At 52.4% G+C, this 69520-nt stretch overlaps 3 protein-coding genes across 9 annotated transcripts; 2 read left to right on the plus strand and 1 right to left on the minus strand.

Annotated features, from left to right (window-relative positions):
- The first annotated feature begins 13134 nt into the window (after nt 1-13134).
- Ficd (FIC domain protein adenylyltransferase) lies at nt 13135-18203 on the plus strand. Of its 2 annotated transcripts, none has more exons than XM_052755045.1 (3): nt 13135-13407; nt 14214-14569; nt 15582-18203. In XM_052755045.1, exons 1-3 carry the CDS (start codon nt 13175-13177, stop codon nt 16655-16657), a joined length of 1665 nt encoding a protein of 554 aa, XP_052611005.1. In that variant the 5' UTR covers nt 13135-13174; the 3' UTR covers nt 16658-18203. The 2 variants fall into 2 exon arrangements, with proteins under 2 accessions (XP_052611005.1, XP_052611006.1); XM_052755046.1 differs by lacking the exon at nt 13135-13407 and adding an exon at nt 13426-13580.
- Nucleotides 18204-19647: 1444 nt separating this feature from the next.
- Nucleotides 19648-46853, minus strand: Sart3 (spliceosome associated factor 3, U4/U6 recycling protein). Of its 6 annotated transcripts, none has more exons than XM_052755041.1 (19): nt 45495-46853; nt 41541-41667; nt 40335-40439; nt 38590-38774; nt 37702-37753; nt 37170-37294; nt 34427-34582; nt 32452-32590; nt 31839-31946; nt 30736-30813; nt 30560-30618; nt 29484-29593; nt 26934-27046; nt 26096-26172; nt 24669-24837; nt 23312-23763; nt 22764-22916; nt 22158-22336; nt 19648-20522 (listed from the first exon to the last, which is right to left on the minus strand). In XM_052755041.1, exons 1-19 carry the CDS (start codon nt 45810-45812, stop codon nt 20348-20350), a joined length of 2880 nt encoding a protein of 959 aa, XP_052611001.1. In that variant the 5' UTR covers nt 45813-46853; the 3' UTR covers nt 19648-20347. The 6 variants fall into 6 exon arrangements, with proteins under 6 accessions (XP_052611001.1, XP_052611000.1, XP_052610999.1 ...); XM_052755040.1 differs by having other exon boundaries at nt 32452-32546; nt 34434-34582; nt 37702-37807; XM_052755039.1 differs by having other exon boundaries at nt 37702-37807.
- Nucleotides 46854-46974: 121 nt separating this feature from the next.
- Iscu (iron-sulfur cluster assembly enzyme) lies at nt 46975-52895 on the plus strand. Its single transcript, XM_052755047.1, has 5 exons — nt 46975-47127; nt 48566-48679; nt 49394-49504; nt 51125-51203; nt 52421-52895. The coding sequence occupies exons 1-5, from the start codon at nt 47014-47016 to the stop codon at nt 52504-52506; spliced, it is 504 nt and encodes a 167-aa protein (XP_052611007.1). The 5' UTR covers nt 46975-47013; the 3' UTR covers nt 52507-52895.
- Nucleotides 52896-69520: the final 16625 nt, after the last annotated feature.

Here is a 69520-nt window from a genome sequence, read left to right on the forward strand (position 1 = left end):
CTCAGACCAAGTCAACTTTTCACTGCTGTGGGATGTTCTGTACGGCAAATGTGTTGCTAATTAGTCAATAAATAAAACACTGATTGGCCATTGGCTAGGCAGGAAGTGTAGGCGGGACAAGGAGGAGAATAAAGCTGGGAAGTGGAAGGCTGAGTCAGAGAGACACTGCCAGCCACCACGATGAGAAACAGCATGTGAAGATGCCGGTAAGCCACGAGCCATGTGGCAAAGTATAGATTAATGGAGATGGATTAATTTAAGCTGTAAGAACAGTTAGCAAGAAGCCTGCCACGGCCATACAGTTTGTAAACAATATAAGTCTCTGTGTTTACTTGGTCGGGTTTAAGCGGCTGTGGGACTGGCAGGTGAGAGAGATTTGTCCTGACTGTGGGCCAGGCAGGAAAACTCTAGCTACATCTCACCAACCAGTCAGTAACGGAACCCTACAAAGGACGGATCTAGTGAGCTCATGCTCCAATTGCCTCCCAACAGCGCCACCTGCTGATCCAGAAGTGCCATGCACTGAAGAGCCCAGCTGGGAACTGGAGAGCAGGACCCAGCTTCTGCTCACCCAGTTCACTGCCTAACCAGGGAGGCAATGGGCAGTTACATCCCAGATGAGACACCAGAACACTGCACAGTTTTCCCAGTGGCTCTCTTGAGTCAAGGAGAAATTCCACAGGCTTAAACAGGGCCATGTATAAATTGGAGAACCTATAACTATCACTTTACTAAACCAGCATGATCCCTAACCACACTCTAAATACTTGTCCTTACACCCACAGAAAAGTGTGGTCCTCGACCCTCATCAAGAAAACCTCTCTGCAACAGACAGAGACCATTACAGAAAACCACAGCCAATCAAAAGGCAGAGTTGTGGCACCCAGTTCCAATGGATACATCTGCAATACAACTCCTACACCCAAGACTAAAGGAACATTCCAGAAAAGGAGGCAGAAAGAATGTACGAGCCAGAGGATCCGGGAACTTGCTGGGAGAGTGTGTCTCCTAGGAATGTCAGAGGCTGCACACATGAAGTCTCATCTGCGTGGCTGCCTAAACACGACCTGAACAAGAAAGACACCAAAAGACACGCTAAGTAGACAATGGAACACTCCCAAGGCCTCAACCTTAAACAGGGACCCGTAGGCCGCTGAGGAATGCTGAGGGTGGGGTAAATGGTCTCCCCAGGGAAGAGCACACCCACTGGGTAGCTAATCCCGGATGATCGGTCCTGAAAACATCCATACAAGTAACATAGAGACTGGGCAAGGCGTATTTATGTATTTAGGAATCTATAACAATTAAAGGAAAAGGCCAGGAACTTGAAAGCAAGAGGTGGGTACATGGGAGGGTTTGGGGGGTGGGGGATGATGTAATTGTATCAATAAAAAAAAATTTGAGGGGGCGTGGGAGAAGGGAGGACAGGGGAATCTGTGGCTGATATGTAAAACGAATAGAAAATCTCTTAATTAAAAAAAATTGAATTACTTAAAGTTGTTTTTTTTTTTTAAGGTAAGGACTAGGGTTGGCGGGTGAGTTGGCTCAGTGACAAACGCGCTTGCCGGAGAACAAGCTGACTGTCGTCTTCCGGGAAGCTTCCCACCACCTGTGAGGCAGGGTGGCTCACCTGTCTCTGATGTCTTGTCACAGCAGCGTGACTCAAATAAGTGGTTTTTGTTGTTGTTGTTGTTTTGTTTTTCTTTTTTCTCTTTTGTTTGTTTTTTTGAGACAGGGTTTCCCTGTGTAGCCCTGGCTGTCCTGGAACTCATTCTGTAGACCAGGCTGGCCTCGAACATGTGTCTTTTGAGACTGACCCCAAAGGGGAAGACGGAAGTGGAAATGTAGGGGGTCCGATGCTGACGGCACAGGTCACCTGAGTGAGGTAGACAGCTGGAGAGGAGGACATGAGACCCCGTGGGCACAAGCTCGATTCCTCCAAGATTCCAGAGAATCCAGGAAACTCATGTCCTCCCTGCAGTGAGAAAGGAGGGGACCATACCTATCCCCCCTAAGATACAGACGCTGATGCCGCTTTATATTATGAGAAACTGCTGGCCGAGAAGCACCAAAGTATTTACAGTGTGTTTCCCAGAACTCAGAGAAACACTGAATTTTTTTTTTTTTGCACAGGCCTGAAACCAAAGCATAATTTATAACAATACATCACACTTAGCAGTACATAAATTCTCCCCGCCTTATAAAATCACACCGAGAATTGCTCAGTCTCCACAAATGACTCAAGGCCATCCCGAGTTCACACATCACCATGCATGGAAGGATTCTCATCACGGGGAAGAGGCTGTTTCTATTGGTGGTGACTTCCACAGTGACAGAGGGAAACACTAACATGAGAAGCAGAGAAATCACCACAAAGCACCCAGATCTGTCCACCATGCATTAAGCCCCCAAAATTAGTGTCTTACTGAACGTCTGTCTTTCAAGAACAACACTAGAAAAACCTAAAAGCATAACTATGAACTACAAACTATAGTTTATGCACTGCTGTATCCCAAATACATAGTAACTGCTCAACAAATACTGGTTGTGTGTGAGGAGGGAGAGAGGAAGGGAAATAGGGAGGTCTCTGCAAGACGCAAAACCATCAGTTAGCTATGGCCGCAATACTGCCGTGTAGCAAGTGCCGCGATGGCCGAAAACTAGTCTTTTTACAGTTGCCTCCATGAGTCTGAAGGCTGCCTGGAATTCTCACCCCAGCTGAATTCACCTACATCAGGTCCAGTCATTCTGGTTGGTGTCTGAGGACCTTGGTTGGGACAGCCAGGCTCTCTCCCTCCTCTCTCCCTGCATGTGTCTTTCATGGCCCCCTGGGAGAGTGCTCTGGGATGTTTTTCAGCTACCCTGGGCATGTTCCCATGAGGACAGCGTGGTACCAAAAGAGCAAGAGGAAACACACATGTCTCTGCTGGCGTGATGCTGGCTAGTGTCATCGGACAAAGCATGTCATGTGTCCTGCCAGATAGAGCAAGGGGCTGAGTGGTAAATGCAGGGCACCAAATGACCGCAGAGGAAATGGATGCAGCCAGCCTACCACAGAGCGATGCCCAATTCCCGTGCTCCCATCCCTAGCCCATGCCACACCCAGTTACCTAAAACCGTGGAGAAAAAAACAGAAATCAAGAAACCCCAACTTCTCATATGGGAAACTGGTGGCCACACGGTTCTTCAGTTAGAGACACGCTTGTTTAGAAGGCACGCACAAATCTTTATTTATTCTTTGACGATTTCAGAAATGTATCCACTGAATGTGGATCGGACCACCCCCCACTCCTCCAACTCCTCCCAGTTTGCCTTGACCTGGAAGCAAGTCTCCCACCTCTCGGGTGCTGCAGTTACGGGCACCTGTCTGCACACCTGACTGACCATTGGGAAAGTCCATACATCTCAGAACCGTCTGTCTTCCTCCAAGCTCCTCTGAGCTTCAAGACAGCACTCGCAGGCCTTCTGAGAAATCGGGGGTCTCAGGTAGTGTAGCATGAATCTTAAAAGATCTTATTAATAAAATCAAACCTGAGGCCAGGTATTGGGGTGAACACTGGAAGATCAGAGAAGCAGAACAAGCCACAGCTTCCTCACCTTGCTAGTTTCTCAGCTGACCCTATTTCCTCAGATTGGAAACCTCTGTGTCCTCATCTGGAATGAATCTCAGCTGAACTGCTGCTCGAAAGCCTGAAGCTTAACCAGCTAAAAGCTTAACCAGCCAAATGCTTCTAGTTTCTGGTCTTCACGCCTTATATATCTTTCTGCTTCTACCATCACTCCCTGGGATTAAAGGCTCGCTTTCTGGGGTTAAAGGTGTGAGTCACCATGCTTGGCTGTATCCTTGAACACATGGATTTCTGCCTCTGGAATGCTAGGATTAAAGGCGTGCGCTACCACTGCCTATCCTAAGTATCTAGTGGCTTTTCTGTTCTCTGACCCCAGATAAGTTTATTAGGGTGCACAATATTTTGGGGAACACAATGTCACCACAAGGTAGCTTTGTCAGAGAAGTAGGGATGCAGGGGATACCCGCTCTGTCGGCCGGTCACGTTGGCCCTGGCTAGAACGATGGCTCCAGCATGAGTCTGGGCAACCTGATGCGTGTGTTGATGGGCTCTGAAGCCCAGACTGGCTGTGCAGTTCATACCTGGCCTTATCACTGTCTGCGGGCTTACCAGTAAAGACTCCCAGGAACAAGGCCTTGTCTGGGAGGGACTGTGGGTCCATCCACACAGCTCAAAACCACGACACCTGCTGCTAGTTCACCCTGCTTTGGCTGTGATCCAGAGTGCCTGTGACCTGGGTGGCTGGGACTCAGCTCAGCCATGATGTGGTCCTTTTCTTGGTTTGTCTGATATCATCGCCCTTCCATGTAATTTCCTAAGCCTACAGAATAGGATGTATTTTCTTCTGTTCCCATAAAACACGGGCCAGTACCTTCTGGCATTTGTGGACCCTCTGTGTTTGCCAATAATGGGAGGGGGTGCTGTAGTGGGTACTCTGCCTCAGTCTTTCCTTTGAAAGTGCCCTCTTCTAACTCTCTGGGCACCTAACTGGAGCTGTCTGTCAGTGCTCATAGCAATGGGCATGCTCTAATGGAGAAACCATGACTCCTGAGCCGGGCTGGTTCTGGCATAGTCATGTGACTTGACCGAGGCCAATCAAGAATTCTTAATAATCTGCAATTGTGTCAGGGAAGACTGAGCGTTGCCCTTGGCATCACAAGGCTGCAATTTGGGTCTGCCATATGCTCATGCTACTCGGAAGCAACCTGGTCCTTCCTGCCAGGTGGCTCCAGGTCCAGCGATCAGATGACGCCACCTCCTCAGTGTCCATCTGGCCATGGTTACCAGGGTAATTTGCTATTGGTCCTTTGTGGGTCACCTTACTGCCCCGTTCGGCTCCTCAGCTGTTCCCACACGTGAGTCGCCAGCTCCCTGCACTGTGCTCCTGGCCAGGCCCTCGCCGCCTCCCTCCCCACCATCCTCTATCCCACAAGAACACTAAGTTTCTCTGAGGCACATTAAACCAACTTCCCTTACTTAAAAAACCCCAGAGGCGCCAGGCGGTGGTGGCGCACGCCTTTAATCCCAGCACTTGGGAGGCAGAGCCAGGCAGATCTCTGTGAGTTCAAGGCCAGCCTGGGCTACCAAGTGAGTTCCAAGAAAGGCGCAAAGCTACACAGAGAAGCCCTGTCTCGAAAAACCAAAAAAAAACAAAACAAAACCCAGAGGCTTCCCATCAGTCTTAGGATACGACTTAAGTTCTTCGCTGCCGCCCACACAGCTGCTGAGGACAGTCTCCTGCCTGCTCCCTTCCTCATCCCCTGCCCTTCTCCCACACAGAGCCTGCATTCCCATCCCCGCCCTAAGCAGGGCCCTCCACATGCTGGTCTCTTATCTCCTCTGAGCATTTGCACATGCTGTTCACTCCGCCTTGCAAGACCTGACTCTCAGCCTGGCTTCCTCGATTCCCCTGCCTGCAGCCAGTGCCGGTATTAACACCCTTCTTTCTAGACCTTCTACCCCGCCGCTGCCACCAGTCAGCAGCCAGTGGAAAGCCCATTGTCACTTTTGATTTTGCCTCAGCGCCCTGAATGCTTCTCTCTTAGGATGGTTATCGTCCCGTTCACTTATGGAATGTCAGCCTTCCTCATTGTCAAGCACCACGGAGCAGTTCCGTGTCACTATCGTACTGTGTGTCCAGTGTATTCGTCACACTAAAGAAATAGAGCAGAGAGAGAGAGAGACCGAGTCAGTGTGGGGCGGGGATAGAGAAGGTGGCGCTGTGGTACACAGTGTTTGTGGAGCATGCGTGACAACCTGTGTACCAACCCCGGCCCTGCATAAACTGGGCATGGTGGCATCCATCTACAGCCCAGTACTCGGGAGGTGTTAGAAGGAGGATAAAAGTTCAAAGTCGGGCTGGAGAGATGGCTCAGTGGTTAAGAGCACTGACTGCTCTTCCAGAGGTCCTGAGTTCAATTCCCAGCAACCACATGGTGGCTCACAACCACTGGTAATGAGATCTGGTGCCCTCTTCTGGCCTGAAGGGATACGTGCAGGCAGAATACTGTATACATAATAAATAAATCTTTAAAAAAAAAAAAAAAAAAAAAAAGTTCAAAGTCATCCTCAGCAAGATAGAAGTTCAAGGTTATCTGGGCGAGCCTAGCCCATTCAGATGGACACCTAATATTGACATGACCCCCAGGCCAGAACCACACATCTGTCAGATAAAAGAAAAAAAAAAAAAAACATGGGGTCACATGGTCTGGGGTCATCAACGGGGTCCTGTGGTCCTGAGGCTGTCTTGGGTTGGATTCTCTAGAAACAGGATCTAAGCAAAGATTAGCATTTTATTAGAGTTCATTCAGAACTCACCAGGGCAGGAACCTGGAGGCAGGAGCTGATGCAGAGGATGGAGGGGTGCTGCTTACTGGCTTGTTCCTCATGGCTTGTTCAGCCTGCTTTCTTATAGAACCCAGGTCCACCAGCCCAGGGATGGCACCACCCACCATGGGCTGGGCCTTCCCCCATCAATCACTGATTAAGAAAATGCCCTATAGCTGGATCTTATGGAGACATCTTCTCAATGGAGGCTGCATCCTCTCAGATGACTCTAGCTTGTGTCCACTGAGCCAGCTCAGGGAGGGAGCCCACGTGGAGCTCAGTCCTCAGCTTCCACCTTGTTTGGGGCAGGGTCTCTTGTTCGCTGCTGCTCACTCCAGTCTAGCTGGTCCGTGAGCTTCCGGAGATCCTCCTGTCTCAAAGTAGGCGTGCTGAGGTTGCAGACACCTGGGTCGACATACATTCTGAACATGTTCCCATGTTTTTTTTCCGGCAAGTGCTTTTCCCATGGATCCATCTTCCCAGCCTGACGTTGTTAGTTTAAGAAGTAAAGGTTGTCCAGGCACTCAACTTACACCTGGTTCCCTCTAAGAACTCCCAAATGCCGCCAACCTCTCTGATTGGGGCCGAGCTCATTCCCCAGTAATTAAGGAGCATGTTCTCAGCTCCTGAAATAAACCCTTTGATGTCTGGCCAAAGCTCTCCCAGGAAAGAGCCCTCTCTCTGAAAGAGAGGCACACGCATTAAAAGCTTGGCTTCCTTGGCCAGCAGGCACCCTTCTTCATTTCCACGGCTCCCGTTACTATGACAACACAGAGCTTCCACCCACAGAGCTTTAGGGATTCTGGATGAATCAAAGGGACAGAGATATCTGCAGCCCCTCTGCCCAGTAGCCCCCATGCCACCTCAAGCAGACTAAGCAGAGGGTCTAGAGAAGCAGGAGATTAAGGGGGTGGCTCCTCTCGGGCCTCGCTGCATCCTGGTTTACCATCCCGGAGCAGGAGAAGGAGGAAGCGCTAGTCACGTCTCGGTGAGGCTAAGAGCACATTGAACACCTGTAGCATGAATCTTAAAGAGTCTTATTAATAAAAAACAAACCCAAGGCCAGGTATTGGGGTGAATGCTGAAAGATTAGAAAAGCAGAACAAGCCACAGCCACCTCACCTCGCCAGTTCCTCAGCTGATCCTGTTTCCTCAGACTGAAAGCCTCTGAGTCCTCATGAAGAATGAATCTCAGCTGAACTGCTGCTCAAAAGCCTAAAAGCTTAACCAGCTCTAGTTCCTGGTCCTCACACCTTATATACCTCTCTGCTTCCTGCCATCACTTCCTGGGATTAAAGGCGTGAGTCACCATGCCTGGCTGTTTCCATTGTGGCTTTGAACTCGCAGAGATTCAGATGGATCTCTGCCTCTGGAATGCTAGGATTAAAGGCGTGTGCTACCACTGCCCAACCTCTATGTTTAATATTATGGCTGTTCTGTTCTCTGACCCCCAGATAAATTTATTGGGACATACAATATATCAACCACAAACACCTGAGCCAGTTCCCACACCAACAGGGCATCTTTAGGCTTTTCTGGCCATTTAAGAGTCCGTTGGCCGGGTGTTGGTGGCGCAGGCCTTTAATCCCAGCACTCTAGACAGAGGCAGGCAGATCTCAGTGAGTTCGAGGCCAGCCTGGTCTACTGAGCAAGAGCCAGGACAGACACCAAATCTATACAGAGAAACCCTGTGGGGTGAGGGGAGAGTCCTTTGTCTGGGAAAGACTCATGCACAGCTCAGGGAGGTGGTGACCAGTGGGAGTTTCCTATGCACTCAGATAAATCCCACCCCTGCAGAAGCTCCCCGGCCTGGATCAAGGAGTTTTGACCACTGGGCAGAACTTCTGTTGGGCCTGAAAAGGGAAGGAGCCAAGAGGCTCCAAGATGGCCCTGACTGCCCTTTTCTTGTGACGAGTGTCACAGGGAAGCCTCCCACATCATACCTACAGCAAAGGTGACAGTGTGTGGCTTCCAAAGCTGGATCATAAATGACACCGCCCAAAACACACTTGGGAGGCAGCAGCAGGCGGATCTACTTCAAGGCCAGTTGGAGCTACACAGTGAGATCCTGTCTCACAAATAAAAAAGAAAGACATTGCACTCATTTTTGCTTTGGTTTTTATAGACAGGGTTTCTCTCTGTAGCCCTGGAACCCCCTCGGTAGACCAGGCTAGTCTCAAACTCAGAGATGTGCCTGTCTCTGCCTCCCAAGTGCTGGGATTAAAGGCGTGCGCCACCACCACGCCTGGCTGACATCGTGACTGACTCCTAAGTCATTCATGCTGGGATGCCCAAGCCCCATTCAGACACTGCAGGGCACAACGAATCTTCCCTGATCTTAAAAGATACCTCCATCTCAACAGTCCAGCGATCCTTTTTTTTTAAAATGATGTATGTGGGAGGCCTCAGTGGGGGTTTGTCCTCTGGAACCTCAACATCTGTCTCCTCTAGCAAAACATGGCAGACATGTAGAGATACAAAGGCTTGTGTTTGGCTTTTTTCTTTTCTTTTTTCTTATTTTTTTTTTAAAAGTAACTCCAGGTGGTGGTGGCACATGCCTTTTTAAAAATTTATTTATTTATTGTGTATACAGTATTCTATCTGCATGCATATCTACACACCAGAAGAAGGCATCAGATCTCATTGCAGATGGTTGTGAGCCACCATGTGGTTGCTGGGAATTGAACTCAGGACCTCTGGAAGAGCAGACAGTACTCTTAACCTCCAAGCCGTCTCTCTAGCCCAATGTTTGGCTTTTCATAATGGACATATTTTCCATGCAGCCATTTTCTAGGTTCTTTGTCATGTGTCAAGAGAAGCATTAAAAAAAGAAAAAAAAAAAAAACTCCTCCAAGTACCACAAGGAGGCAATTCTACCCAGTACAGAATGCTAAGGATGGAGAAAGCCAACTTTTCGATATTGCTCCGGGGACCATGTTTTGTGCCTTCTACGCAGCTAAGTGCAGAGAGCAGAGAGAACCCATTGCAGCCTCTCCTGAGGAGGGATTGGAGGAGGAAAGCCATTCCAGGGGAGCTACTGCCCCCTGGTGTCCACACAGCCAGGCTGCTTGCTGCTCTGATGCTCCCTGCCACGTTCCCCTGCACATTCTGTGGTTTTGGATTGTTGTTACGTTTTAGATTTTCTACCTATATAGTTTGATCATATCCCTTCCCTTTTCCCTCAAGGCCTCCAAGATCTGCTTCTGTCAGATTACAGCCTGGTCCACAGACGGGAAAACTATTTAAAACTGTGGAAACTTTACTTAACAATCCAAGCCGGATGAGTCTTCTGAAAAACAGGGGCCAGGGGTGTCCTGTCAACTGTCAGAGTGCACCCAGCCTAAGAGCTGTGGGTTAGAGCTGAACATGTTCCCCCACAGTCCCCACCTCTCCCCAGTGGCCCTCGGAACTTCTGGATCTGCCTCTGGCGGCCTAAGTTCATTACAGATTATTTATGTTGGCCTCTCAAGAAGCCTAGAGAGAAGAGGGCTTTAAATATGAGGATTTTAAAGCAAGGCGGTGGTGGCACACGCCTTTAATCCCAATACTCAGGAGGCAGAGACAGGCAGATCTCTGTGAGTTCGAGGCCAGCCTGGTCTACAGAGTGAGTTCTAGGATGGCCAGGGCTACACAGAGAAACCCTGTGTGTGTGGAGGGGTGTGTGTGAAGATTTAAAGTCTGAATGCCTCTGCCTGGTAACTTCAGAGGGTAAGTGACTTGCCCAGGGTGGTGACCCAGCATTTGAACGGCCATCAGTCTGGCCTGAGAGTCCTCTTTGTCTTCTGTGACAGCAACTGCCTCCCTCTTCCCTTACACCAGGTGCCTCCTCTGGGAGAGGCTTTTACAAAGATGTTACCACTTAGGGCATCAGGCTGAAACCTCAGAGGATGCTGAGAGGACAATGCTGAAGAGCAAGGTTCACCGTAAGAACCACTCGGCTGGCTAGTGCTGTGCCAGCTCGGCACATGCTCCAGTGTTGTTGGTTGTTTTTGCTTTTTGGGGGGCCCGCCACCCAGCTCCCAAAAAAATTCACACACGGAGTCTCATTATTACTTATGAATGTCTGGCCTTAGATTGGCTTATTTCTAGCCAGCTTTACTTAACTTAATTATCCATCTACCTTTTACCACTGGGCTTTTCCCGTTCTCTTACTCTGTAAAACTTACTCTTACTCCTTGGCTTCCTGGTTGTATACCTGGGTGGCTGACCCCTGGCGTCCTCCCCTTCTCTGATTCCTTCTCAACCTCCCTTTCCAGATTTCTGCCTCTATAATATTCTCTCTGCCTGCCAGCCCCACCTATCCTTTCTCCTGTCTTGCTATTGGCCATTCAGCTCTTTATTAGACCACCAGGTATTTTACAGGCACAGTAACACAGCTTCACAGAGTTAAACAAATGCAACATAAACAAAAGTAACACACCTTAAAATAATACTCTACAGCACTAGAGCAGCAGTCCTCAACCTTCCTGATGCTGTGGCCCTTTAATAGAGTTCCTCATGCTGCGGTGACCCCCAACCATAAAATTATCTCATTGCTACTTCATAACTGTTATTTTACTACTGTTATAAATGATAACATAAATATTTGATATGCAGGATATCTTATATGAGACCCCTGAGAAAGGATCATTCAACCCCCAAGGGGTCAACCCCCGACTGGTTGAGAATCACTGTGCTAGAGTTATATGGAAGAAAGGAACCTCAATTGAGAAAATGCTTCCATAAGAACCAGCTGTAGGCAAGTCTGTAGGGCATTTTCTTAATTAGTGATTGATGTGGGAGGGCCCAGCCTATTGTGGGTGGTGCCATCCATGGGCTGGTGGTCCCAAGCCCAGCACTTGGGAGGCAGAGGCAGGAGGATCTCTGTTTGAGGCCATCCTGGTCTACAAAGTGAGTTCCAGGACAGACAGAGCTACACAGAGAAACCCTGTCTCGAAAAATAAAAATAAAAGAAAGAAAGAAAGAAAGCAGGCTGAGCAAGCCATAGGGAGCAAGCCAGTAAGCAGCACCCCTCCATGGCCTCTGCATCAGCTCCTGCCTCCAGGTTCCTGCCCTGACTTCCTTCAATGATGAACACTAATGTGGACGTGTAGGCCAAATAAACCCTTTCCTCCCCAGCATGCTTTTTGGTCATGGTGTTTCGTTGCAACAACAGAACACCTAACTGAGATGACCAAGACAATCACCACCCTAACTCTGTATCCCGAGAACAGTTTGTCCTGCTGCTGGTATTTCCAATTCAAGTGGCAAAATTTCTTGAGCATCTACTATGTGCCACACTGTACTGATGGGAGGCGAGAAACTGGGGGCCCAACAGACAAGGATGAAAGCTGGTCCGTCTCTTCACAATGTTCCTCCAGTGTCTGCCTTAAGTATCAACTCTGGTCTGATCCCAGGCACTGTAGTTTGTGCTGAGGGTCAACAGTTCCCCTCCACCAGACTCCGAATGAGGCTCTCCTCGGGGTTGGGGCAGCCTGCAGCTCTGGAACTTTCTTCTGCAGAGAAAAATAAATAACCCCTTGGTGTTTTTTTCAAAACGACTCTGATAGGTTGGGCATGGTGGCCACATGGTTAACCTCATCACATGGGAGGCAGAGGGAAGAGGATTCTGAGCTTGAGGCCAACCTGGTCTACATAGTGAGTTTGGGGCCAGCCTGGGCTACATAGAGAGATCCTGTCTCACAAAATAACAGCAGGGAAAGAAGGTAACTCTACTGAACAGACAGTACTCATCAAACACACTATCCATCAGATGCATAGACTCTCACTCAAAACCCCAGAAACATGATCACTAATTGGGAGGTTGGGGCAAGAGGACCTGCTATGTGTTTGAGGCCAGCCTGGGCTACACCGTGAATTCCAGACCAGTTTGAGCTACCGTCTCAAAATAAAATAAAATGAAAAATATAAAAAGATTCCACAAGCACATTACCTGCAGGTGACAGATTGGCAAACTGGATTGGCACCATCAAATCAGTTCAACTCAATTTGCAAGTGGCAGAGCTGGGATTTGAACCCAGGGCTGTGTGGCTCCACAGCAGAGTCATCAAATTAAGTGAGAGGACCAAGCAAATATCATGACAGGCCCCTAATAACTCAGTTAAGAAGCAGGCCTCGCCGGGTGGTGGTGGCGCACCCCTTTAATCCCAGCACTTGGGAGGCAGAGGCAGGCCGATCTCTGTGAGTTCAAGGCCAGCCTGGTCTACAGAGCGAGATCCAGGACAGGCACCAAAACTACACAGAGAAACCCTGTCTTGAAAAGTAGGCAGCGAGACCCTGTCTCAAAAACAGCAACAAAAGACAAACAAACAAACAAACAAAAAACAGCAACAAAGAAAACAGAGGGGAAAGAAAAGGGTCAAACGCCGAAACGGGGATTGGCTAAGAAGTGGGAAATGTTGGGTGGCGTGGCTACTGACATTGCACACCAGAGAAACTGAGTCACACGAAGTCTAGGCGGAGGCCAGGGAAAGCAGGGTAGCAGTTGCCAGGGAGGTGAGACACGGCGCGAGCACGCCCACCGGCCTGTGACCTCGACTCCGCCCCTCCGCCGCTTATTGGCTGCCGCCCGCACGCGACGCACAGGCGACAGCCAATAGGAGCGGCACACGGCGCGCCTTTCCCAGGGAGGCCGAGGCGAACTTGAGAACCCGGAAGCGCGACGATGGACAAGTGGAATCCGCCAATCCGCCGCGGCGAGGGCGGCGGGCCGTCCAATGGCGAGGCGCCGGGGGCGGGGCCGACGGCTGTAGCCCCGAGGAACGGCCGCGCGGGCTTGGATGGTGCGGCGGGCGCGAGCATCATCCTGGGCCAGTTTCTCAGCGGCACCTTGCGGCAGGCCTGGCGCCACTCCCAGCCTCGGTTTCCCCCCGCTGCGGGAGTTAAGCCCAGCATGCTGGGCTGGAGCAGCTGCACAAGCCGCGCGCAGTGATGACGTGGCGGATAAGGCCCTCGAGCCCCGGCGCCGCCTGTCAGAACCGCGGCGTCCCTCTTCTGTAAACCGGAGCTACAGGTAGCTTGCTCTTCCGCAGGGGTTGCTCTGGCAGGATGCAAGGCTGGCGGCCAGCGCAGTGCTCGGCACACCATAGTTGCCCCATAAATGCTTATTGTTGGCGAGATGGCGTTTGCATACCTGCACCTGCTCCCCGCAGCCAGCCCCCAAGCTCGTGTGCGCCCTGAACTGAGGTGGGGCATCATCACCCGCTGTTGTTGCTCAGGCCCTGGGCTCCCGGTCCAGGATGGACAAGCTAGGGAAGGAAGGCCAGAAGGGACACAACACTGTGGGCACTGAGGCGGCGTTCGTGTGGTAACAGATCAGGACACCAGCCCATTCGTGCTTATCGAAGAATGTGGTGTGTGTGTGTGTGTGTGTGTGTGTGTGTGTGTGTGTGTACACGCGCGTGTGCAGGAGTGGTGGCCCCCAACACTAGGTGTCCGGTGGCAACACACACGTATGGTAGTGAACTGGTGGACGTCGTGGCTGAGAAGGCTTCACTTCTGTTTCTCCATCTGGAGGGGGCGGGGTGGAAACATCACCTCCTGGGGTTATCGCCTATTATGGGACTTAATGTATACAGTCGGTGCTCAGTAAACGCATGAGATTTCTGTCTCACTGCCCAGGAGGAGCTAGGGGTTAGTATCAGAGTCTTTCCAGGCTGACCCTCCCCTATGAGTCTCCGTACCTTCCCCCTTCTCCCTGGTCCCTAATGCATTAGAAGGTGTGATGATTCTTCACACCTGTGTCCCCACCAGACATCACGTTACTGGGAACAGGTCCATCCCCCTGCCTCATTCTCTACAATGCTTGGTTCCTCGCAGATTCGGCTTTCCCTCTGTGGCGGGACAAGTGCTCCGGGCCCAGCCCTTAGTCCAGATGACACTCATGCCCATGGCTTCCGTGATGGCAGTGGCTGAACCCAAATGGGTCTCAGCCTGGGGCCGCGTCCTGTGGCTCACACTGCTGAGCATGGCTCTGGGGTCGCTGCTGGCCCTGCTACTGCCGCTGGGAGCCGTGGAAGAGCAGTGCCTGGCCGTGCTCAGAGGTTTCCACCTGCTCAGGAGCAAACTGGACAGGGTGCATCACGTGGTCACCAAGTGCACCAGCCCATCCACAGAGCTCAGCGTCACCTCTGGGGACGTGAGGCTGCTGACTGTCAAGACTAAGACATCTCCAGGTGAGCACACTGGCCACCTCGCCCTTGTCAGTTAAGACAGATATGTATGGCATGCCTGCAGTGCCCTGGGTGTGGGCATCCTGTGTGTGGCCATGAGGGTGTTACGGTGAATGCGGCCGGCAGTCGGGAACGCCTGTTGGGTGAGTGACCGAGAACAGGTGTCCCCATGTGCGGAGGGAGACTCACAGAGGGTGGGGCCTGAGCTGCATCTCAACTCTTAAGTGGGAGCGGTTTAAGGAAATGCGCACCTGAGAACAGGGCTCTGGCCGGAAACCACAGGGCGTGGAACTGGGGGGCACCTGAGGGATTCGGGGAAGCTGGGTGTGAGTGCTGAGCCCCAGAGACAACACAGAGCTGGGAAGAGGGCCGCATCCCAAGTGGGATCGCTCCCCTAGTGTGCCCCGTGTACACAGTGACATGCCACTGCATGCCAGCACACTGCCCCCCAGTGGTGACAGCTAGACATTACCACCAACTGGAGTCATTAAAAGTAGTCCCAGGGCTGGAGGCATGGCTCGATAGAACACTTGCCTGGGTGTGCACAAGGGCCTGGGTGTATACAAGGGCCTGGGTGTATACAAGGGCCTAGGTGTATACAAGGACCTGGGTCTCATCCCCACAATTGCCAGAAACAAAAACAGTCCAGGCATGGGAAGGCCCCAGGAATTAGCTGAGTGGAAGGTGTTGGCATCCCCAGGCCTGAAGGGGAGGGGCTCAAGAGATGGGGCCACCTGACCACAGGGAAGGCAGGCACCCGGAGCTCCCACATTGTAGGGAGAACACAGGGATAGTCAATGCCCAGACTATGTCCAGGCAGGTGGCAGGGGAGCCCAGCTGGTGTCTCCCAGGGTAAAGTGGCTCGGGACACAGCTTTCCACCCCACAGGGCTGTGAAGAGTGGCCATACCCGGGGCATGTTTAACACAACCAGCATGGTAGACCCACACGGGGACATCTCCTGAGTGTCCCCCACGGCCAACCCTCCTCATCAGGCCTCTCTGGCGCTCTTCCAGCAGGGAAGCTGGAAGCCAAGGCCGCTCTGAACCAAGCCCTGGAGATGAAGCGGCAAGGCAAGAGGGAGAAGGCCCACAAGCTCTTCCTCCACGCCCTCAAGATGGACCCTGGCTTCGTGGACGCGCTCAATGAGTTCGGCATTTTCTCCGAAGAGGAAAAGGACATCATCCAGGCGGATTACCTGTACACCAGGGCACTGACCATCTCACCCTTCCATGAGAAAGCGCTGGTCAACCGGGATCGGACGCTGCCGCTTGTGGAGGAGATCGACCAGAGGTATTTTAGCATCATCGACAGCAAAGTGAAGAAGGTCATGTCCATCCCGAAGGGGAGCTCGGCGCTGCGCAGGGTCATGGAGGAGACCTACTACCACCACATCTACCACACAGTGGCCATTGAGGGCAACACCCTCACCCTCTCGGAGATCAGGCACATCCTGGAGACCCGCTATGCTGTGCCAGGGAAGAGCCTGGAGGAGCAGAACGAGGTGATCGGCATGCACGCGGCCATGAAGTACATTAACACCACCCTGGTCTCCCGCATCGGGTCTGTCACCATCGACGACATGCTAGAGATCCATAGGAGGGTGCTGGGGTATGTGGATCCGGTGGAGGCAGGAAGGTTTCGGAGGACCCAGGTCCTGGTGGGACACCACATCCCACCCCACCCCCGGGACGTGGAGAAGCAAATGCAGGAGTTCACGCAGTGGCTCAACTCGGAGGACGCCATGAACCTGCACCCGGTGGAGTTCGCAGCCTTGGCCCATTACAAACTGGTGTACATCCACCCTTTCATCGACGGCAACGGGAGGACCTCCCGCCTGCTGATGAACCTGATCCTCATGCAGGCGGGGTACCCCCCCATCACCATCCGCAAGGAGCAGAGGTCTGAGTACTACCACGTGTTGGAGGTCGCCAATGAGGGTGACGTGCGGCCCTTCATCCGCTTCATTGCCAAGTGTACAGAGGTCACGCTGGACACACTGCTCCTCGCCACCACTGAGTACTCTGTGGCGCTGCCGGAAGCCCAGCCCAACCATTCTGGGTTCAAGGAGACACTCCCTGTGAGGCCTTAACCTTGTCACCAAGGGAAGCCAGGAGACAGCCTCCTGAGAACACCTTTCTAGAAACATAGCTCTCCCCAGTAGCAAAAGGAGACATTCATTCTTTACCTCCAGATGTTTTTTAGTTGGGAAAGAAAACTAAATTATTAAGCCTTGTCTTTGGGGTAATTTATACTTCAGCCAAGTTATTTATTTATTTTTGAGTGAGCTAGCAGTACCGAGGGGTGCCGTGATCCCAGCACCCAGCAGGGGCCATGCTCCTCTAATGTCTGAGCCTGGGTTACAGACAGAATTTGCACTAAGGTGGTGGCAGAGGGGCCAGGTCTGTAGGGCGAAGCCCAGGGCCACAAGGGCCCCTCAAATGCCTTTGAGGTCCTGTGACTTCAGAGGGAAGGCTGCAGTCCTGGGCAAAGCCTGCCCTGCTCTGTGGCGGGCTTTCACTCCTGAGAGGCTGTGGTGGCCGCTTCCACTGGCACAGCAGCCCTCTGAAAACAGGAAGCAGACGCTGCCATCTCCAGCGGGCGACTGCAGATTTCCAAAGACCCTCTGAGCCATTAACTTGCTAACCTGAGGGGCAGGGGATGTTCTTTTCCTATGCAAACTTCTGAGGAGGGAGGCCAAGCTTGGCTTTTTCTTTTTCCTGTACTTCACTTGCACCAACTCAGACCAGACGCTTTAGACAGAGTTCTCCAAGCTTGTCAACCTGCTCCATCACGCCATAAAGCAGGTCTGCTTTCACTTCCCATTCAAGTCTCCTGCATGAAGACCCTAGAGGACGTATCTGAAGACCTGGAGGTGAGGCTCAGTGGTACAATGCTTACCCAGCAGCACCACGCCCCAGGCACCATCCCTAACATCAAAAACAAGAATGTATCCAAGATACATACCTACCCCAAATAAGCTTTTCTGATAAAAGCATTAAAAGCAAGCAGACACCTGTGACCACAGCCCAGACTGGTCCCCTTTGTCCTGTGTTTTTAACCCCCCTCCCCCTATAAAGCCATTATAGGGTCTGACGTCCCCTTGGATAGGTAGAGCCTCCAGTGGCCTTGCTTTTCTAGTAACTTGTAACATGACAGTATCGTGCCCGATACAGATGCATTTCAAAGTTGTCACCTTAGGAAAGATAACCTTTTTCCAATCATGTGGCTAAGTGCCAATCTGCTGCTGCTATTGAGTCGGAAAGGGGAGAGGTCAGTGGACTTGTTCCGAGGGACAGCCCAGGAGTCGCACACAGTCCTGCACTTTCTCTTTGTTTGGATGATGGTAAATTCACACCAGGGGTCAAACCCCCAGTTAGGTTCTGCCAACTGATGTGTCGGTGTTTACAAGATACTCAGTGGCAGTTTCTGCAGGGCTGAGAAGAGTGAAAAGATGTGTGCATGAGGTGGTGCCACACACAGCTCTCCAGCCTGCAATGTCACACTGCACACCACCGCATGGTAGTGCAGCCCCAAGCTTTTCTCCGAATATCTGTAGTGAGAACCTGCACTTTAGATACACGTGAAAGATATTTTAACCAATTACTGGTTCTAATAAAGTATTTTATTACATAACATTGATTGTGTTGTCTTATTCAGGGAGGGAGTTCTGAGCTGTATCCTGCTCTGAGAACAGATCTTACAGGATGCTTGCCCTGAGCTAAATTCACTAAGTTTTTACCCAGATTGAAAATGATTTTTGTTCTCTTTCCGATGCCCTCAGTGGGCCCTTCTGCGTGTGGAAAGGCTCACCTGTGTCATGAACCCTGTGGAGAACATCAAGTCATACCTATGTACTGGCCACCAGTGAGAACCAGATGGTTTCTGTGAGACCATCAGGAAAGCCACACAAACCCAGTAGGATTAGCTCACGGCCACTGTCTTCTCAGCACCCCCCCAGATGCACACCCTGAACTGCCTAGTCAGCTCCCTCACAGATCCAGGAGGAGCCCAGGCCACAGCGAGGCCACAGCGAGGCCCCTGCTCTCCATAGCTGTTGTCTAAGTGAAAGGCAAGGCCTAGAAAAAGGTCTGTGTGCGTTGTGCAGTAAAGATGGAGGAGACCTACACCTTAAAAACTGTGATCTACAGGAAGGGTAAACTGCCGTTTACCAGATGGGAGCTAAACTTGGGCTGCTGGCTGATGGGTGCCCTGCTGTCTGGAAAGAGATGGCCGGAAACCGAGAGAGGGGGGCCAGGAGCCGAGAGCTCCCGGGTGCACACAGCCCTGGCTAGACTTAAAAACGGTACAGGCCTGGAGAGCTGGCTCAGCGGCTGAGGATGAGAGTGCCCGTTGCTCTTGCAGAGGACCTGGGTTCTGTTTCCAGCATTCACATGACGGCTCACAACCATCTCTGACTTCAGTTCCATGGGATCCCTTTTCCAAACTATGGGCACCAGGCATACACATGGCGCTCATACATGCAGGCAAAACTCATACATTTTTTTAAAAGGGATTTTTTTTTTAAATGTTAAAAAAAAAAAAACTTAGGCTGGGCACATGGCCGACTGATGCATAAACTCACACAGGAGCAATGTCCAGCACACACAGGCGCCCTAGTGTTCTCCTCCGAAGTCCTCCTACAGTGAGTTGTCCCCCACGGCTCTCCCTGCCCCTGCCGAGAGGCTTTCCAAGCGGGAGCTGCAGGACTCAAGGTGAGAAGTCAAACTCTTCCCAGCAGTGTCAGGCTGCTACAACCAAGTCTGCATCACTGCTGAACAGTTCAATCACACTGGCACAAGATTGGACTTACACAAGCTGGGTGTTTTTTGTTTTTTGTTTTTCGAGACAGGGTTTCTCTGTGTAGCTTTGCGCCTTTCCTGGGACTCACTTGGTAGCCCAGGCTGGCCTCGAACTCACAGAAATCCGCCTGGCTCTGCCTCCCAAGTGCTGGGATTAAAGGCGTGCACCGCCACCGCCCGGCTTACACAAGCTGTTAACACACTCCTTAGGAAAGCAGGTGCATCCATGTGAAACACACCCGCTGTAAGTGAACACAAACCCAGCAGCACTGTGCAAGGCTTTGGTAAGAGAGAACTTCACTTTAATAAACAACGCTAAGTGGGGGACGACTTTGCGCTCGACACAGCATTTAGACACAAGTGTCTGGACAGAGGACACAGGTCTCCAGTCACCAGGCAAAGAAAATGGTCCACAGCAGTGGCACACACATTCCTAAATAAACAAATACCGCAGACATTCCGCTTTGGGAACATAAAACAGTTGATGTGTCAATTACAAATACATAATAAAAAACTCGCAGCCTCTTTGGACAAAAGCCCATCATCACCTGTTCTCTGCGATGGCCCCACCCGCACTGTACTAGCCAGGCCATTCTCATGAGTGACAAGCATCTTCCATTGTATCTTTTTACGTTTAAAGAGCGATGGGCACTCGTGCTGTGCGGGGCTTGGGGGAGTAGGGGGTTCGTAGAAAAGGGGCCAGAGGTGGTCAAAGTGTCAGGACAAGTGGGTCTCAAAAGCTGAGTCCCTCCTTGTTAGACACTGAAGTACCTTGGGACAGCCTGTAAAGCAGCTGGCCTCCGCCCTCAATGTGAGGGAATACTCCTCGCCGCCATGCTCAATGTAGGCTTTTCCCTCTCGTCTCCATCAGAGGAATCTGTGGGAGACCGGTGAGTGCCTAGCCCTCCTGTCTCCAGGGCCCACAGTGGCCTGTCTGGCCAGCATGAGGAAGTAAGGCATTTCCCGTCTCTCAGTCCTCGTCACTTCCTCAGAAGCAACTTCGCAAAATCAGCATTGGACATCTTAGGAGCCTCGGGGGTCATGGAAGTGGTGGCAGCCGGCCCCAGAGCAGGGCCGTTCTCGGCCTGAGGAGCAGCACTGTGGCGCTGCAGAGCCCGAGGAAGAAGGGAAAGCTGGGTCCTTCCCTTCCCGCGCCTAGAAAGAGCAAACACCATGAGCCTTTGGTTAGCGGACTCCATAGCCCCAGCTGGACGGCCAGACAGCTGGGGTATCAGCCAAGTCAGAGGATGGAAATGGGAAGAACCATGACCGGCCAGCATGCGTGCAGCTGAGCTCCACCCTCACACCAGGAAAAGCAAGCATGGGAACCACGAGACACCCTGCGCCCGGATTCCAGCCAGAAGCAAGGAACACTTGAACAGCCGCCTTCTCACGGCCCTGACCATGCACATCCATCCCTCGGCCAAGTCACAGAGGTGACAAAGGAGGCTGCCATCTCTCAGCCTCAAAGGCCCTGGCCTTGTGGGCTCCTTCTACCAAGTGAGCACAACAGCACAGCCTCTGCGGGGTGGCAGCTCCGCCGCAGACTGGCAGGCACGCGGTTCCAGTTCCGCTCCAAGCGTGGATTAGTGACAAAGACACCACGCATGTGCGCTGCCAGCGCTCACCTTAGCTGGATGCCTGTGCTCCCAGCTCTGAGGAGGCGAAGGCCCTGCCTCAAAATTTTCTCAAAAGCTAAGACTGTAGCTGGCTGGCTACGTTTTTGTTAACTTGATACATGCTAGAATCATCTGGGAAGAGGGAACATTGAGAAAATGCCTCCATCAGACTGGCCTGTGTGCATGTCAGCGGAGCTTTTTTTTAAAATTAATGTGGGAGGGCCCAGTTCCCTGGGGTGGGGCCATCCCCAGGCAGGTAGGTGTCCTGAGTTATGTCAGAAAGCAGGCTAGGGCTAGAGAGATGGCTCAGCAGGTAAGAGCACAGGCTGTTCTTCCAGGACTGGGGTTGAGTCCCAGCACCCACACAGTGGCTCACAACCACTCATAATTCCAGTTCTAATGCCCTCTTCTGGCCTCTACAGGTACTGCACACACATGGAGGGCAGACATTCGTGCAGGTAAAACACCCATATGCGTAAAAATAAATAAATACATCAATATTAAAAATGAAAGAAGGCAGGCAGGATGAGAGGCTAGAGACTCGGGCGTTAAGAGCACATCTTGGAGATGACCCAGGTTCAATTCCCAGCACCCATAAGGCAGCTAACAACCATCTATAACTCCAGTTCCAGAGGATCTAATCCCCTTTTGGCCTCTGTGGCCACTGCACACATGTAGTGCACAGACATATAAGCAGACGAGATACGCATAACACAAAAAATGAATGTAAATAACAAAAACACTTTTTTAAGAAAGCAAGCTGAGCAAGGCCTGGCACGAAAGCCAGTAAGCTTTCTGTGGTCCTCCATGGCCTCTGCCCAGGTCCTGTCTTGGCTTCCTGGTAATGGACTAAGTGGTGAGCCATATAAGCCTTTCTTCCCCACAGTCTTCATGGCAGCACTAGGAACCTAATACTTGCTCTGCACTCATGAGGCCCTGGGTTCCATCCCAGTGCCCCAAGCAAAGGTGTGAACTGGCAAACACCACACCATGCCACCAGGGCCGCTTCCCTTTAGAGACCTGTATGCACATCTTGGCCGGTGACACCAGAGATCACTCAGCAGCAGGTCCTGGCGTTTCCGACCTAACTCACTGACCTCCAGACATGACTCACCCCCTGCCCCCAGCACTAGCCAGGACAGACCTGCACAAAACAGCAGGAGACACTTACGCTCCATACATCTGCCGGGGTACCATAGGGATCCTCACTTCTGGCTTCTCTGGAACCTTCCGCTGAGGGGGATTACTGATTGCCACCTTAATGACATTCTCTTTGATGGTCATGCCATCCATCTTCATGACTGCCTGTGATGCCTGTGACTCGTTTTCATATTCCACATAGGCCAGACCCTGAAAGACAAATTCACAGCTGGGTCAGATGCCAAGGACCTGACTTCCTTCAGGAGAGCAGCACCCATCAGCAGGGACCTCCCTAATGCCACCTCCTGGCTACCGATTTACCCCCAGTTCAAACATTTGCCCTGTGGCTGTCACTGACTGGAAGCTCGAAAAGCCTCTGCGCTTGCCCCAAAGACAGAAACAGTGTAAGCCCAGCAAGAGGTGGAGAGACACAAATCCCAGACGGTCAGTATCCTTTGGCTTCTTCTTTCCACCACACTCCAACTCTCCAAGTGGGTGGAGGGAGTCAGGGCTTGAAAGATGACCCCAAATGTGTCACACGAAGGATCCAACAGGGCACAGAGAGGAGGAGGAGGACAGGGAAGCCCAGGCTGACCACTCCTCAGCAACAGACCCAAAGTCTGCTGCACCCACTGACCTTTGGCTTGCCAGCCCTGTTGGTAACCAGCCTGAGGTCCTTCACGGTGCCATGAGCCTTACAAATGTCCTCGAGTTCCTCTTTGGTGCAAGAGAAGGGCAGGCCCGAGATAAAGAGTTTGTGTTTCTCCAGGGTGGTGCTATATCTGAAGACCTGCAAGAGAGGCAAAGTCCATGCACGGTTCAGGAAGGCACACGCCAGCGTACGTGCCCAGGAACTCACAGGCGTGTGTCCCAGCCAGACAGAGACTTGAGTAACAGAACCACTGGGCACGTCACCTCTGTAAAACGGCCAGAGTAACAGCCATGCCCTGAGCACAGGTGGAGCGGCCCTCGCCACGCTCTTGAGCACCCGAAGGAAAGCAGCCATCTTTCCCCACGCTAACTATATCCACCACCAAGTCAAGGAGGCTCAGAGTGGCCAAGCCTGGCAGACGGCTCCTCAACGAGCCTCGAGGCTGCCAGCACATGATCCTGTGTGGGCTCCAGGCTCTAAGCACTGCCCATCTGGCAGCCCACCTTAAAGGCATCCTTTTTCCTAAAACATACCTTAAAATCGGGGTTTTTGCTCTTATCCACACAAGGGGAGACAAACATCGGCCTTCCTTCCACATTCTTCCTGTCCAGCTCCAGGGCCTGATGGGCTGACTTCTCCTCTTTAAACTCCACGTAGCAGTAGCCCCTGAAGTCCCCACGGTTGCTGAAGACCGGCCTGATCTGGACCACCTCCCCGCAGGCCTCGAAGAGTGGCCTGAGCTTCACCTCTGGCTCGTCCATGCTGTACGGCAAGTTGCTAACAAAGACCGTGACGCTGTCTTTACTGCTGTCGTGAGCCACCTTGGGCATGTCCAGCTTGAGGGAGGCTGCCTTCTCCTTCTGCTTGGAAGGAGGAGCAACGTCTATGGTCACACATCTCCCAGCCACTTCCGTGTCTTCCTGCGTGGCTGCAGCCACGGCAGAGGCCACACTATTCTCCAGGCGTCTGCGCTTGCAAGGCTGTTCTGCAGGCATTCGAGAGAACAGAGACAGTTAACGCGTTACGCATTCCTTCTGCACCAGCACGTCCCAACACAAACGAACTCCACCACAACGCAGGGACAGCCACCAGGCCCCCAATGTGTGGGCCCAATTTACACACCAGCAAAGGCACTAGCTGTCTGTGAAAGCAAGAACATAAATCCCCACCGTCCAGTCATAACTGCACATACAGTCAGGAGTCCCAGAGTCCCTCTCTTACAATTCCCAAGTGACCCGGGAGAACAGACCCTGGAAGCAGTACGGAAGCCTGCAGGTGACAGACCACCCACACATGCACTCTCAATGTTGGTACAAAGGATGTCTCTAAAACTCTTTCTATACTGACAGAGTCTTCTGCATCCCAGCAGCAGACGTGAGCTGGACCTGGACAGCCTCTACCACTGCCTCAAGAAATGACATGGAACAGCTACACAGAGCACTGATTTTCAGTTGGGGCTTTACCACAGACTCACGACTGAGAGACACGGAGATAGTGAGCAGAGCTGCAGACTCGATGGTATGAACCCTGACTGCCAGGGCAGCACCGCTGTGACTTCGGTGTGTGCCTCTGAGGACATCAAGGCCACTCCTGGACATGTTCTATGGACCGCGTGTGCGGCCTCGGCTAAGTCCTATGGACTGACCGCGTGTGCGGGCCCCAGCGAAGTCCTATGGACTGCATGTGCGGCCTCAGCGAAGTCCTATGGACTGACCGCGTGTGCGGGCCCTAGCGAAGTCCTATGGACTGACCGCGTGTGCGGGCCTCGGCTAAGTCCTATGGACTGACCGCGTGTGCGGGCCCCAGCTAAGTTCTATGGACTGACCGCGTGTGCGGGCCCCAGCGAAGTCCTATGGACTGCGTGTACGGCCTGGGCTAAGCTGACGTTACCTTCCTCCTCCTCGCCCCATTCTCTCTCATCCTCCTCATCCGCCTTGTGTTTGTCTGCACCGCGGGTCTTTTTCTTCTTTTTCAGGGCTTTCTTCTCGGCCCTCACCTTCTTCCGCTGTTCAGCCCTTTCCTCCTCCTGCTGCACAAGAGCGGCTTCCTTCTCCGCAGCCTAGGAAAGAGGGAAAGAGGGCAGGACATTCCCGGGTGCCGTGTTAGGCTGGCTGGCTCCTGAGGAGACAGGACCTTGAAGGAGATGGGGGGGCGGGGTGGGGGGAGGGCAGGGGGATCTCTACATGCAGCGTAGGAGCTTATGAACATGGGAAGAGGAGACTCGGAACTCATATACTCTCAATATCTGCAATCATTACACACCGAGCAACAGAAACCCATTCCTAAAGCCAGGGCCCTGCCCTAGGTTCATGTCCGCTGCTGGGACAGAATGCCCGACAAAAGCCACTTAGGGGAGAGCGGTTTATCTGCGCTCACAGCTGCAGGCTGTTTACAGGTCTACTGTGGAGAGGCTGGGGCAGGAACTCGAGGCAGCCAGCACCATCCACAGATGGACGAGAGAAGGAATGCCCGCGGGCCATGCTTAGCTCGCTCTCTCCGTTTCATTTCAGAGCCCAGCCCATGAAATGATGCCACCCACATTCAGGGCGGGTCTTCCCACCCCCAACTTAGAAAATCCTTCCCAGGCCATAAGCAAGCCAGATGCTCATGTTCCACTCATAGGCCTATTGTGGCTCCTTAAAAAAAAAAAATATTCTTCAAGAATTTCATCCATATATACAACACGTTTTGATCAAATTCCCCGCCCACCCCCCTACCCCATTCCTCTCGGATCCTGGCCACCACATCTGCCTCAACTTTATTCACTCTTTCTGTTAAACCACTGAGTCTAACTGGTACAACTGGTCTGTCTGCAGAAGCCATCCAGTGGAGGGAGTGTGGCAATCTGTCCCAGGCTGCACCCTAGAGGGAAACTGAGGCTCCCTCCTCTCTCCAGTAGCCATCAAGTGCCAACAGCTCCCACGAGTGAGACCCAGGAGCCCCTCTGGGCTCTTGTGTTTGATCTAGTGCGGTCAGTTCTTGTTGTTAAACTGGAAGTTCTAAGTGAATCTATAAGACAGCAAGGGCTAAGTGTAAATACTGACCCAAATGGTTTTAGTTAGTATCTTACGAAGGGGCAGGAGAGATGGCTCTATGGTTAAGAGCACCAGTTGCTCTTCCAAAGGACCCAGGTTCAATTCCCAGCACCCACATGGCTGCTCACAACAGACACTCCAGTACCAGGGGATCTGACACTCTCTGGCCACTGTGGACACTGCCCACACAAGGTGCACAGACATTCACACCGACAAAACACCCGCAGCAAACCACGGGGGTGGGGCAGTACAGTCCCAAACCCTCGGGAAGATCACTATCACCTTCATCCTCTGCTCATTCACGCGAGCCAAGCGAGTTTCGGTTTTCTGAACGGCCACATCCCAATCTTCTAAGGTCCCTGGACAGAAAGAAGAGTACAGCTTGACCATCACCTCTGGGCTGGGGCAGCGCTCCCCAACCCCAGTGCTCCAGAGCAGACAGCTCCCGTCACAAGAGCTGCAGCTGCTCCTCTTTAAGACAGTGCATGCCGTCAGACTCCAGTCTGTAATTCCAACAACCCTTCTGGGTTGCTGTGTCCTCCTCCTTCCAAAGAGACTTTAAAACAAAAAGCCGACTTTACAGGCTCTCAGTGGTAAAAGAGTATAAAAACAGTCCAAAGCAGAGTGCAAAGCAGAGTTGAGGGAGCTACTCCAGTGTGCCAGTGTCTCTGTTCTGGGTCTAATCTGCAGGTCTTGGGCTCACACCCTAATCCAGACAGGTGCCCATGGAGAAACCAACACTATTTCCCAAGTGCTACTGCTATGGCTTAGGGCCAACACCAAGGACCTAAAATTCCACAAGGGACCAAAGAACATGCTGAGCTGAGTCCCGCTTTCTGAGTGCCTTTGTGGGCAGACACCACCGGAACAGCAGTTCTCATGCAGGATCCTCCCATCCAAGGAGCATCTGTGAGGGGTCCCGTTTGGTTGTGGCGGGGAGGATAGCTACTGGTACTAACTCATGAGGTCAGCCAGAGGTGTGACTGCAGACTGAGGGCTGCTGCAGAGGGCTCACTCCCACAGGCAAGCAGCCAATCTGTCCTTACAGACCAGATGCTTCCCCTGGAGACGACTGGCCAAAGGGCCACACTCCAAGCCAGAAGCAGAGGCAGGGTCCCACCTTCTGTCCTCTCCATGGTGAGCAGCACTTCACAGACATGCTCAGGGTAGTCACTGGTGCATTGGACAGCTCGGTGCAGAGCCTTCCGACAGTGCTGCGTGTCACCGTGCGCCCTAGAGCAGAGGACAAACATTTCTGCCATTAGGGCTCACGGCAGAGAGCGTGGACGGGGTGCCTGCGGAGGCGGAAGAACCCCGACTACAGAGGAGACGGCGGCTTTCAGAAGCACCAGGGCATTTGCTCCCCTCCACACACCTCTGCAGGTGCAAGGGGAGACCCTTTTCTACACATGCTTTCCTTGGAAATGCACCTCAGACAAGAAACTCTAGCCAGGCCTTCTGTGCAATGGGAGGGAACCATGCATCAACTGAATGCACCTAGACCTAGCTGAAGAAGTGTCTGCAGTCCACCAGAGGGCTCTGCACACCCACTAACATGTTAAGAGATGCTACTCACACTGGCATGTATGTATGTATGTATGTGTATGTATGTATGTACTAGCATACTCAAAACCTTCAGAGCAGTGGTTCTCTGACTATGATCCACACACCCAAGACCTCAGGTCTGCTGAGTCAGAACACTTTACATGGAGTCTCCAAATGTTCTGAGGCTTTGCCAAGTGCTGGCGTTTGCATGGATGGTAGAAAAGCAATGGAGACTCAGCGCAAAGCAAGTACATGCCTCTAATGCTGTGCAACAACACAGCAAGTACACAGGAGCTCTGTGCACACTCAGGAGCTCTATGCACACTCAGGAACTCTGTGCACACTCAACAGCTCTGTGCCACTGAAGGATGGTACTTATTGGAAAAAATTGGACATCACAGAATTACAGCATCAGGACGAAGGTCTATCAGCCAAGAGGCAGACAGACAGATACTGTAAACCAGAGAAGCTCGCTGACATGGCTCCAGGTACCACATTCCATCTGGCCCTGTTGGGATTGGCTATAGTGGAAGAACAGCAACCCATCTCTGCAAGGCCAGTTTCTTTTTACCCTGCAATAAAAACTCCAGCACCGCAGAGGGGAGCAGAGACAGGCGTGAGAACCCAGATGGTTGTCCCTTACTACAGTACATTGACGGGACATCAGGCTCAGGGTTAGAGACAGCCCAGTGGTTAAGAGTACCAGCTGCTCTTCCAGAGGACCCAGGCTAGAGCCCCAGCTCACAGCCACCTGTAACTCCAGCTCCAGGGGACCTGAGGCCCCCTCTGGCCTCTGTGACCCCCGGCACAACTGTGATGCACAGATGAACATTCAGGCAAACACCCACTCACAGAAAATAAAATAAAAGGTTTTAAGCCAATTGTGATGTTGTATGCCTTTAATCCCAGCAGCTGGGGGGAGAAGCAGGTAGATCTCCATGGGTGTGAGGCTAGCCTGGTCTACATAGTAAGACCCTGTCAAAGAAAAATAAAGTTGTTGTTGTTTTTTTTTTTTTTTTTTTTTTTTGGTTTTTCGAGACAGGGTTTCTCTGTGTAGCTTTGCGCCTTTCCTGGAACTCGCTTTGGAGACCAGGCTGGCCTCGAACTCACAGAGATCCGCCTGGCTCTGCCTCCCGAGTGCTGGGATTAAAGGCGTGCGCCACCACCGCCCGGCTAAGTTGTTGTTTTTAATGCCAGACTGTGTCATCAAAGTATCTGAAGTTTGGAAAGTATAGAAATTTCTATTTTTTTTAAGTGTATTTATGTTAAATGCACGGATTTGTCATCTTTTAAATAATTTTGATTTCCAGGTACAGTAAAATCGGCATAACCCACATAAACACTGTTGAAGCGTGAGCCTGACAAGCTTCTGTGGTGGCAGGGCAATGGGGACCGCGCGCTCTACCACACACCGCTATATGTGTTTTAACTATTGTAATTTGGGCACACATTTTCTAAATAGAAAAACTATTTTAAAAAGGAAAACGGTATTAGAAATGGTGGGGATTTTCAATAGGCACTGAATCAAACTGTGGTTAAGACAGCTGTGGTGTAGCTCACGCCTGCCATCTTGGCCCGCACTTGAGGAGGCAGAGTAGGTGAATCACCATGAATTCAAGGCCAGCCTGGGCTATGCACAGTCTCAATCTTGGGAGGGAAAGAAAAAAGGAAGGTCATGTTCTTTGTCTTCCCACTGGGTGTAGTTTACTAAATTCAATAATCTAGAGTGGTCACAGCTTGGACACACTACAAACACACCATCAAGGAGCCCCCAAACCACTAAATCTAGTCAGCAGCTCCTCGTTAATCTGACACTTTGCTTGTGTCTTTTAGTGCTTTGAACTTCCTATACAAACTGTAATAAAAATAAGCATCCCCCCCCCCCAAAAAAAAAGTCCAATCATGCATGTTCAAAACTCAAAACAGAAACACAAGAACTTCATGGCTAGGGAGCCCACCCCACCCCTCACCTCCCCCCACAGACACCCACAAAACACTGGTTCTCAAGAAATGCCAGGCACAGGCCCTGCTAAAGGAAGAGGCAGGAAGGTGCCCACCCCAGGAGCAGGCTCAAGTCAGCTCAGCCAAGAATGGGTAGAGAAGTCACCTGCCCTGGGCCACTCACCTTTCCAGGTTGTAATACTCCAGCCACATGTTGGCATACTTGGCATTTCCTCTGGTCATGATGCTGTCCCAGAGTTCTCGAGCTTTCTGCATGTTGTTGCACAGACGAGCCTAAAATACGTTAGCAAGATCAGCCAGACCCTTCCCCTCACAGCAGCATCCACACAGGCATGCCTGCAGCACTCCTTGCCCCATGCCTGGGTCACACGAGTCCCTGCAGGGTCCAGCACTAGCAGGCCTAAAGCTGGCTGCCTCTCTGCAGCAGGGAGTCTAAAGGTCTGCACAGAGCTGTAGCTCGGCTAGAGCCTGCAGCACAGAGCGGCCTGGTGCTAAAGGAAAGACAAAAGGTCCCACTGACAGCTCTTGCAAACGTGAGACGGGGCCCCGTTTACTTTTTACATGAACCTGACTGCAAATGTCTGCCTGGAGAGCATTACAGAGGAAGACGCCAACCCAGCAGCAAATGCCAGTGCAGACCCTCCAAAGTCACGTGATTTGAACTAGTAACATCACCTAAGCGGGGAGCCTATTTCTCATCCTTCAAAATTCATCAAGAATCTCACAGAATTACCCAACAAGGTTAGTTTCATTGACCCAACTCCCATCATGGAACAGGACTGGAGCTGTAATAGTCTATCAGCTGATGAAGAGGGGGCTCCTCACTCAGCTCAGGGTCCCTGGCTCAGGAATAGTATCCAACTGTGCCCTCTACTGCTCAAACCGTCCATCTTCTGGACGAGGTTAAAATCTAAGTATGCAGAGACCGGCTCATTCACAGCACCTGCCGAGTGCTGGAGAACAGCAGGCACTCAGTACTCCCTCAAGCATCAGTGAGGGAAGGGCTGAGGAGGTGAATGAGTCGACAGCTAGCATCCAGGCACTGTTGCTAAGCAGCTACTGGCTGGGAATGTCTACAGCAAGAAAACCAATCAGGCCCAGCAGGCCAGGTAAACATGAATCCTTCAGCACCGAGACCACACCCTCAGACTCTGCCCCGGTTTTCATGAATGGCAAACAGAGCACTTAACCACAGCCTTCAAAGGAGGGCATGACAGACAGGTCTGTGAAGATGCTCACCTCAACCCGAGCCCAGCTCTGCATGATCACGCAACTTGGATCTCCGCTCTCGCTGAAACCTTCCAGAACGGAAAGGAACAGTTAGGACAGATGTAAAGCAAGCACCCCTAGCTGGGACGAGGTTCGACAAGCAAGAACAGGTAAGGCAACTGGGCAGACCGCAGCTGGCCACTTACGCTCCTCAACCTCCTGCTGCAGATACTCCAGAGCACGTGTGAACATGGACCGCAGCTCTTCCAGCTCCTTGCTAGAGTCTGTTGGAAAAGGTAGAGGAATTCCATGAAGCCACCACAGCCACCATTTTGAAATCTCACAACCAGAGACCCAGTATGGACACAGGAACCTCAGTCACACTTCCTCTCACAACAATAAACACTGGGAAGGCGTGCTGGCTGTGAAAAACACAGCCACTGCCCGGCAGGGACAAAGTGTAAGATCTGGCATAGTTTAAGTCCACCACAGGCTTCTCTAGCTGACCTCTGATGTGGCGCAGGGATCTGTGGACAAAGATCTAAAAGAACACGGCAGTCTTATTGGGAAAAGATGTGGGGTTTGTGGTAGTGCGCGTCAACTCCACAGAACCTAGAATCAGCAGGGAGATGGGCCCCGGGAGTGCCTGTGATGGATGATCTCGGTTACATTAACTGAATTGGGAAGGCCCGCCCACTGTGGGTCCTGCGCTGTGTGATGGACAGGGCACACGCAGCGTCTGCTTTCTCTGTCCTGTGACGGCTGCTCTAAGCTCCTCAGCCCTGACTCCCCTCGTCCTGGCCTGGGCCTCCACCCGGGGCTGCTTTCGTCAGAGCACGTGTCACAGCCACAGAGGAGAAACGGAGACGGGCGTGGAAAGGTCAGACACAGGAAACGAGGCTGTGACGGCTGCCGGGAACCGCGTGAGCACGGACTGTCGTCCTCCTCACTCCAGTCTGACTAAGCTGGAAACTGATAAGGTTCCGCTGAGGGACCGGCACCATCGTAAGGTTCTCGCCGTGCCAGCATGAGGACCCGATCCCCAGCACCAAGTACAAAGCGGGTGAGGAGACACGTCCCACTGCTGCCAAGGTGGGGCAGGTGGTCCCGGTGCTCACCACCACCCCGCAGGCTGAAGCTCAGGGGCAATTCATGGGAGACCGTCTCAAAAATCAGTGGATGGCTCCTGAGGAGCAGAACCCAAGGCTCTTCTCTGACACACACACACACACACACACACACACACACACACAGAGGGAGGTGGGGGACACAATGACAAAGTCCAGTTCTGAGGAGGCCCACACTCTACCTTGTCTGAAGTCAACCCTCCTCCTCAGGTAGTCTAGGTACACCTGCCAAATCTCCACATAGTCAGTGGCCTGGATGAAGCCAGCGCTCAGAGCAGTCTCGAAGGTCGCTGCAATGGAGAAAAACACAACATTCACTAGATAATCCACAAAGAAATAAGGCCATCAAAACTCACAAATGTGTGCCTTATGCACTTATAATTTATGCACTTATAAATGCACAGGCTGTAGATGTCCATCCACAGCACCACACACCAAGGAAGGAAGTATAGACAGTGTTTGCAGGGACGCCCCTCCAGCACTGTGCTCTAGAAGGGACTCTTCCAGAGAGAGTTATAGTCCCAGTCGGAAAAGACAGATCGTGACTTCTAAGAAACCCACTGAGTATTAGAGGCTAACGTGCTAAGAAGCCAAACAGCGTCTGTCATACAAGGCAGGCCCTGGGGCGCTGGCTCAAGACTGTCACAGCTCTGTTCCTCACTTGGGACAAAAGGCTAGAGCTGCCGGGCATGGCGGTTCATGCCATTCATCCCAGCAAGCCCAGGCTCCACAGGAGCTGCACAGGAAGGACATCCCAAAAACAGAACTGAGACATTCTCCAGACAAACATCACACCAGAAATCACTTGATGGTCCACTCCATGTCTCTCCATGGCCAGGAGGTACCGACTCCACAGGGCGACTGTCCAGGGGCAGTTCCGCACAGCACGGCTGTGTACAGATAAAACCAAATCCTTTACTTTCAGCTGCCGATCCTGTGACAGAGAGCCCAGAGTGAGAGGGCAGAAGTGCAGGCCTCCTCGGTGTGACAGGCTGAGTGTAAACTCCCCACAGGCACACCTTCCAACACTCGGGACCAGCCGCTGGCACTACTTTGGGAGGCTGTGACACTTTGGGGAGGCAGGCCCTAGCTGAGCAAGTGGGTCAGTGGGAGAGGTGAGAGCCCTGAGGGTTATAGCTCAACTCAACCCAACGCCCACCCTGTGCCCCTCTCCAGTCCCTGACTGAAACCATGCACCCAGCAGACGCCACCTCCAGAAGCACAGCAGCACCCCCCACACCATCAAGGGCTGCACCCCTCAGCCGCTTCCCCTAAGCTGCTTCTGTCAGGTATTTGGTCATGGATGAGAAAAGTGACTAATGACATCAGTGAGACACCCCAGCACAGCCACCTGTTGAAGAGACTCCTTTAAAGGGTCTCTGGTGAAGCAAGGAATGCACAAGGTGTGCCCTGTCAGCTCAGCACTCAGGAGGCTGTGTTGTGGAATATAGTTAAAGATGGGTTACATTCGTTTATGCTGTGGATATTTGTTTAATGATCCAAAGATGCGTTGTGTTCTTTCATGTTGCATTTGTTGAACTCTGTGAAGCTGTGTTACTGTGCCTGTCTAAAACACCTGATGGTCTAGTAAAGAGCTGAACGGCCAATAGCTAGGAGAAAGGATAGCCGGGGCTGTCAGGCAGAGAGGATTAAGTAGGAGAAATCTAGGCTTGAAGACAAGAGGGAGGATCGAGAAAAGGAGAAGGAGAGGAGGAGGCCAGGGGCCAGCCACCCAGCCACACAGCCAGCCACGGAATAAGAAGGAAAGAAAGGGCCGTGTGGTGGTGGCGCATGCCTTTAATCCCAGCACTTGGGAGGCAGAGGCAGGCGGATTTCTGTGAGTTCGAGGCCAGCCTGGTCTACAGAGCGAGTTCCAGGAAAGGCACAAAGCTACACAGAGAAACCCTGTCTCGAAAAACCCCCCCCAAAAAAAAAAAAAGGAAGGAAAGAACAATATGTAGAACAGAGAAAGGCAAAACACGGTTAAAGATGAGTGGGGTAGTTTAGTTAGAAAAGCTGGCTAGAGACAAGCCAAGCTAAGGCCAGGCACTCAGAAGCAAGAATAAGTCTGTGTATTTATTTGGGAGCTGGGTGGCAGGCCCCCAAAGAGGGGGGGGGGGGGGACTACAAGGCTGAGGCAGGAGAGTCACACATTTGAGGCCAGTTTGGGTTACATACTGAGACCTGTCTCAAAAAAAAAAAAAAAATGAAAACAAAAACAAATAGACTGCTGTGGCCTGGCTTCTTCAAGGAAGAAATCACCAGGAGCATGCAAGATGGGCATGCAGGCAGCTAGCGGGCAGTCCAAAATGGCCCACAGACACAATCCTGACGTGTGGACTTCCGCCAACCCCTTCTCTCGGGAAGACACTTCCTGTACATGCTGAGGCAGCCGTAAAGAACAGCAGAGGTGAGACAGTAGCCATGCAGGCCTCTGACCGCTGCTGAAGGCCAGGGGCGTGTGTGCGGGGCGTGTGCGGGGCGTGTGCGGGGCGTGTGCGGGAGACTTCACTTTAACCATCTCTTTCACGTCTAACATTCTTCCATGATGAAAAGGCAGCATGAAACGCTACTGTTGCAGTCCTCAGTAAGAAGACCGCAGACAGGTTCTCTCTAGAGCTGGTGTAAGTTTAAAACAGCATCAAAAGCAAGGGAGAGGGGGCCAAGGGGGACAGAAAGGGAAAAAGCAGAGGGGGCACCATGCTGCTCCTAGCACCCCCTCCTAAGACGGTCTACCTTGACACACACAGAACTGGAGCACATATCTTACTAGGTACCGACTGTAGCGGATCCATAAGTCTGGGACCAGGCAGTTCTCCACCAGGGCACGCTCAAAGATCAACTGAATGCGAGCAGGATCCCCAATTTTCATCTCAAAATCAATGTACGCTTGGTATTCTGCCAGCCTTGGGGCCTCTGCTTGCAACTGGAACACAGGAAAATCACACTTGTTAAATCTAGATGCTTGACACTCTCAGAAAGCATCTTCAAATAGTTCAGCGCTGGCAAGAGCAGCCAACCCAAGATGAGAGCTCCTAACTGCCCACAACAGGACAGAGCTGTGACCTATGAGCACTGGGATCCTCCACACACCCGGCCCCCGCCACCAGGATCCAAACCCTTTTCTACAACCACTCCTGACCACAGATGACAGAACAGCACCCCTGCCTATGACCACTGCTCCCATCCTTCTGGCAGGTGCAGTGAAAGGCTCACACTCAAAACACGTGTCAGGAGAACACAGGCGCAGGCTGAGTGCTGCCAACCTGACACACAACACAGCCTCTTAACCCTCTTTCACCCCATCTTCTCTTCCGCCACCCTTTGCTGACGGCCACAGTGGAACGGACGGCTTGTGCACACAAGTGCCCACACACTGTTACAGATGAAGAAGAAGAGGAGGACATGGCTCTGCATACCTGACAAGATCTGCTCCAGTAGCCGGCCTGGCGCGAGGACGGACCCTGATGAAGCAGAAAGCCTACTCGGGGTCAGGCCTCTGCTGACTGCAGCAATCTGATCCCTGAACGTTTGTAGGAGGCAGGTCTCAGAAAGCATCTTACATTCAGGGAAAGCGAAGCACAGGGAAGCTCAACACCCCCGAGTCAGAGCTACTAAGTGCCAGAGCTTGGTTCAAAACCAGGGCAGCCCAACTCTCGGTGTGGCCTCTTCCTCACTGTGCTCACAAAGATACTGAAAACAGAACCGAGATGCCTAAGGCAGCTCAAGAAAGACAGACAAGACAGCCGGCCCCACCTAATGAGATCGCAGGACAGCCAATCAAACCATGGGAGATTAAAATCACAGACAGTGACGATTTCCTTCCAAGAAGCACGTCGGTGACAGACAGCTGAACTGCCTGTGACAACAGAAGACAAGAGAGAGATGTGTTCTGTTGCCAAGAACAGCACATCAGTGCGACGCTACGGCCTGAGAGAGCAGCTGTCCAGAAGGAAAGCAGAGACAGGGCCTGTCGGAGTCAAAACGGAGAAAACCTGCCGCCTGTGAATCCCGGGTGCAAAGACAGCACACACTCAGCTTCAAGCCGCAAGGGTCCAGATACAGAGCTAAGATTCCAAAGGACCGAGCAGCAAAGCAAAGAGCATGCAGAGACTGTCTGAGACAGCGCAAACAATGATGTCTAGAGGGTCAAACCAAAGAGCAAGACAAGTCAAGAAATGAGAGCACAAGGAGGTGTGTGGTAAAGGTCACCACATTAACACTGTTAACACAAAACAGCCCAAGACCAGCTCTCCTGTGTGAGTGAACCCGATGGATGAAAAAGAAAACCAATAATGAGAAGTATCAATTGCACTCTTGCACATCAGGAAGTACAACTAGAAAATGAAAGTCTTTAAAAAGAACCAACCGACAAGGACACCCAAAGCACTGTCTGTCTAAAGTTCCAGGACAGCGGCCTCCCAGGGCGATCACAGCCTCTCGGGAGACCTGCGGGTTCACATGCCAGGAGCTGGGAACTCCCTCCACTGACCCGCAGATCCAGGCAATAGCAATCAATGTTCAACAGAACTGACAGGCGAGTGTGGGTCTGACGGACACGCCAACAGCTGAAGAAAGCCAAGATCCCTTGGAAAGCGGGCTCAGTGAAGAGTGCTCAACTGTCACTACCAAGACAGCACAAGCAGGGCAGCGGGCAGAGTCACAGCAAACCCACAGTCTCTGTACTGCAGCAAGGGACACACTTGTCCTCATCAGGACCACAAGTGGCTCTCCACAGACTCTGATCGTACTGCCCGCTCCCACTGAATGGAAACCCTCCAGACTAAGGCTTCAAGATGAAATCAGCGCCACAAAGACAGCAGTTCAAAAGCAAAAAGATGCCATGAGGAAGGATCAAAAGCCAGGTCTCCCCAGAAGCACTAAGAAAAAACAAAGAACTTCACAACCTCTAAAAGTGAAAAACCCCAACGGCCAAGGCACATGAGCAAACGCTCTGTCATTAGCAATGCAGGCACCCAGGGACATCTGTAGCATGACACTGTGACCTCTGACACACGCTAGAGAAACTCCTCCACGTACACAGACAACACTGCACCACTGTGCTGCACCACTGTGGGCAAACTGCTGCTCATACAGCCCCACAGGGCAGCCATGGCTGAACCGTTTATGACATACGCTAAACCCACACACGCGGGAAAGAAACACGCCTAAGCCACCACGCCAAGTTCAACGAACAGGATAAAGCGGTACACTACAGGACGCTCACAGGGCTACACCTGTCAAAGGGGAGGGATTATCATAAAAAGTCATCAGCGATTGATTACCTCACGGGAGAGGGAGGAAGAGGCAATCGGAGAGGGCACATGGGAGACTCCTAGGGCACTGCAAGGCTCTATTTCTGAACCTGGGTGGTGGGTACAGGGATGTTCACTTTGTTAGGACATTTCTACACTCTATACAGCACACAGTAAGACATACTTAAACAGACCATTGAACATGCAACCACGGATGAGGGGAGCTTGCGGGAAGGTCCCCAGGAGCAGAGCACTCACCAGTGCCTCCTCAAAGGGCTTGTATTTCTCCAGCTGCTCCAGTGCTTTCTGATAGTTCTGAAGGACGGACTCCGGGATGGGCTCTTCTGACCACTCTTCATACTCTGCAAAGGTGGCCTCCATATCTATTGGAAGATGGAGTCAGGCCATGGGTTGTGCCACTGAGTTTTATCAACACAAAAGAAGCCAGGAGACTGACGCCACCCAGTCCTCCCACATCTGTCCATGACAGCTCTCACTGTTCAGCCTCCCAGCTCTGTGGAGCCCACTGACATGCAGAGACAGACCAGCAGCGGGACTCTTGGCCAACAGTGATCTTTTCCACCTGTGTCTTCAAAGCAGGAAGACACGGCGGCTGAGCTCTCTCCCCTGCCTCTGCCCCTCCTAAGTCTTAGCACTAACAACTCCTAACAGACTTCTCCAGGCAGAAGGAGTGCCACTCCTGCCGGGGCAGGCAGGACCCCGGGGAAGGACATGGACAACGGCACTAGCCAAGCAGAGGGCCGGCTACTGACAAGTCTGCTTCCCTTACCGTACAGTGGGATCGCCAGCTGTCGCCGGAAGAGGCTGTGGACTTTCTCCAGCTGTGAATCAAAGGTTTGTTCCCAGTCAGAGGGGGAAAGGAAGGCAGCTACGGGCTAGAGAAGCAAATCGGTGGTAAAGGACAAGGGTTGGCTCCTTCCGCTTCAGAAAGTCATTTCAAACCAAGAGCCTATGATGTCTTAGACAGGAGGTATCGTCCATATTGTTGCCTCTAGGGGCTCATGGCAAAAAGGGAAAAGGGACTACAAGGAACCCGGGGCCAGTAAGAGGGCTCAGCAGGTAAGGGTGCTTGCCACCAAGCCTGACGACCCGAGTTCAAGCCCTACGTCAACAAGGTAGGAGAACAGCAGCCCCCACAAGTTGTCCTCTGGTCTCCACGTGCGGCTGTGGCACACATATACCACACATACACACAAGAAAAATGCAACAAAGAATTCTGAATACAAATCTTTAAAAAAAAGTCCAAATGACTACAAGGTTAGAGCCTAAGTATCACAAAGCAAAACATTTAATGGCCACAGCCTTGGGGACTTGCTGCTGTCATGAAGGGAAGGCTGGGAAAGGCTCTAGACAGGGTGGCAGGCTCCGTGACTCCGGGGGAAGCACAGTGTGGTAAAGCCACAGCAGAGACAACATGCCAGAGGGTGTGGAAAGCCAGGCATGGTGGGGAGCCTGGGGCAGCAGGTGCTGTGTCCGGGGCCAGCCTGGGCCTGTGTCCACAGATAGTCTGGGAACGGTCGAGACCAGAGGGAACATCAGAGCCCAGGCTCGGGCTTCACTCCACGCTCCCTGTCACTATGGGTTAACTGTTAGACTCTTGGACGTCATTTCAAAATAATACTACCTACAAGCTTAGGTCAGAGACCTGGGCACTCACCCGAGCAGCTTCCACAATGGCACTTTCAAACTCTCGGTAAGCTTCCCAGATGGCCAGGCCTTTTGTCATGTGTAAGCCAACAGATGACAGGGCCCTTTCAAACACAGAGCGAACCTTCTCGAGGCCACCTTTCTGACCAATGCCACCAACTGAGTACTGGCCATACTCCAGCCAAATGTTCGGACCTAAAAAGGAGAAGCAATCTGTAAGTTCAGGTCATAATATGCCCAGCGTCACCCTAGTGCTAACAAAACACGTGCCCCACCAAAACGTGCTCATTTGTGCAAAGAAGGACACTGCCAACAAGCACCCCAGTTTCCCACGAGGCTGAACTCTAGAAGAGCTATCTCTGTTCTCTACTGAGCACAGCACAGAGATCTGACTGCACACCAGGGACAACATGTAATAAGTTAAAACACAAGGGGGGAGCATGGAACCACGCAAAAAGACAGACAGATGGGGGTGTGTGGGGGTGTGTGAAGGAACCCACTAAGGTATTTCAATGACTGTAGTTATAAATCTGAAATAAAAAATTTCAGATCCTAGAGCTTTTCTTGCTGACTGTAGTCTTGCAAGGCTTCAGGCCAAAAGGAAAGAATAAAACCAGAAGCATCGACCCTGCCTTAGAAATCCACTTTTTGTGTGATTTGAGTTCTTGAGGCAAGGTCTTCCCCTACTGCCTTACCTGCCCTTGAACTCGCTGTGAGACCTCCCTCCCTCCCTCCCTCACACGTGGAGTCTGATACCAACATCTCCTTCACAGAGTGGCACATCTGTGACAATCCATGAGCCCGCCTTAATGGGCATGGTGGGGACAGCTGTGATCCCGGTACTTGAGAGGCAGAGGCAGGAAGACCACAAGGATGAGGCACACAGCCACAGCCTCTGTTAGCACAACCATTCTTTCCTTGTCGCCTCGGAGCTGGGACCCAAAAACTGTCCTCATGGGTTTTGGTTTTGTTTTGAGACAACGTCTCATGTGTCCCAGGAGAACCTCCATCTCACTACGTACCTCCACCTGCCTCCACCTCCTGAGGGCTGGGTTTACAGAACATCTACATTCAGCTTTCTTACAGTAATTTTAATATTCTTCTTAAAAATATGTTGTCTAAAACTGGTAAGAGGCTGTACAAAGCCGATAGTTCAGAATTATTTTGGTTTTTGAGGTGGGGTCTCACTCTATAACTCAAGCTGCCCTCGAACTCACTGTGTAGCCCAGGCTGGCTTGGAACTCACAACGACAAGGATGTGGTGTAAGGATGTGCACACCTGTACACCATGTTGGGTTGGAACTCACGATGACACGTGATGGATGTGGTGACAGGCTCCTGTACAGCACACTGGGAAGCTGAAGCAGGGCCAGCCTGAGCCGTATGATGAGAGCTTGTCTCAAAGCAAGGACAACAAAAAGGACACAGAGGGACAGACACCCATGCCTTAGGAGGTAGAAGCAGGAGGGTCACAAACTGAAGGCTAGCCTGGGCTACAGAGTGAGAGTCTGTGTCAGTCAAGAGATCCGAGCTAAACTTGCAGTGCATGAAATCCCGTGTAAGTCCTCCCTGCCGGAGAGATGCTGTGAGGCTTCCCTCTTTTCCCGCCCATAGTTCTCCACGTGTCTCAAGCCCAAATAACCTCCACTGAACACGAAGACATAACCCAGAAGATGGAGCTCTAACTTCCTGGCGGCATCAGATGCAGCACAAGGCAGGAGAGGTCTGCCCACCAGCCCCGGGCCCGGCACTCACAGATGTAGTCCTTCACGGCTCTCTCGAAGAGCTCGTACACGTGCTCTCGGTCCAGGCCGTCCATGGCCATGCTGATCTCATCATGCAGCCACTCCAGCCAGAGCTCTAGAGACGACAGCACACCTCAGCACACCCTTCACCTGCTCCCACAGGTTCCCAGAGATCCAGATCTTAAAGCCCGGGCAGGGCACACGGACTGTGAGCTTCCAGACAGAGGCCACTGAAGCCCTCACACGCCAGGCATTTCCCACTGTGCAAAGCACATATCCCCATTCAAACTTTATGTCCATCTTGTAAGACACTGAGTGATGACATGTGACAATTTAGAGTCAGCTGGCATGTGACACACCTGTCCGCAGGAGTGGATCCTACTGTCATGTACCAGGAAGAGCCACTGCTACCCTAGGCCAACCATGGGAAACTGGGTCTCCACTGTTTCCACAACCTGCTTCGTCTGCTACTGAGAAGCTTCATTAGAAATGCACACTGCGGCCTCTCTCGGCAGCTTCAGCTGAGCTGTGCTTGTGAGCTGGGACAGAGACTACCCCAAGGCCAGGGATTCTGAGCTGAAAGGTCAGGTGCAAATATAACCAAGACCCAGCCACAAAGTTGCTCACTACAAGCAAGTTCCTCAGATGCAAATGTGTGGGAGTAAACAAAATGTACAATTACTGTACCAAAAACAAATGTTTGCATTTAAACTATTAAGTTTAGAGGCTGCAAAGATGGCTCCGTGGTTAAGAGCACTGGATGCTCTTCCACAGGACCCAGGTTTGATTCCCAGCACCCACACAGTGGCTTACAACTGTTTATAACTCCAGTTCCAGGGAATCTGGCGCCCTCTTCTGGCTTCTGTGTGCTCCAGGTCCACACATACATGCATGCAGGCAAAAGCACCCATACACATATTTTTTAAAGAGATTTAAAACTATAAATGTTTACCTGAATTTACAATTCCATGGCCCTATGAGCACAGGCTAAGTATACACTTGTGGAATGGGAAAGAGACCACAGGGAAGTTAAATGACGCTAAAGAAAATGTTTCTCATAGTATTGGGGTAAGGAACCAGTATTCCACGCGTGAATCTGTGTGATCAGACCACGTTCTGCAGAACAGTCTGAGACAATGAAGAAGTGAGAAGCAGCCAGCTTCCCTTTATCTCCTTTACCTCAACTCCCGCGCCCTCCCGGGAGTGGCAGCCTTACCTTCAGTCAAGGGGAAGAGCTCGCTCATCTTCTGGCGGGCCATCCTCACTTTGTTGAGCTCTCCTTCCAGCCGCAGCAGCCTGATCAGCTCCACGTGGCAGTTGTAGTCAAAGCCATTGATGGACAGCTAAGAGGACAGTCAGCATCTGTCACCTCCAGCAACAATAGACACATCTGCCCCAAACAGTACTGGTGTCTACCTGGGAGGCCACTGAGTAAGCAAAGCAAAGCAGCCCCTGCCCCCACCACACAGAAGACGGGGTGAGAGGTGCGCCTTCCTAACAGGAAGCTCCCCCGCCCCGACCCCCGGGGCCCTCTCTAATGAGACAAAGAGCGCCATCCCTAGGAAGTCGCCAGTGTCCTCCTCAGCCTCAGCTCTCCATCTATAAAGCGGGGGCACTGCTAGTCTCCAGCCCACAGAACTCACAGGGATTTCTAAATGGCAGCTCTGCCATACAAATTCTTTCATTTTACTGAACAAGTAAGGAGAGCAAGAGGCTGGTGTGAGATCCATAATAATATGACTGCAGCCACCAACTCTGGCACACATCCCAAACCTACAAACCAGGCTGGCCTCGAACTCAGAGATCCACCTGCCTCTGCTTCCCAAGTGCTGGGATTAAAGACTTATGCCACCACTGCCCAAGCCTGGGCTGACTCTTAACTGACACTGCATGTTCATCATTTTCTATTTTTAATATTTTCTTGAACTATGTATGCTGGGAACCAAGCTCAGGTCCTCTGCCAGGTGCTCTCACCACTGAGCCATCTCTCCAGGGCTGGTGGTGCATCTGGTTAGCCCTGGCCACCAGCCTCCTATCTCAAGTGCAGACCTTGCTGTGACTGGAGACCCACAACGAGCTGCACTTGGTGCGGTCCTGGCCCTCTGCCCGCCTGCTGTCTAGGTGCATAAGGGCTCGTTTTACATCTGAACCTTTTCCAGCTAAAAGTTGGGAATGTTGTAACTCTTACACATCCACACGAAGGGGAGGACTGAAAAGACAGCAACGAGACAGGTAAGCACACAGAGGAGCACGGTCTCCTCGATAAGTCACCTAAGGAAGACACAGACAACGCAGCAGACATCTGACCCCAAGACAGTAATTACGAGTGGGAATGGGAAGGGGGCACAGCGCCACTCAACAGCACAGCCTGGAGCTAAGTCAGCTCAGCGGAAGACGCGACACACCGAGCACCACCGTGAGTCGGCCGGTGCAATCCCAGCACTGAAGGGCAGACTGGCAAGACTGAGCTCACCGCCAGCCTTGGCTGCTTTGAGAAATCCTGTTTCAAGGAGAAAGGAGTTGCTCAGATGTGGTAGTGCATGTCTTTAATCCCAGCACTCAGGCAGAGCCAGGAAAATCCCTGAGTTTGAAGCTAGCCTGATCTACACAGTGAGTTCTAGGTCAGTCGTGTCTACACAAGAGATCCCATCTCACAAAAGGAAAAGAAAAGAAAAAAATGACAAGACACTTTCCTGAGGCCACATGGACAGCAAACAAGACAACTGAGCGAGTGTTCAACACCCTCAGCCAGCAAGGACACCCACACTGCAACCAGTGTCACTCCACAGCAAGGCTGACAGATGCCATCTAAGGTCTGTGAGCAAAGTGTCTAGACACTCCCACCTCCGTTAGCTGTACACAGGCAATACCCAGCACTCAGCTCTGCCTCCATGCCAGTCAGCACTCGGTCCTTTCCCTTTATGAAGGAGAACACTGTCACCCTGCACGTGAGTGCTCATGTAGCTTTCTTCCTAACCCTCCAAACTGTAAACAGCCAGTGTCCTTGTGGTACAAGGCTAAGCCAGAGTGGAATACCCACATCCTGCCTACTGCCCAGCAAAGGGAAGGGACCGATGCACCTTGTGCCGAGCACATTCTTGAAGTGGAAAGGTGGTTCTGAGGCCAAAAAAAAAAACCAGTCCTCTTAGCAGATAAGGGGAAAACAGTGATGCAGAAAAGGCATCTGATAAAACCACTCAACCATGATTTGGAAATTTTAATTAGCAAAACACCAGAAAGACACAGCCTAGCCTGTGATCCTGCTCCCTAGTGATCCCTAGTAGACAAGCATCCAGAACCTTCTGAAATCACATGGAGATGCCCACAAGTGAATTCTAGTCAACCAACCTTGGCTCAAACAGCCAAGAAAAGAAATTAATGACCTAAGGGGAGAGAATGTGACAGCTATACACCTATACACATGCCGAGACTGCACAGTAAACCAAGATTAACCTACAGATCCTGAGAAACAGTGAGCAGGATTAGCAAGAGTGCTACCACACTCAACTTCCCTTTCATATGAAGTTTCTGAAGTACTTAATCTCACAGAAACGAAGCGGAATGGTGTCCCAGGCTGGAGACTAGGCTACAGATCTGCCAAGTGAACCCTTTTAGAGGTCTTTGAGCACACAAACAGACGTCACACCAAGACTTGCACATTTGGAAATGTTCCAGATAACAAATTTTGTTTTGTTTTGTTTTTCAGGACAGGGTTTCTCTGTGTCGTTTTGGTGCCTGTCCTGGATCTCGCTCTGTAGATCAGGCTGGCCTTGAACTCACAGAGATCCGCCTGCCTCTGCCTCCCGAGTGCTGGGATTAAAGGTGTGCGCCACCACCGCCCAGCTCCAGGTGACAAATTTTAAATCAGAAATGTTATGTGATATTTTGATTGGGTTCTGACAAAGCTTGCTTAGAGTCAGAGGGCGGAGCTAGCCACTAGCTGACCATAGAGGTTTGGAGGCCTGCAGACAGATGAGACAGGAAGTGGTTAGGCGGGCCAAGAGAGGATCTTGGTCCTTTTGAACTGAGGAACTAAAGAGGTAGGAAGCAGCTGGCAGCTGCTCCAGGTTCTCTGATCTTTCAGGTTCTTACCTCAGTAGTTGACTCCCGATTTTTTTACTTGATAAAGAGTAATTAAATTAACACTTCACAGAAAGTCTGGAAATAGCATTGCAGTATGCTGGCACAGCACAATCTAAACTGCAGAGTGCCAAGACACCCATCTCCTGAGAGACTGCGTGACCGAAGGGCAGATGTCTGCAACATTCCTGAGGTGTTAAGGTCGCCATCAATTAAGCTTATGTGCCATGTGTGCTATGTTCCTGGATTCCAGAACTGTGGTGGCGCACATATTTTAATACCAGCACTCAGGAGGCAGAGGCAGAAGGATCTCTCTGGGTCCCAGGACAGCCAAGGCGATTTTAGAGAGATCCTAACTCAAAAAAGAACGCTTTAAAAGAAAAAAAAAATCAGTCAAGCATGGTGGTGTACACCTTTAATCCCAGCACTTTGGAACCAGAGGCAGGAGGATCTCTGAGTTTACAAAGCCAGTTCCTGGACAGCCAGGACTACACAGAGAAACCCTGTCTTAGAAAACCACACACACACTTGTGTTAGGTAACAAACATCAGTGCTAAGAAATATCTAAAGGAAAATTAAGTTTTCCTGCGACTGTCAGACAGTTAACACCATTTGGTTAAGAGTGGCCGTCCTGGCTGGAGAGACGGCTCAGCACGTAAAGGCGCTTGCAGCCAAACCTGATGACCAGAGTTCAATCTCCGGAGCCCACAGGGTTAAGAGACAACCTTGTGTGTGCATGCATACAAACACAAATTTCAAGTATAAAAAGAGTCGACGTCCTGGATTCGGCTTAAAACAAGAAACACTTTCAATGAAGCGTTGCCTTGCGCAAGAGCCCCTTCCACGAGCCTCAGTTTCCCACAGTGAAACCGGACCACTACTGCTTCCGTCCCAGCCGGGGGAAGAATTCAATTGGAAGACATGAGCAAAACCACGGGCCACGCAGAGCCCGGAACGCAGGGAGACACGACGGGTGCCGGCGCGCTGGCGACCTCAGAGGTCTCAATACGGCGGAGCACCAAGGGGGCGGGCCAGGCCCGGGGACCCAAGGGACGGAGCTGCCCGCTGCCCGCTGCCCGCTGCGGCCCACCTGCTCCTCCAGACGCTCGATCTCCAGCTGGTTCTTCTCCTCCTCCTCGTCGTACTCCCACTCGTCCTCCCCGGGGGAGCTCTCGGCGGAGGAAGCCATGGCGTCCTCCTCATCCCCGTCACTGTCGCTCACACCTTCCTGCTGCTGCAGGTCCCACCCTGGCCCCTTGGCCTTGGCCGCGTCCACGGCCACAGCGCGGGACAGCACCTTCCTCTCCACACTGGCCGCCTTCGCGTCATCCTCTTCGCCCTCGGCCTCAGGCACGGCCTGGGGCTCAACCTCCGGCTCGGACGCAGAGGATGCGGCCGCAGTCGCCATCTTGCGCGGCCTGCGACTCTCGGGTCTTCCCTCGCCCGCCGAAGCCCGGCGAGTATCGGGCTGTCCGTGGCGTGCGCCTGATCAAAACTCCGCTCAGTCACCACTTGAAGCGGCACGGAGGGCCTCGGGACGCGGGAAGCCCGTAAAATATCCACCGCGGACACTATCTTTATATTTCTCTGGAAGCCACTGTCGGGAAAAAAAGGCTCTTTTAGCATAACGTGTGTTCCGTTACAACCTTGGACAGTCGCTGGGTCTTTGAACCGGAAGTGGCGGCCATAGCGGAAGTCGTGTGAGCGTGATGTCTGTAGTTAAGGTCGAGACGCCATCTTAAGAAGGTCAAAGTCGTTCTTGGTTTTAGAAAACGCCTCCTGTAACGCTCGGCCAGCTCCAGTGCGTGCTGGTTTCCCAGCAACCGGGCCTCGGGTGCAGACAAAACTCCAGGTCCTCGGCGATCGAACGCACCATTCATGGGAAAATTCTATCTCCCGAAGAACAGAGCTCCCTCCCCCTTTGTAACGTCTAGTGCCTAGTAGCTGTTAATCCCGGGGATTTTGTGACTTTATCGGTTCACAGCCAATAGGATTAATGCGCTACAGTAAGTACTGTTCCGGAATGCCGTGCACTGGCAATAAAACTGAACGCTTTCTACCTAGGCGTGGTGTGTGTTCCCCTCTTACACTTCGCCTTCTTGGGGGTAGAAAAGCACGGGTGTCTTTCTCCGCCGACCGCCTTTCTCCTTCGTTTGCAAGGTTAACGAGGCTGGAATCGTGTCCGTGTCGCTTTCCCCGGGACCCCCGCGATTGTGCAGTGACACCTAGTGTACACTGTGTGTCGGCTCCACGGATGCAAGGGCGGTATTTGAATTAGGGAAGAGAGCCCGCTTCCTGAACCACACAGCCAGAAGAACAAGGAGTTCCACAGGGACTTAGGCAAGTTCGAATCCCAAGGACGCCTGAGTCTGGGCAAGTCAGGCCCCGCGGCCCTGCAAACCGCCCGAGCCGACCCAGCCACCCAAGCCAGCACCCCAAACGAACGCGCCCACCGCTTCACACCTTCCCGCTCTGCGCCCGTCCCCGCCCCTTCCGGGGGGCGTGGCCAGAAAGCCCGGCGAGGGCGGCGCCCCGTGACGTCAGACGAGCGCGCGCCCCCCCCCCCCCCTTTGACGTCGCCGCGGTCGACGCAGGTGCAAGCCGGCAACATGGCGGCGGTCGGAGCGGGCCGTCTGAGGAGGGCGGCTTCCGCGCTGCTGCTCCGGAGCCCGCGCCTGCCCGCCCGGGAGCTGTCGGCCCCAGCCCGGCTCTACCACAAGAAGGTATGGGCGGGCGAGGGGGTGCGCGAACCACCGAGGGGACGGGCGCCCGGCGCCCGCCGGGTACCCCGGGGAGAGGCGGTCCGCTCGCTCCCCGGCCCCTCCCCGGCTCGCTTGCCCCCGCTGCGCAGCGCCCCGACCTGCGGCTGTTGGCACAGATAGCACCCACCCGCCCGCCGAGGATCCCGCGGCGACCTCAGCCCCGCCGCGGCCGCCACTTGGAGGGTCCCAACTCTTGACAGCCCAGAAGGGAGGGTCCTGGTATGTCCCGCCGGGGGTCAAGGGACCACACGCGCGCGCACACACACACACACACACACACACACACACACACACACACACACACACACACACACACGCACACACACGCACACACACACGTCTGAGGCTCAGCTCACCGTCCAGCACCAGCGTCCTCACCAGCCAGGCCACACTGCCCTTGCCAGGTGGCCTTGAGCAAGTCCCTGGCCCCCGCCTGGCCTGTCCCCCCCCAGCTCCGAACGGGGTCTCCGGCAGGCCCCCTGTGTATGGAGAAACCGCCCACGGTTTTGACGATGCTATTTCAGGAGCTGATGGCCTCCAGGCGAGCCAAGCACCCAACCCACATAAAACTTTGGTTCTCGGCTCTTTGTGTATTTTCAGGGAGCAGAAAGTGTAGAGGGGTGGGTAGTTTGTGGCCCCCTACCTTCTTAGGACGTAAGAGACTCACTCGGAAAAACAAAAGCCTACCACAGTTGGTCAAGACATCAGAAATCCGGATTAGATAATGCGTTGCGGGCCCTTAGGGTTTAGACTCAAAATCTGCCGATGAGGGTGCCTCCTGCTAACCAGCCAAAAAAACTTCGAGGTTATTAAATCTTAATATGCCCCAGACTTTAATGGCTGTTTGTTCTAATCTTGCTTGGGTAAGGCCTTCAACCCCCAGACGGCAGGATGTTTTGTTGACATTAGAATCTCCGGGAACTTGGGCGGGCTGGCAGCCTTGTGGCACCAGGGGGCGCTCCTGCACCAGGGTGGTGTTGTGTTTACGTTTACAGCCACAAATGACTCATTCCTCCGACCTTGGCTCATCTCTATCAGCCACCTTGAAATTCATGAGGAAATCTTCCATTTGGGGCCGTTTGTACTGTTGGAATTTTTAAAGGCACAATTCTCTTATGACAGTGTATTTTGTTTGGTTAAAAACCCAAGTGGTGTTTGAGCCCAAATCTCGTATCATTGTGTAAGTCATTGTGTTAGATTAATTGTGGTTGAAATCCCTCTGAAGCTAAGATGTAACTGAGTCGTTTGCCAATATCTCCGGCAGTATCTCCAAGGTGAAGGTCGCGGGGAAGGAGCTGAAGAGTTCGGGTCACACATTGTTCTCCCTCCTCTGGTCCGTTCAAATTGCTGACCCGAGGGAGACAGTGAAGCCTGGTGAATGCTGTTACTGTCGTTTCAGGTTGTGGACCATTATGAGAATCCTAGGAATGTGGGGTCCCTTGACAAAACATCTAAGAATGTCGGAACCGGATTGGTGGGTGCTCCGGCATGTGGTGACGTCATGAAATTGCAGGTACTGGCTGGATGGAAAGCATCACCGTTTGCTCACAGAGCGTTTCGTCTGTCTGTCTGTCTGTCTATTCCTGTGAGATGGGATGAGTGGCTGTCATGGATGGTGAGGGTAGAGACTTGTCTTGTTCTGAAACACTTGAGTGAAAGGATTTGTGAATGCTACTGACCAAATGAAGACTCTAAAGTGGCTAGCGCTCCCCGTGAGGAAAGGAATGTGCTAACCAAACCTCTTCAGGAGAAGGAAGGGGCAGGGAGGTGGTGCTCTGTACCTGAGAAAGTCAAAGCTTTAGCTGCAGTCTCCTTAATGGCCAGTAGGAAGGAGCCACTAAGTCCAGTCGGTGTCCGAGAGAAAGGTATTAATGGAGACCTTGATTACAGGCTCTCCCAGTGCCTACGGAGGCCAGTAGTGGCAGCAGCTGTGAACAGACTTCTCCAAATGGGGATTGACGTACAGCAGGCTAGGGTTGAAAACAGAACCAAAGTGAGGTGAGAGCTTCATTTCCTGCTCCTCTCCGCCAGCTGGGCCTGTGTGGACCCCGAGTTTCACTGTCAGTGGTTGAGCTCTTTGAAACCAAACAGTGATTGATGTCCTAGCATCTGGTGTGGACAGCAAGCCAGGGCTCACTGGGAACAGCCACCGTGGGCTGGAAGTTCCAGGCTTGCATTCTAGATGTCAGGCCCAGGAACCACCTCTTAGCCCCTGTTTCTTTTCTAGATCCAGGTGGATGAAAAGGGGAAGATTGTGGACGCCAGATTTAAGACATTTGGCTGCGGCTCCGCCATCGCCTCCAGCTCCCTAGCCACAGAGTGGGTAAAGGGGAAGACGGTAAGGGTGCTCACAGATTGTCCGGGATCTCGAATCCCAGCACTCAGAAGGCAGGGGCAGCAGGAGCTCTGTGAGTTCTAGGCCAGCCCTGTCTACATAATGAGCCTGTCTCAATAACTATAGAATTAAATCAGAATTCCCTGTGACCCTGGCTCTGGAAGAGTCTAGTCCTAAGTCACAGAGCAAAAAGCAGGACGATGAAGATGGTGAGTTCAAAGCCAGCCTGGGCGATGCAGCAAGACCTTGCTTTAAAAAAAAAAAAAAAAAAAAGTGCCTGTGATTTCTTGAAGCCATTTTTCTGAAGTTTAACACTGGTTACGTTGCTCACATTGGAAATTGTGGACCATTTTGTTGCTTGAGGCTTTTTGTTAATTACTGGTATTTGGTTACCAGCTAAATAGAAGAGGATCATCACCAGTCTTTCCAGAAGAGCAGAGCTCAAAAACCACCGTGGGCTTTCCCTAACGTTTCTAAGGTCCTTAAGGTTTCCTGAGAGTTGCTGTGTAACAGTTACTGTTTATTTCCTCCCATCTCCTGCCTCAAGTAGGATTCCAGAAAGCCACACTCACAAAGTGGTGGATGTAGCTTGTGTTGAAAGGGGTTTAGAAACCAGAATCACGAGGGTGAGAGCCAAGTAAGCAGTTGAAGGCGAGCAGTGGTCCAGGTGGTTGGACCGGAGCTTCTGAAAGGGATCAGGAAAGGGCTGGGACGTCTTCTCTGTCCTTTTCTCTACCTCACACTCCCCAGCAGCTGAGCTGAGACTGCTAAGATCCAGCCACATCAAAGCCACCCACACTAGCCAGGTGTGGTGGTACACGGCACACCAGCCTGGAATCCTAGTTCTTGGGAGGAAGAGGCGGGAGAATTGGTGTGGGAAGGTCTTCCTCAGCTACGTAGCAATTTAAAGATGACCCTGCCCTGCATGAGACCCCATTTTAAAGCAGCGTGCTCATCCTTTGCACCCTCACAGGACCCAGTTCAGGAAGCTGAGTCTTGGAGGGGTGTTGCCAGATAAAGCCAGCTCTCCAGCAGAGCTGTTTGCTAGCCTCATGCCACCCACTCCACAGGATTCAGGCCTTCTGGGTGTAGAGCTCCTAGAGGCCAGGCAGGCCCAGGCCTGCTTGTTGTGAAAGAAAATGGCTCAAAGGAAATTGGTTAAGCACTTGCCTTGGGGAAAGGGGAAGTGAAACTGGGCACATGCTCCCAGGACCTGGCATTTAGAGGCTCTGACCTATGATCAGAAAGTAGGAAGACTCGTTCTCTAACCTTGAGGTCTCCTGTCTGAGGGAGACTGGCTTTCTTTGATACACAGGCCGTGCCTCACTGCCTCCCATCATCCCTCAGAGCTCTCAGACCCCAGGCATCCTCGGGCAGAGGCTGCTCAAGCAGCCAAGACAATGCCTGCTTCAGTGGGCAAGGGGGTCTTGTTGCTTACCCAGCCAGGCAGCACAGGGGTGTGTGTGTGTGTCCCGGAGACCCTTAGTGTACAGTGGCGGTCCTGCCCAGCAGCTGTTGTGAACTCTACTGACAGCCTATCTGGGGCGTGTCCTGGCCTTCCCTTTTCACTGCTGACCTCGGCAAGATGAAGTCACTAAAACACCCACTTTCCCTGCACCTCAGGTGGAGGAAGCCTTGACCATCAAAAACACAGACATCGCCAAGGAGCTCTGCCTTCCGCCCGTGAAACTGCACTGCTCCAGTGAGTCTGCCCCAATGCCAGACAGCTGAGACGCTTGGTGATCATAAACTCCCCTTTAGGAGCCCACGCTGTGACCCCAGAGAACATCTGCCATGGTGACCTTGGGGAGGTTGGAGCCTGTGGTCTCCCAGCCCAGAGCTCTAGGAAGTCAGGCTAAGAGGCCCCGTGCCCTGAAGCTGCACTGAGCACCAGGCACACCACAGCAGGCAGCATTGCTCCCCGAGATGAGGAAGTGAGCCCCATCTTTGTTCAGGGTCTGTACTGTTCCCACCACACCATGGCCCGACAGGCTGAGCGAGAGAGTTTGCTCCACCGCCCTGTTGACTGCATTTCCTCAGGTGAGGTCACTGTGCAACACCCACTCAGAACCTGCAGTCAGAGCCTCTTAGGTGTCCCCTAAACATGCTGTCAGGGTGTACTGACCGAGGGCAGACAGGGAAGAGCTGGCGCTGGCCTGGGCTCTCCAACACCATCCTCGGTGTCCTCAGGATCGACACCCTGAGATCAGCTCTCTCCTCTTGAGCTGACACAGGTTCGTCAGTTCTGGGACGCCAAAGCCGTTAGTCAGCCTTCCGGGTGCCAAGGCTGTAGCTCGTCTCTGCCGGTCATTGGCTTCTGTTGTCTTCCGGCTCTCAGCTTCTTCCTCCCCTGTAGCCTGACTCTCCGTGTCCACCCTCAGTAAAAGCTTTCCCATGTGGGACTGCAGGAGGAGGTGTGCAGACCACACCATCAGAGTTCTTCTGTGACCACACTCCACTCTCTCTGGGGCCTAAAGCTTGGTTGTGTCCTTGCCAGGTGACAGGCACTTTCAGGAACCCCCCCACTATCCCAGCCAGGAAGTCATGACCGTCCCAGTCTGTGTGTGCCCAGCAAGGACACTCTTGGACCTTCCCATCTCTAGCACCCTCCAGCTTAAAAAGATTCTCTTCCTCAAGACCACCCCCCAGGCCAGGGAGACGGCCCAGGGTAAAGGCTTGTCCCAAGCCTGAGTTAGAGCCCCAAACCCACATGGTGGAGGGGGAAAACTCACTCCCCAAAGTTGTCCTCATCTCCACGTGTGCGTGGCACAGCACCCACTCACATACGTGTGCAAGCACATGCATACATACTCTAAATACATAAATACACAAAGATGTGTATAGATAAGTGTATAAAATAATAACAGCCACCTCTCCAGTGTCTAGAAATTGAAGCTCTCCACCCTTCATGCCTTCCAGTGCTGGCAGAAGACGCCATCAAAGCCGCCCTAGCTGACTACAAACTGAAGCAAGAATCCAAGAAGGAAGAGCCAGAGAAGCAGTGAGCCCTGGGCACGCTCTCGCGGGTCACAGCAGCTGCTCCTGCCTCCCGGCACCACATCAAAGAAGCCCCAAGAAACACACACTAGTCACCATTTGCTTTATGGTTCCAATGCGGGCAAATACACTGTTTGATTACGCCTAATCCTGTGTTCTTTCAGCTCACTGTGTCCTTAGTGCACTTAATGTCTGTCTGATTTACGTTGTGGCCTGGGAGCTGAAATCAGCACCGAAGTCTTAAGCTTTGGTAGCCTTTGGAGAGTGACGGCAGGTTTTACCTAACCCTGTGGGGGAGGATTGCCAGCAGAATGCCTTGTTGTAGCTATTTGATAGAATTTATTACTGTATATTTAACAGATCTGCATATATATTATAATAAAAGAATGTAAGACGATGGTTTTCTCTAGTGAACCTGTCTCTTGAATCCTTCACTCACCCCCCAGTGCTGTCCAAAGCCCCTTGGGGTCCCCCAAGGCCAGGCTGAGATGGACAGCAGCGTGCCGGACAGCAGTAGACACTTGGGTGCTTTTAAAAGGGTGGAGGAGATGTCCAATGCTCTTCACTGCTCTTTGGGAAGTGTGGTCAATTCACAACAGCTCCAAGGGTCCCTGCAGTGATTCCACTGGTCTGTGAAAGTCAGAAATTAACCCAAGAAGCTGGCTGAGGTGTTGCCTGACCCTGTGGGCCAGGCAGAAGCATCCCAGGAGATTAAACTATTGCACTCTAGGCCCAGGCTCCAGCTCATGCTGGCAGATTGTTCTGCTAGCCTTCCAAAGGCCTCACAGGCTTGGTGTGGTGACCAGGGAGCTAAACCAGAGTGATGAGTTCTCTGCCCAGTGAGTGTGCCCTTCTCCTGTGTCACTGAAGAGTCCATGTACTGCACCAGCCCTCAGTTTGATCTAAACAGGCATCTCACTGGTCATGATGGCATCTGCCCGTAAACCCAGCACTCGACAGGCTGAGGAAGAAGATTAAAAGTTTGAGGGCAGCCTGGGCTGCTTAGACCATGTCTCCAAACACACATCTGACTCAGGCATGGAAAGCAGCCACTCTTGCCCCAAGCTACCCCGTGGCATAGCTCAGTGAAACGCCGTTTTCTAGTGAAGACACTGGAATACTACTGCGGTGAACTTCAAAAGCAAACTGTTTTTCTGATGGCTTTTTTTGTCCAGGCATATGCAGGCTGACTCTTAAATCATCCTTTATTTTAAAATATTCTGGGTTCTGGTGAAGGGCTCAGAACTTCAAAGGTCACTCCCTCCACAGTCTGGGGGAGACCACAGGCCAGCAGCGTCCATCAGAATCTTCAATTAGCCCCTGGGTGGGGCCATGTCAAATTGTCCTGCTGGGTGTGTCCCGCTGTGTAGTTCCGCCCCTCCCTCGTGGCAGTGGCAGTTCCCCACCCCTATTTGTGATTTTAGAATGATCCACTTCTGTCCCGGTTGACAAAATCTGAATTCCACACATCAGAAGTTGCCAGCACAGCCTAACCCTAGGAATGTGAGTGGTTGCAGCCCAAGCAGGCCCAGTTTCTAGAACCTGCTATAGGGCCAATCCTCTGCCGGCAGGTGGACTCTGGGCCCCGTGTCCCCCTCACTGAGCCTAAGAGGGGTTTGTCACAGTCTCCGTGTGGATCTCGGAACCCTGAAGTAGCTCGTCCATGCCATGTCTGCTATTTGGAGGGTTTGGGTTTTTATTATTGTTTTGTGTTTGCCTCAAGCTCAAAAATCCTCCTGCCTCAGCCTCCCAGGTGTGTGATTACAGGCATGAACCACATGGGTGGGTCGGGTTTTGAAAGACAAGGTGAATCACTGAGGCCTCTTGGTATCCCCCTGCCCTTTTCCTGGCAGCCTCTGAGGGAGCTGCTCTTTAAACACACCATCAGCTGGCCCTGGCTGAGCTGCCCGGAGCCTACACGTCTTGCCCTGTCCATCCTGGCAGATCACTGCGGCTCTAAGGACATCAGAGGCTTCACCTGGAACACCCCACAGGAAGTACTAGCCTTCATGTGCCGTGACTATCATCTAGGGAATCACCACTGTATGGCTGACGCTTCAGCCCCTCTGTACACCAGGCACTGTAGGTGGGAGTGCAGTCTAGAGAAATCTGAAGTGCTAGGAATTTAACAAAGAAAAAAGTGAAGTGACGGGTCCGGGGTCAAGACCCTCCAGTCAGGACTCAGCGCAGGAAAGACCTTGGCTGTGACTGTAGTTGCCATGAACACTGGCATCATCCTTCTTGCTGCTGCTCATAGTAATTGCTGTTACCATGACAACCATTACACACACACACACACACACACACACACACACACACACACACATACACACCACTCTTTCATAATAGTATAATCTCAAGGTTTCCAGCCTCGGTGTTGTTAGCCTGGAACTACACAGTACTCCAGAGTACTACTCAGTACTTCACAATACTCCAGAGTACTACACCAGAGCACTCCACAGATCCTCCTGGTGACATCCGCGCAGAAGCACATCAGTAACTCCTGCCACACTTAGCTTGACAGCCAAATTTGCTCCACCACGGTCAGCCTGCCACGGGGCCCAATCCCGCCCCCTCCACCGCCCAGCTGTCCTTGGAAAGTCATCTTAGTCACCTCCACCCCTGGCCTCACTTCACGGAAACCTAACTCTCAAGAGTCCCCAAGGGGAGGAGAACCCTCACTACCCTGGAGCGGATGGTGCAGAGCGGCTTCTGGACCCTCCAAGGCCGCCCCATGGCCTCAGACAAATGGGTCTTGGGAAGCCCAAGTGGGGCATGGGCTGGACGGCACTCTGCCCAAGCACAAGCATGCTCTACAGTCCTCTGTCCTTCAGCCTGTAAGCAGGACCACGGGACTTTAGAAACAACTTTGGAAGAACATCCAAAGGCCTGGGTTCTGATCCTAACTACGCCATGATCTGTCTACAACAGATATGCAGGCATATCACTGAGCCTCTTGTCCCTCACAGGGGGGATTGGGACAATCCTGGCTCCTAAACTACAAGATTGTTGTGAGGGTTAATTCCCACATAAAGTGGAAAATTCCACAACACCGGGCATCTAGCAAGCACCAGTGTTAGGTACCACCCCGGTTGTCCCAGCCACCGCCACCAGCACCACCCACACCACCCCAGCTGGTATCCTCATGCTGGACAGCGGATTGTGTTCCCTCCAAACCTCCAAAGCGACCTTCTCCGCAGAGTCTGGTGTGGCAATCAAGGTTAAACAGTCTTGCAAATGTGAGCCTAACCAGGAGAAACGATGGACTTAGAAGAAGGGGTCTCTTTCCACTCGCAGGAAAGGCCAGGTGGGGACAAGGTGGCCATCTACACCTCAGGGAAGAGTCCACATCAGAAACAACCCACGGGAACGGGGATCGTGGGCTCTTCCCACCTCCAGGGCTCTGAGAACGTAAGGTTCAGTTGTGAAAGCCACACAGTCCGTTGTACTTTGTTACGACAGACCAAACGCTAACAGCTGCCACCACTACCATCACACCATTACCATTATCATACATCACCCCATCACCACACCATCACCATCACCACACCATCACCATCACCACACCATCATTATACATCACACCATCACCATCACATCATCACCATCACACCATCACCATCATCACCATCATCACACCATCACACCATCACACCATCACACCATCACACCATCACACCATCACACCATCACACCATCACATCATCACACCATCACACCATCACCATCATCGCACCATCACACCATCACATCATCACCATCACACATCACACCATCACCACCATCACACCATCATCACACCATCACCATCATCACACCATCACACCATCATCACACCATCACACCATCACACCATCATCACACTGTCACCATCATCACACCATCACTGTTGTCTTAATCAGGGTTTCTACTGCTGTGATATACACCATGACCAAAAGCAACTTGGGAAGGAAAGAGATTATTTCAACTTATACTTCCGGGTCACACTCCATCGCTGAGGGGAGTCAGGGCAGGAACCTGGAGGCAGGAGCTGAAGCAGAGCCGTGGAGGGATGCAGCTCACTGTGACTTGCTCCGCCTGCTGTCTCTTCCTTTCTCCTGGAATTCACTGTGTGTAGTTGTACTTCTTCGTTGGGACTGCCAGCCTGAACATAACAACACGGAGACTTATTATTAATTGTGAAGGCTCAGCCTTAGCTTAGACTTGGTCCTAACTAGTTCTTATAACTTAAATTAACCCGTATTTTTAATCTACCTTCTTTCACGTGGTTCTGTGTTGTCCATCCTGCTTCCTCAGCGTCTGGCTGGCGACTCCCCTTTTCTTCTCCCCAGAGTTCTCTCTCTGCCTGAAAGTCCCGCCTGTACTCTCCTGCCCAGCTATTGGCTGTTCAGCTTTTTATCACAGCAATACATTTTCACACAGGGTACAAGTATCCCGCAACAACTGTGTAGACCAGGCTGGCTTTGAACTCACAGAAATCTGCCTCTGCCTCCTGAGTGCTGGGATCAAAGGCGTGCACCACCAACCTGGCTGTCGTCCTGCTTTCTTATAGAACCCAGGAACACCAGCCTGGGATAGCATCACCCACAGTGGGCTGGGCCTCATCAATCACCATTTGGTTTGGTTTGGTTTGATTTTTTTTTTTGAGACAGGGTAGCACATGTAGCCCTGGCTATCCTTGAACTTGCTATCTAGATCAGGCTGGCCTTAAATTCACAGAGACCCCTCTGCCTCTCTGCCTCTGGATCCTGAGTGCTGGATTAAGATGTGGACCACATACCCTACAGGCCAATCTTGTTGTTTTGTTTTGTTTTTCGAGACAGGGTTTCTCTGTGAAGCAACCCTGGCTGTCCTGGAACTCACACTGTAGACCAGGCTGGCCTCGAACTCACAGAGATCCGCCTGCCTCTGCCTCCTGAGTGCTGGGATTAAAGGCGTGCGCCACCACTGCCCAGCAACAGGCCAATCTTATGGAAACATTTTCTCCATTGTGGTTCCTTCTCAGATGATAATAACTCTAGCGCATGTCAAGTTGGCAAAAAAAACAAACAAACAAATAAAAACTAAACCCTGACAATCACCATCACCACCATTGCCATCAACACTACCATCTCACCATCGTTATCACCATCACCATCATTGCCATTATCATCATCATCATCACCATCTCACCATAATTATCACCTTCACCATCATCACCACCATCTCACCATAATTAATCACCTTCACCATCATCACCTTCACCATCACCATCACCACCACTATCAACACAATCTCACCACCATTACCATCAACGCCACCATCACTACAGACCCCAGGAAGCTGACTCTCCAACGGATGCCACAAGCAAGGTGTTCACTTGAGACTATTCCTGGGCTCCGCCCGTACCCGTCGAAGTGGGGTGCGAATCCAGAATGGGGAAGAGAGGAGAGACAAGCACCAGTCCCCATGACGGGGGCTTGAGACCCGATGCTCCTCCGTGTTGTCCTGCATCAGGACCTCTGCCGCTTCCCACTCTGGCCCCGGGACTCCTTTTCCCAGAGAGCTCCAGTTTACACTCGGAGGCCATGATGATAAGACTCGATGACTCAGCCGCTGGAATCCCAGGCATCCTCCAAGCTTGCATCTTGGGGCAGAGGGCCCAGTGGTGCTTCAGCTCTGGGATCCTGCTCTCTTTCCCACAACAGAAGGGTCCCCAGAGAGTGCTCCCCATCAGGGGAGTTCTCGTCCACTCCAACCCCCACGGGCTCCAGACAGCCCAGTCCAGCTTCCTTGTATGTCTAGCTTGGGCAGCCCCGGGCTCTGAGTCTCCTTCCAAGCTCCCGGTCTTCAGGGGAGCCGAGTGGAGGACAGTCCGCCAGGGTGGCTATCTTATTTTATTTTATTTTGGATCTAGTTAACTAAGCTAAGGGTCCCCAGGGACAGAGCTGTCCCTGTACTGTGTGTGAGCCACCAAGGGACTACATTTGCTCAGCTGATTTGGATAACGCTAGAGGGGTCGTTTGCGGTACCGCGAGGTCACGTGGAAAGTGCCCGGCACAAAGTATACTACAGGTGCATATTAAATGCTCATTCCTCCGTAGGGTGGTTCCTTACCACACTGCAAGGAAGGAATCAGGAAAGGTACACGCACGCCAGCCTTTCGTGGAGCAGCTCCCCACTCCCTCTCTCTCACAGCTTACTCCCTGCACTGGGCCTGTCTCACCCAGTTCATCCCTACCCCAGGACCTTTGCACCTGCCGTCCCCAGTTCCGCAACCATCTTGCCTAGAGTTCCCCCAAGCTGCTGCGCCTTCAAACGGGTCTCACCTAAATGCCACCTGCCAGACTGGCTCCCAGTGGCCACAGCTAAGGTGACACAGGCCTGGTGTCACCACACCACCGGTAGTCACTCTACATGTCTCTTGCTTAGAGAGATCACCTCTGAGGCATCGCCCTCCATTCACCTTCCTCCAGACCCCGCCCACAGCAAGGGCCCCGGGAGGCAGAGCTTGTCCCTAAGTCCTGGGCAACTTTCTCTGCTTCCTTGCGGACGGTGAGGTAACTGGATCCCATGAACCGTATTCCCTTCCAGCTCAAACAAAAAGATTCCACAGACTTGGAAAAGTCCTCATTTTTAGCCAATAACCAGCGCAGGCCAGAGCATGATTCATCCGCCCCTCCTCCCCTCACCCCAACCTCAGAATCGTTTCCCTCCCCCCCACTCCAGCCGCAGGGGGTTGGGTGAACAGAATGCAGGGCATCAAGATCCCCTCCTGCCTGTCTGCCACTGGCATTTTTACCCAGCCTCAGGATGTCTCGAGCTCTGTCTGGAACTACTTGGGGGAAGTCGGGTCCCCCTGGGGATCCCACCAGCCGGAAACAGCGGCAGAAGTGTGCAGGAGAAAGTGCTGAGCCAGCAGGAGTACAGAGGATGCTGTCCCTGGGATGGCTCTGCCTGCCTGCCCACCTCCCAGCTCTGCAGGGTCAGCACTTCGGGGAGACACCAGGCAAGACAGCAGGAGGGGGGTAGGTGCTCAGAAAGCCAGCCCACTCCGCTTGCCCTGGGACATATCCACCCAGCCTCCCCTGGTGAGGGGAAGCTGTATTCCAGTAGAGGATGGAAAGCATTTGCTATATAAACTTCAGTGGCTGCCCTGGCTCATTTTATGTCAACTTGACACAAGCTAGAGTCACTGGTAAGGAGGGAACCTCCATTGAGAAAATGTCTCCTCCTTAAGATCCAACTGTAAGGCATTTTCCTAATTAGTGATTGATGTGAGGAGGGCCCTGCCATGGTGGGTGGAGCCATCCCTGGGCTGGTGGTCCTGGGTTCTATAAGAAAGCAGGCTGAGCAAGCCATGGGGAGCAAGCCAGTAAGCAGCACCCCTCCACATGGCCTCTGCATCAGCTCCTGCCTCGGGATTCCCGCCATGTCTGAGTCCCTGTCCTCACTGCTTCTGAGGATGAACTGAATGAAATAAACCCTTTTCTCCCCAAGTTGCTTATGACCGTGGTGTTTCGTCCCAGGAATAGTGACCCTGACTAACACAGTGGCCATCGATGACACGAAATCTTAGCAATCTAAGGCTGGAAAAGGGGTTTCCTTACCTCTGCAAAGGTCACTTGCTAGGAACGGCAGCCTACATCTTGTCACTAACAAAACATTAAAGCGTTCTCATGAGCAGCAGACTCAGAGAGCACACTCAGCCGTCACCACTGTGAAGGCCGTCACGGCCTCGCCTCTGCCTGTCACCAGCCGGCTGCACTAACAGTGGGATCCCAGCGTCACCGCCTCCACCATCATCAGTCAACCGGGACCGGGACCCCTCCTCCGCCACCACAGCCTCCTCTGCTATCATCTCCTGAGCCATCACAGCCACGTCATCACCTCCTCTTCCCCTTCCCCTGGTCACCATCACCTCCTCCTCCCCATCCTGGTCACCATCACCACCTCCTCCCCATCCTGGTCACCATCACCACCTCCTCCCCATCCTGGTCACCATCACCTCCTTCTCCACCACCATCACTTCCACCTTCTCCATCATCATAGTCACCACAAGGGCCTATAGCTTGGCTATCGCAGACCCCCCACACACACCCCAAGAAGCATGCCCACCATGGTCACTGAAAGCCTAGGGCAGAGAAGTCTGAATCCACCTCAGACAGATACCACTCTGGTCCCAGTGCCACAGCATCCTCTCTGTGCCCCAGGGGGTGCCCTGCTCCATGTCTGAGGTGCTGCCTCGAAGAAAAAAAAAAACAAAAAAAACCCCTCTGATTTCCTTGTCATGAACTCAACCAAACCAACCTCACAGCAGTTTCTTACACGAAATCATTTGAGTGAAATAAAGACTGTTTTTCTGTCCCAGCACAAAACAAGGTCTCTCTGAATGTCTTTATTCAAGAATCAGTTTCTAGCCAGGCAGTGGTGGTGGCACACGCCTTTGATCCCAGCACTCAGGAGGCAGAGGCAGGCAGATTTCTGTGAGTTTGAGGCCAGCCTGGTCTACAGAGCGAGTTCCAAGATAACCAGGGCTGTTACACAGAGAAACCCTGTCTTGAAAAACAAACAACGAGAAACAAAAGAATCAGTTTATACCGTTGGGGCTGCAGCTCAGTTGCTAGGGTTCTTGCCTGGCGAGCATGAAGTCCTGGGTTCCATCCCCAGTGTTGCATAAAACCAGGTGTGTGTGGCACATGCCTGTAACCCTAGAACTCATGGGTCAGAGGAAGGAGGATCAGAAGTGAGGTGTCACCCTGGGTGGGCTACACCGAGAGTTTGAAGCAGCCCGGGCTGCAGGAGAGCAGATTGAAAGCAAGGCAAGAAAGCAGTCCAGCCGGGTGGTGGTGGCGCACACCTTTAATCCCAGCATTCGGGAGGCAGAAGCAGGTGGATCTCTGTAAGTCCGAGGCCAGCCTGGTCTACAGAGTGAGTTTCAGGACAGGCTCCAAAACTACACAGAGAAACCCTGTCTCAAAAAAACAAAAAAGAGCCGGGCAGTGGTGGCGCACGCCTTTAATCCCAGCACTCGGGAGGCAGAGCCAGGCGGATCTCTGTGAGTTCGAGGCCAGCCTGGACTACCAAGTGAGTTCCAGGACAGGCGCAAAGCTACACAGAGAAACCCTGTCTCGAAAAACGAAAAAAAAAAACAAAAACAAAAAAAAAAAAAAAGAAAACAGTCCAGTCCTTGAGCTGGTCCAGGCTGGGGCTACCCCTTCTCCGCTGCTCCCATCTCCCTGTTCTTACTTATTCTTTTTTTAAAAAATTAAATTTATTTTATGTGCATTGGCGTGAAGGTGTCAGGTCCCCTGGCACTGGAGTCACAGACAGTTGTGAGCTGCCATGCGGGTGCTGGGAATTGAACTCAGGACCTCTGGAAGAGCAGTCCGCGTTCTTAACTGCTGGGCCATCTCTCCTCTCATCCCCTCTCTCACTTATTCTAAACAACGTTAGCACAGCGGTCCTTGTGTGTCCACCCTGGTGCGGGCTCATGGATATTTCCGTAGGCAAGTTCTAGAGAAGACTTTGTGATCCTCACTCACTGCTCACCGGATGTCATCATGGGGCCTTCCAGGAGGGGTGACGATCCCTCACCAGTCTGCTCAAAGCCAGACTGTGCGAAGAATGAGGGCAAGGCAAGATGTCACAGGAGAAGGTTAAACCCCAGGTTGGCTGCCCCCTCCCCCCGCACCGCCCCCATGCTGGCCCAGGTCTCCAGCACAGCTCTGCACAGGCTGAGCCCTGAGGAAATTAGTCCTTGGGCTCAAGGTATTCAACTTGAGTTAGACAGCAGGAAGGACTTCCCCAGAATGCAGGGTTGTTGGATAGTGGAGAGGGTGCAAGAGGAACTTAGGAATTGGGGGGAGGGGGAATCTGAAGATGAGGAGGAAGGGCACTTGATCCCCCTGCAGTTGACTCCAAAAGGAGCCAATTTCTTTTGAGACCTTATGGTAGGACTGAGTGATTTTGCTTAGGGGAGAAGGGCTTTGGCAGCCCTCGCCCCCAGCCTCACGACAGCATCTCTCATGTAGAAATGGGTTCGGGGTGGGCACTTGGGACTCATCCCTGGCTAAAACCCAGCCCAAGCCTCATTCTCGCCTAAGTCAGAAATGCAGCTGAGGCCCAGAAAGGGCGAGTAACTTGATCCAGGTGGCCCAGCCAAGCAAGGGGCAGAGGCTGGTCCTTCCTCCCAGGGGTCCTGGCACAGGGCCAGGGCCCACCCATGGACCCCACTTCCATCACAGGCCTGTCTCTGGAAAACATCAAGGTGGTGGGCTGGGCTCCAGAGCCCAGGACTCTCAGCATCCACCCACATGCTGCACCCAGGGTCCAAGAGGCAGGGCTCGAGCACCTGGCGTCAGCAGTTCGGCAAGTTCCCTTCCACGAGAGGAAGATCAGCAGGCCATGGGTGCCCATGCAAGGTGCTAAGCCACCAGGGCTCTGCCGCATGGGTGTCCCCAGAGATTAGCGGCCCGCAGGCAGATGCACTCTACGAGCAGACAAGAAGGGCCTGCCAAGAGGCAGGCTACGGTCAGCGCCTTTGCAGACTCCCCGGCAAGCCACCAGGGATGGAACACCAGTCGTGGAGAGGTTGCCACAGACTACCCAGGGTCCTGAGGAAATCTGAGCCTTGGGTTCCTTCCCCCAAAGCACTTTCCCATTCACCACCCATCCACCCACCCACCCATCCATCCATCCACCCATCCACCCATCCACCCATCCACCCTCCCACCCATCCATCCACCCTCCCACCCATCCATCCATCCATCCACCTACCCACCCATCCATCCATCTATCCATCCACTCACTCACTCACAGCACTGTAGTAAGTGCAGGGAACTGACGATAGAGTTCAACCATCCAGGAATTCAAAACTTGGCACAGACACTTTCTGGCTGTGTGACTTTGGGCAAGTCACTTCACCGCTCTGAACTTCCAGGTCTTTCCTCAGCACAAGATGAATGACCTCATGCCTCTCTCAGCTCCTGTGAGAGCCCAGTGCATGAGAAAGTGCTTTGTTTCAGGGCTCACATCCATTATCCCAGCACTTGGGGAGGCTGAGGCAGGAGGATCTAGAGTTTGAGGCCACCCTGAGCTGCACCCTGTCTCAAAACAAACAAAAGCAAGTGTTGATGGCCATTCCCAGCGCACAGTGGTGCCCGAGAAGGGGTGGAAATGCTAAAGTGGGATTTAAACTCTGAGGGAAGACAGAGCTGTGGCTTTGGGGGCCTGGAGCCCTTCACAACACAGCTTGGCCAGGAACAGATGCGGAGGAACAGCCAACACCTAGTGCCCCACCCACTCCCGACTCCTCACTTATGGGCCTGGCTTAGAAAGGAGTGTCATACTCCTTTCTCGGCACTTATTAAGCACCTACTGTATCCCCAGCTCTGCCTAGCAGGGTTGAGAGAAGTCACATGGGCTCAGGGTCCCACGGCGCCCTCTTCAGAGCCTCCACCAGTGAGAACAGTAAAGACACAAAAAATATTCCTGAAGTTTCCTCCCTGAGCCGCCCAGCCAGGCAGAGCCTGTGGACTCTCAGGCTTGGGGTCCAGAGGCTCCATGTTGTGGGCAAGAGCTGCTCAAAGTCGGGGTGTGGATTAAATGCTAGGATTTAATCCGTGTCTCTGGGGGCCTGTGACAGACACCTCACACCCTCCCCGAGCTGTGCCTGGAAGCTGTCCCCACTAAGACTTCTATAGAGGGTAGAAACACAACCCGGGGTGCCCTGACCATTAACCCCAGGGTCCTCCATTTCCCCTATAAACAGCCTGGCACCTGGCCCAGTGAGGCAAGGCCTCCCCCAGCCACGTCTCCAGCTGCTGACCCAGACGACATTCAAGCCCTGGCCACGGTCACCTCGTCCCCAAGGGGAGATGAGAAACAGTTGATATGTGACCCTTGACCTTACTGGACACCCTACACACTCCCAAGGATTGGGGAGGGGGGGAGCTCAGAGATCCAGTCTCTCATCCCTCATGCACAGGGTGTTGGGGCTTCCCTGGTGACAGTCTTAGCTCTGATCTCCCAGTCCTCAGGACCCTTTGGCTGCTCAAGAAAGTGCTGCTGTGAGAGTCTAATTGACTCAAGGAGTTTCTGAGCTCAGGCTGCAGAGCCTAGAAACTCACCTCCAAGAAGACAGGCCTCCTCCCTCTCCTCCCCTCCCCCTCCCACCCCTCCCTTCACAGTCCAGCATCCACAGGGGGCCTGGTCCCAGAAAGAACTCAGTTCCCACCAATACCATCACTTTGGCTCCTATTCCAGAGGGCTTAAGTGACTTAAAGACACACAACTGAGGAGACAGAACTGAGATCCCAGCCCTGCCTTCCTGTCACTGTGCCACGTACCCTGTCCCCTCATGCCCATGAGCCCCACATCACGCTGGGGGTGCAGGAGGCCTGGCAGCAGAATATCCCATGTGCCCCTAGATCAGCCCCGTGTCCCCCTCCAGTTCCCTTGATTGAGCACAGCTCCTCAAGCCCGAGGGAGAAGCCCCGGGGTCCTTTCAGGGAAGGACAGACGTCACAGACATCTCTGGCACCAGTGTTCCTGGAAAGGAGGTTTACAAGCTTGGCTATTTTTCACTCTGCAGCTGCTGCCATAAACTGCCCCCCCAACCCTCACCCACCCAGGGGGAACAGCTGTAAAGGGTCTCCAGGGCCCAGAGCCGGCGCCAAGTCCCCCTACCCCTTGCTATTTCTGAGCAGCCAGAGAAATCCTGAAATTAAACCTCCTGAACGAGAGGCAAATCCCTGTTCCACTCTGACGGAGGCTCATCCTTTCTCCAGAGCAGAAGAGCTGGCGCAAGGTCTGCCCAGCTCCCAGCTGGGCCTCATGTGGAAAGAGCAGGGGCTGGAGAGCTGGCTCGGCAGCGGAGAGCACTAGCTGCTCTTCCAGAGGATCTTGGTTCAATTCCCAGCTCCCACATGGCAGCTCATAACCGTCTACGACTCCAGTTCTCAAGGATCCGATGTTCTCTTTTAACCTCCACCCACACCAGTCACCCACACCATGTCCACACATGTGTGCAAACTACACACACACACACACACACACACACACACACACACACACACAAGAGAATAAAGGGCAGCTTTAGATCAAGGTCTCCAACCTGATCTACCCCACAAACAGCCACAGAAGGACCCCAGGTGATCCTTTAAAAATGAATTTGTTAGTTAGATATGATGGCACACACCTTGAATCCCAGCATTTGGAAGGCAAAGGCTTGTGGATTTCTGTGAGTCTGAGTCTAGCCTGGTCTACCTATTGAATTCTAGGGCAGCCAATGCTACATAATACAACCCTGCCCGAAAGAGGGAGAGGGGGGGGGAGGGAGGGAGGGAGGGAGGGAGGGAAGGAAGGAAGGAAGGAAGGAAGGAAGGAAGGAAGGAAGGAAGGAAGGAAGGAAGGAAGGAAGGAAAGAAGAAAGAAAGAAAAGATTTGGATTTTTTGCTGAGATTATGTGCATAGGAGCCTCGTAGGCCAGAAGAGAACATTGAATCTCCTGGAACTGGAGTTGCAGATGGATGTGAGCCAGCAGATGGGTGCTGGGAGTCAAACCCAGGTCCTGTCAGCACTCTTAACCTCTGAGCCATTGCTCCAGCCCACCTGGTTCTTTCTTCCAGTCAGTTCGCTGTGACAGAATGTCCAGCAAACACAGCGTAAGGAAGGCTTTACCGTGGCTCACGGTGTGAGAGGATGTGGTCCCTCAGAGCCTGGATGGCACAGTAGCGGCAGTGAGGTAGCTCACACCGCTCTGTCAGGAAGCGGAGAGATGAATGCTGGTCCTCAGCTGCCTTTCTCACTCTAAGGCCCGGCCCGCAGGATGTGCTGTCTTCAGAGTGGATTTTACTCAGTTGAACTCCTCTGGAATCTCCTCTGGAAACACCCTCACCGAGGGGCCCACAGGTGTGTCTCCTAGGTGACTCCAAATCCTGTGGGCAACAGTGAGGACCAGCCACAGTTCCGATACCCACTAAACTAGAGGCTCCCTGAAGTCATGTCCGCCCCACGTCTTCACCGTCACCCTGTGTTCAAAGCTCCGGGTGGCCATGTGATCTTGGACTGGATCTCTGAGTCTCCATTTTCCTTTTCCTTCCAGATCCTAGGGACGGGTTTTGCTGTGCAATAGCATAATTACACCACATTACTCTCTGCCCTGGAAGGTGGTGCCGTAAGGGGAGTCCAGGAAGCACACTGCCTGCACATCGGTGCATCACCAAAGCCATGCTTACACTTGGGATATGCAAATACGTTAACATGAGCTTTTAGTGGTTTATCGCTTTTGACAGCTTCATACTTGTGCATAGTGCTCTTCAAACCTCCTCACCCCACTACCTCTGGCAGACAGGGTTTCTCTGTGCAGCCCTGGCTGTCCTGGATCTCGCTCTGTAGACCACACTGGCCTCGAATTCACAGAGATCCGCCTGCCTCTGCCTCCCGAGTGAGTGTGCCACCACTGCCCTGCATAACAGGTTTTCTTTTGGGCCACCAATCAGCTCCCAAATAACGACATGAAGACTTATTATCAACTATGAATGCTCGGCCTTATCTTATGCTTGTCCCACTAGCTCTTATAACTTAGTTTAACCTATTTCTCTTCATCTACGTTTTGCCTCAGGGCTTTTTACCTTTCATTCTATATGTCCTACTCTGTGTCTGACTGGCAGCTGCCTGGCTAACCCTGGGCATCTCCCTCTCTTCCTCCCTCATTCTCTCTTCTACAGCCTAGATTTCTCCTCCTCCTTATTCTCTCTGCCCTCCAGCCCTGACTATCCCTCTCCTGCCTAGCTATTGGCAGTTCAGCTTTTTATTAGACCAATCAGGTGCTTTGGGCAGGCAAAGCAACACATCTTTACATCATTAAACAAATGCAGCATAAACAAATGCAGCACACCTTCACATAGCTAAACAAATGTAACACACCTTTACATAGTTAAACAAATGTAACACATCTTTACATAGTTAAACAAATGTAACACATCTTTACGTAGTTAACACATCTTTGCCTAGTTAAACAAACGCAACATAAACCAATGCAACACACCTTTACACAATTAAAGTGTTATTCCACAACACACCTCCTCTTACCCCTCCTCACCCCTCCTTACCCCACCACCTCCTCTCACCCCTCCTCACCCCACTACCTCGTCTCATCCACTTTGCTCCTACTGAACCTTTCCCCCCCAACTTATCCCCCTCCACTTTTGTGTCTGTGTGTCTGTCTGTGTCTCTCTCTGAGTGTTTGTGTGTATACACCATGGTGTGCATGTGTGGAGGTCAGAGGACAACCTGTATATAGGAATCAGTTCTCTCCTTCCACCATGTGGGTCTCAGGATTGAACCCAGGTCTCCAGGATTAGCAGCAAGCTCCCTTGCCCACTGAGCTCTCTCACAGGCCCTAGCCCGTCTTTCCGATAACACTGGTGAGACGCCCTTTTGCATCCCGTTTACAAGTTAACGATCAGTTGTGAATTCCCATTCTTCCCACCCATTGCATTAGGAAGGCTGTGAGGAAACAACACAAGCTTTAGTTTTGATCATTTCAAACTGGAAACAAATGCCCAGCAGCATGGGGTTGGATGAACAAATCCTGGTACGTCAATGCAATAGAAAACTACTCAGCAAGGAAAAAGGTGAACGCTGCCGCACACCACACTGACAAAAGCATCACAAATATTTATATGGACTAGGAGAAGCCAGCCGGAAAAACAGACACTATACACTTCCATTTATGCAAAACCCTAGAAAACAAAAGGAATCTAGTTAGTTGTGGGGCTTGGGGGGGAGTTGGGGGGCTTGGGGGGGAGTGTGGGGGTTGAATGAGAAAGAGGTATGAAGAGGAGAGGTAGAAGGGATTTTAGGAGTCCAGAGTAATGTCTGGAAAGCCAGGTGTGGGTCCCGTCATCCGGGTACTTGGGAGGCTAAGGCAGAAGAATCAGGGGTTCAAGGTCATCCTCCGCTACATAGTAAGCGTGAGGCTAGCCTGGGCTGCGTGAGACGTTGTCAGGGTTTGTGGGTGACAGGTGTGTTCATGATCTGGTCTGTGGTGACAGTTTTGTGAGGACGCGTGTGTCACAGACCACCGGGTTGTGCCTTCAGGCACACTAACTACCCCATGGGTTAGTTACACCTCAGCAAAGCCGTGAACACGACTGTGGAGCTCCGATGCTGCGCAGAGCCTTTGACAAGCGGCAGCCGACATCGCCCGTTGCTGTCATGTCCTCCGCTGCCACACGGCCCCACTCTGTGCAAACACACCTCCCTAATGGTGGTTGCTGGCTAAATAGCCACGGTTGGGAAAAGGCCACCTGCATTCTCCCAGCAACCCAGAAACACGAAGGGTGGACGGATCCGGACACAGAGAGAGTGATGAGGCCAGAGGCCGCCCCCCCCCACACCCCACAGCCAGCACCTAGCTCATGTGCATCCCCTACCCCACCATCAACAGCTGGGTTTGGCCTGTGGACCACTGACATGTTCTAGACCGTGGTGGTCCACTCCTGCAATCCTAGCACTCAACGATGAAGCGGGAATTCAAGGCCAGCCCGGACCACACAGCAAAATCCTGCCAAAATAAAGCAAATCACATTTAAAAATAAAATAAAATGACATGTTCTAAAATAAGGCAGTCAGTCCTCACAGTCCTGAGGACTCCTGCCCAAGCAAGCTACAGACAGACCTGGGTTCGAACGCAGTTCCGCAGGGCTGTGTGACCTCGAGCAAGTTGCTGCCCTCTCTGAGCTGCTGGTCTCTGTGGTGAGGGTTAGATGTGGCTCTGTGGATCCTGGTTGCCTTTCCTCCTCCTCACGCAGGAGCACGCAGAGCGCACAGCACCCACTGTGTGTGCGCAGTACCAGGCAGGGTCCCGGGGCAGCCCTGAGACGGGGATGGAGCCCCACACCCCTCTTCTCTTGGACTTTGTACCTCTCAGTCAGGAAAAGCCTGGGGAGTTGGGCTGGTGCTGCTCTCTCCATCCTTGTCTACAGGGGTGGAGCTAAGTAAGCACCCTACACTGAGCTACACCTCAGTCCTGAG

Source organism: Peromyscus californicus, unplaced genomic scaffold (genome assembly GCF_007827085.1).
Source record: "Peromyscus californicus insignis strain IS unplaced genomic scaffold, ASM782708v3 Scaffold_2__1_contigs__length_46816999, whole genome shotgun sequence".
Taxonomy (NCBI): domain Eukaryota; kingdom Metazoa; phylum Chordata; class Mammalia; order Rodentia; family Cricetidae; genus Peromyscus; species Peromyscus californicus.

Bases quoted from the DNA above. Each gene is read 5' to 3' on its own strand.
- Iscu (XM_052755047.1), top strand. From the start codon at position 47,014: ATGGCGGCGGTCGGAGCGGGCCGTCTGAGGAGGGCGGCTTCCGCGCTG. The intron at 47,128-48,565 runs GTATGGGCGGGC...CTGTCGTTTCAG, and splicing joins CCCGGCTCTACCACAAGAAG to GTTGTGGACCATTATGAGAA. The intron at 51,204-52,420 runs GTGAGTCTGCCC...CATGCCTTCCAG, and splicing joins CGTGAAACTGCACTGCTCCA to TGCTGGCAGAAGACGCCATC.
- Ficd (XM_052755045.1), top strand. From the start codon at position 13,175: ATGGTGCGGCGGGCGCGAGCATCATCCTGGGCCAGTTTCTCAGCGGCA. The intron at 13,408-14,213 runs GTAGCTTGCTCT...GGTTCCTCGCAG, and splicing joins TCTGTAAACCGGAGCTACAG to ATTCGGCTTTCCCTCTGTGG. The intron at 14,570-15,581 runs GTGAGCACACTG...GCGCTCTTCCAG, and splicing joins CAAGACTAAGACATCTCCAG to CAGGGAAGCTGGAAGCCAAG.
- Sart3 (XM_052755039.1), bottom strand. From the start codon at position 45,812: ATGGCGACTGCGGCCGCATCCTCTGCGTCCGAGCCGGAGGTTGAGCCC. The intron at 23,764-24,668 runs GTAACGTCAGCT...GAATGCCTGCAG, and splicing joins ATGGGGCGAGGAGGAGGAAG to AACAGCCTTGCAAGCGCAGA. The intron at 22,337-22,763 runs GTCAGTGGGTGC...TTTGTCTTTCAG, and splicing joins ACAGGGCTGGCAAGCCAAAG to GGTCTGGCCTATGTGGAATA.